We start from the raw sequence: 72,089 nt of genomic DNA, 5'->3' as shown, positions 1-72,089 counted from the left end.
AGTGCTTAAAGACGACATTAGTGCTTGAACACCCCGTTTGTGCTTAAAGACGACATTAGTGCTTAAACACCTCTGTTAGTGCTTAAAGACGACATTAGTGCTTGAACACCCCCGTTAGTGCTTAAAGACGACATTAGTGCTTGAACACCTCAGTTAGTGCTTAAAGACGACATTGGTGCTTGAACACCTCCGTTAGTGCTAAAAGACGACATTAGTGCTTGAACACCCCCGTTAGTGCTTAAAGACGACATCAGTGCTTGAACACCTCCGTTAGTGCTTTAAAACGACATTAGTGCTTGAACACCCCCGTTAGTGCTTAAAGACGACATTAGTGCTTGAACACCTCAGTTAGTGCTTAAAGACGACATTAGTGCTTGAACACCTCAGTTAGTGCTTAAAGACGACATTAGTGCTTGAACTGCTCAGTTTGTGCTTAAAGACGACATTAGTGCTTGATCACCTCCGTTAGTGCTTAAAGACGACATTAGTGCTTGAACACCCCCGTTAGTGCTAAAAGACGACATTAGTGCTTGAACACCTCAGTTAGTGCTTAAAGACGACATTAGTGCTTGAACACCCCCGTTAGTGCTTAAAGACGACATTAGTGCTTGAACACCCCCGTTAGTGCTTAAAGACGACATTAGTGCTTGAACACCTCAGTTAGTGCTTAAAGACGACATTAGTGCTTGAACACCCCGTTTGTGCTTAAAGACGACATTAGTGCTTAAACACCTCTGTTAGTGCTTAAAGACGACATTAGTGCTTGAACACCCCCGTTAGTGCTTAAAGACGACATTAGTGCTTGAACACCTCAGTTAGTGCTTAAAGACGACATTGGTGCTTGAACACCTCCGTTAGTGCTAAAAGACGACATTAGTGCTTGAACACCCCCGTTAGTGCTTAAAGACGACATCAGTGCTTGAACACCTCCGTTAGTGCTTTAAAACGACATTAGTGCTTGAACACCCTCGTTAGTGCTTAAAGACGACATTAGTGCTTAAACACCTTAGTTAGTGCTTAAAGACGACATTAGTGCTTGAACACCTCCGTTAGTGCTTAAAGTCGACATTAGTGCTTGAACACCCCCGTTAGTACTTAAAGACGACATTAGTGCTTGAACACCTCAGTTAGTGCTTAAAGACGACATAAGTGCTTGAACACCTCAGTCAGTGCTTAAAGACGACATCAGTGCTTGAACACCCCCGTTAGTGCTTAAAGACGACATTAGTGCTTGAACACCTCAGTTAGTGCTTAAAGACGACATTAGTGCTTAAACAACTCCGTTAGTGCTTAAAGACGACATTAGTGCTTGAACACCTCAGTTAGTGCTTAAAGACGACATTAGTGCTTGAACACCTCCGTTAGTGCTTAAAGTCGACATTAGTGCTTGAACACCCCCGTTAGTACTTAAAGACGACATTAGTGCTTGAACACCTCAGTTAGTGCTTAAAGACGACATAAGTGCTTGAACACCTCAGTCAGTGCTTAAAGACGACATCAGTGCTTGAACACCTCCGTTAATGCTTAAAGACAGCATTAGTGTTTGAACAATTCGTTAGAACTTGAACACCCCCGTTAGTACTTAAAGGCGGTATTGGTGCTTGAACACCTCCGTTAGTACTTGAACACCGCGTTAGTACTTGAACACCTCTGTTAGTGCTTAAATACGGCATTACTGCTTGAACACCTCCGTCAGTGCTTAAAGACGGCATAAGTGTTCTAACAGTATTGGTGCTTGAACACCTCCGTTAGTACTTGAACACTGCGTTAGTACTTGAACACCTCCGTTAGTACTTAAATACGGCATTAGTGCTTGAACACTCCCATAAGTGCTTAAATACGACATTAGTGCTTGCACACCTCCATTAGTGCTTACATACGACTTTAGTGTTTGAACACCCTCGTTAGTGCTTAAAGACAGCATTAGTGTTTGAACACCCACGTTAGAACTTGAACAATGCGTTAGAACTTGAGCACCTCCCTTTATACTTAAAGGCGGTATTGGTGCTTGAACACCTCCGTTAGTACTTTAACACCGCGTTAGTACTTGAACAACTCCGTTAGGGCTTACATACGGTATTAGTGCTTGAACACCTCCATTAGTGCTCAAAGACGGCATTTGTGCTTGAACACCTCCGTTAGTACTTTAACACCGCGTTAGTACTTGAACACCTCCGTTAGGGCTTACATACGGTATTAGTGCTTGAACACCTCCATTAGTGCTTAAAGACGGCATTTGTGCTTGAACACCTCCGTTAGAACTTGAACACTTCGTTAGTGCTTGAACACCTCCGTTAGTACTTAAATACGGCATTAGTGCTTGAACACCTCCGTTAGAACTTGAACACTTCGTTAGTGCTTGAACACCTCCGTTAGTACTTAAATACGGCATTAGTGCTTGAACACCTCCGTTAGAACTTGAACACTTCGTTAGTGCTTGAACACCTCCGGTAGAGCCTAAAGACGGCATTAGTGCTTGTACACCTCCGTTAGTGCTGGAATAACGGCATATTTGGTGTCAGAACAGCCCCGGTAGTGCTTGAACATGGAGTCAGTATTAGAACATTAGAGCTTAAACACTACGTTAGTGTGAGAACAGCGCCTTTATTTCTTAAAGATGTTGTTACGGCTGGAACACCTCCGTTAGAGCTGCAAAATTGTCGCTAATTACTCGCTTGCTATGTGCTTAATTTGGAACACTAACCAGTGTCCTTCAAAATACCCCTTCTGGATCACTATTGGTGAACTAGACACTCACAAGATGTACATGAGAAGCATATCGACTTTGTCGCCGCTTTCCATCCGTACTTGTGTCACTGACCCGTCCTGCTCGGAAATTAGACTATTTGCATACTTGAGAATACGTTTCAAGAACACTCAAAGGTTTTATGTTGAGCAAACGTTGTTTAATCTCCTCGTAATCCAAGTCAGCTGATGGGGGGGGGGGGGGATTGTGTGACTGCCATCTCAGCAAACAGACCTCGTTCACCCAGCACGCAGTGAACTGCCTGGTGTTGGAGCTAGTTACTGTTGATATAAAGATAACACTGGGCGCAGCTGCAATTTTACCACCTGGAGCTTTATGACACAACAGAAGTTCCAGTTCAATATTTTGTTTCGCTGGAAGGTACATAATAAAAATCTCATTTATATTAATGTGTACATGCAACAGCGCACATGAAGGTATGTTAGTTCGCGATCTTATTGATCGTAGCTGAAGTGGTCTGCCTGTAGACAGGCGACATTGCTAGCGCTGTAATGGGGGAAGTGTTGATATGAAGTCCTATTTATACAGGCAATGTATCTGTGCCATCATTCCCAGTCTCCTGGCCTCTTACGCGTGTACCGTTATTCACGTCACCGAATCACCTGCATCGTCGTCGTCGTCGTCATTTGTCATCTGAAATGGGCACGTCACTTTCGTCACCATCCAGTTAAATGCACAACACTATTCAAGCTGCCTAATAGGTATGATTCCTATTGAATGAGAGAGTGACTGTTGTGTTGTGCCGCATTCCTGTCCAGCTATATTCCAGCCGCCTGTACATAATCGACTCCGACCAGACAAACCCGTGACTGGACACAGCACCCCATGTCACGTGGTATCATGCCACACAAGGGGCGGTGGGGTAGCCTAGTGGGTGAAGCGTTCGCTTGTCACGCCGAAGTCCAGGGTTCGATTTCCGACAGGGGTACAATATGTGAAGCCAATTTCTGGTGTCCCCCGCCGTGATATTGCTGGAATATTGCTAACAGCGGCGTAAAATCAAACTCACTCACTCACCATGCCACACAAGCCAGTCGAAGCCTTGCATGGGGTCCATTTAGTCGCAAGTTAAAAACATTGGCTACTTCGGGCCAATTTCATTTGACATTCCTTTCAGCACATGAATTTACTATTCAAATTTCATTTATATTGATGGAGACCGCCCCAACAATATTCATATTGAGTGCCACACACTGGCCTCGTGTCTTTTACCAAAATACAACTAGTGACACAAAAAAATATTTTTTCTATCCTTCGTGAGTTCGAATCCCACATTCGCCCTGATTATGATTTTTTGTTTCTTGGTTTGTCAGCACCATACCAGGCTGGTGGATTTCCCCTACGTCGCAAACTGACACTCCGTATTATAGCTGTGCAAAGTGGCGTTTAACCTCCCTCACTCAAAAACCCACACCCCTAACTCACTCACTCACCCACTCACTCACTCACTCACTCACTCAATGGGGGTACGGGTGGCCCAGTCGTCCTAGGCGCCGCGGTTCGCTGTGCAGAGTTGCGTCCATTGGGCAGGCCAGAAACCTTTGATTGTGGGTTCGAATCCCGGTTCACCCCGATTATGTTTCTAGGTTTGTGGGCACCATACCCGTGCCCGTGCGTTTCACCGAAGTAGTTAAGATCTGAGACCTGCATCACTTTGGGCTTTCCTTCCACATTAAGCTGACACGCCGCAATATAACTGGAATTATGTTAAAAGCGGCGTTAAACCTAACTCACTCACTCACTAGCCCACTCACTCACTAACCCTCTCACTAACCCACTCACTCACCTACCAACCCACTCACTCACTCACTAACCCTCTCACTCACTCTATTCTCCGCAGGTTCTCTCTCCAACCGCTCCGTGATGGACAAGGGCTGGTCCTGGGTGGTTCTAGGGTCATGCTTCGTGGCCTTCCTGCTGTCCGGCTGGTTTGCCTATACCGTCGGCATCATCCACGTCGCCCTCCTGGACGTCTACCACGACGACAACGCCAAGACGTCGTGGGTGGGAGCCCTCCACTCCAGCATGATGTGCCTGACAGGTTGAGAAGTTTAAAGGGGGACCCCTTGGCCTGATGCCCGTTCTAGGTCTAGACATTGTCAGTTGTGAGGGAAAATGGGGCGTAGTCCCTTTAAGACGGGGCACAAGGTATTTCCAGATTGAATGTTTATCATCAATCGTGATCCCGCTCTGTGGCAGACATAAGACTAGTAATGTATGGCAAATGTGTATGTTTCCCCATCATAAAGACACGTACTGTTCCTATGTTGTGGATTCTACGCTAGTTTCTGTTTCTTCATCTTTCATAAAGGTCGTAAAAATATCTTAAAAAGACATTGTTTGCCTATCGATTCTAACATTAATACTGCTTATTACAGAGCCGTTAACACATTTCCTGCATCCCTCGGATATAGATTTGGACACACGTTATAATCCTTGTTCTACTGTGCATTGTACGGGGTAATACCATAAACTGTCATACTAGTTACATTTCATAAATGATTTAACCACGAGATGAGATGAGATGAAATTGGGTTTAACGTCCCTTCCAAGATTATTGCACTTATATAGCGACGTGCATGCACGTGTGTGTGTGTGTGTGGCTGCTTGTACTAGTCCAGACTGATGCCGATTTATAGTGCCACTGAGATACCATGCCGCAGTTTAACATGAATACCCCACTCAGACACAGTATACTGACTCCGAGCCGACCAGTCCTTGTTTTAGCCCATTAATGCCGAGCGCCAGACAGGGTAACAACAAGTACCATCTTTTAACGTCTTTTGGTATGACGTGTCCGGGGATCGAACCCCGGACCTTCCGCTCTCCGGGCGGACGCTCTGCCACTAGACCACAAAGGCGGTCGTATTTAACCACGAGTGTACATTAATATCAGAGCACCTTTGTTTATATATCACTCACTCACTCTTTCACTAACACACAAACTGATGTTTAAACTGGTCCACGTCTCTCGTCTGAAGGCCCCGTGGCGAGCTTGGTGATCAACCGCTACAACTGCCGCATCTGCACCATCATCGGCGGCATCCTCATCCTCGTCGGCTTCACCAGCTCCGCCTTCGTCCACAGCATCGACGTCCTTCTCATCACATACGGCGTCATTGCAGGTGCGTCTACAACCGAGCTATCGTCATGAGTTCGCTATGCTCCGGGTGTTAGCAACAATGTATATACTTTACCCAATGACTCTGAAGCACGTTGTCCACGATGTAAGTCGCGTGAGTGATGATTACGATTTCAAGTTTCAATGAACATAGTGAGTGAGTGAGTGAGTTGGGTTTAACGCCGCTTTTAACAGTATTACAGTTATATCACAGCGTGTCAGCTTTATGTGGGAGGAAAGCCCGAAGTGATGCAGGTCTCAGACGTTTACCACTTCGGTGAAACCCACGAGCACGGGTATGGTGCTGACAAACCTAGAAACATAATTGGGGCGAACCGGGATTCGAACCCACAATCATAGGTTTCTGGCGTGCCCAAGCGATGCAACTCTGCACAGCGAATCGCGGCGCTTTAGACGACTGGGCCACCCGTGCCCCCCAATGAACATAGTAAGATCAACTCTATCCTTGTACATTCAGTTCAAGCGTGGGTCCGATGTTTGGAAGAGGCGTGCATGTTGGGAACTAGGGATTCGATAATGATGAAAGCGATGATGATGATGATGATGATGATGATGATGATGATGATATATGATGATGATTTTGATGATGATGATTTAACGAGCGCTTCCGGAGTACCTTATTTCGCACTCAGCTGTAAATGTCTACTCACTCACTCACTCACTCACTCACTCACTCACTGTCAACAGGTGCAGGGACGGGCTTCAGTTATTGCGCCGCTGTCGTCAGTCTGGGGTACAACTTCAAGAAGTACTTAGGAATCACAGCCGGGGTCTCAATGACTGGTGCCGCACTCGGCCTCTTCAGTGGCGGACCCGTCATCCGCCTCTTCGTCGATAACTACGGCCTCAGCGGGACCTTCCTCCTCATGGGCGGTGTGGGCGCCAACATGTGCGCGTGTGGGATGTTGTTCCGCCCGACCAAGTTGGAAAGGATTCTGAAAAGAAAACGTCTCAAAAATGAAAACCAAACCTTGAGAGAATCTGCCCGCGACGCTTGGCAGCGGTATGTTCTTATATTCCAGAACAAAGCGTTTGCTCTGTATTGTGTTAGTATATTCTCGTGGAATCTCGCCCAGTCCGCGATTTACCTTCATCTTCCATTTTATGCCCAAAGTAAAGGAACTTCTCCCGAATCAGCGGCCGCGCTCTTCACAGGAATGGGCGGATTCTCGTTGGTTGCACGAGTTCTCACGGGACTTGTTGTGACGAAACAGGAAGTAGACGGGCTTATTTTACACATGGGGTGTCTAGGAATGGCGACGGTAGCCACCTTCTTGTTCCCGCTGTACAGCGCCACCTATCTGGGACAGATGATATATTCCTCAATACTGGGCTTCTATCTAGCAAGTCCCATGGTGCTGCTGAGCCCCCTCACCGTGGAGCTAGTGGGCGTGGACAATCTGGCAGCAGCTATCGGACTGGGGACATTCGTCCTTGGTTCAGGATATCTGGTTGGACCTCCCATTGCAGGTAAGACGACGCAGTTGAAAAAACAATTTATTATTTTTTTAAAGAAACCTGTCGCAGAAAATCCTGGAAAAATAATTGTTTAACGAAAGGATTTGCTCGTTGTCTGCAAAGTTCTTTGTCTTGGGTCTCTGACTGAAAAAAATATTGTTTCAAACAAAATTGTTCCCAGCCCAAATGGTGGATCGATGCTCATGATGTAAGTCACTGGGTTGTCTGTTTCAGAATCTATTTACAAACCGTTGTCACAGAGCTGGAATAATTTTGGAATAAAGAAAAAAAGAAACGATTTTTCAGACATTTCTTCTTGTAGAGTTCTTGTAGTGCATACCAATAACACCGCCGTGATGTACCAGGAATATTGGTGAGAGCAATAAACAAACAAACAGACAAAATACAGGAATTTATATCTTATATCCGTGATTACTGACTATAAGTCATTTAAACAACGTCATTTAGACTGTTGCCAGTTGATCGTATGGAGTGGTGCTTTCCCATTATATGTGTTTCTGTTCTTTCCAGGATTCATCATCGACATTGGGGCCAGTTACGACATCAGCTTCATGGTGTCAGGTACGTCTACACTGCGGGGACCTGCAGGTTAACAAAAGGGAGGACGAATTTACATGTTGGTTTTAAGTGATGATATCTGCCAACCTGGACTTCAGGAGAATGAGCGTCCGATGTCCCGTAACACATCCTTGTAAACTATATAACACGGACTGCAATGGGGTGCAAGGGACACATTCTACCCCGGGTCCCCACAGGGCTGCCCAGCATTAGGGTGCAAGGGACACACTCTACCCCGGGTCCCCACGCAACTGACCATCATTAGGGTGCTAAGGTCACATTCTACCCCGGGTCCCCACGGGGCTGACCAGCATTAGGGTGCAAGGGACACATTCTACCCCGGGTCCCCACGGAGCTGACCATCATTAGGGTGCAAGGGACACACTCTACCCCGGGTCCCCACGCAGCTGACCATCATTAGGGTGCAAGGGACACATTCTATCCCGGGTCCCCACGGGGCTGACCAGCATTAGGGTGCAAGGGACACATTCTATCCCGGGTCCCCACGGGGCTGACCAGCATTAGGGTGCAAGGGACACACTGTACCCCGGGTCCCCACGGGGCTGACCATCATTAGGGTGCAAGGGACACACTCTACCCCACGTCCCCACGGGGCTGACCAGCATTAGGGTGCAAGGGACACATTCTACCCCAGGTCCCCACGGGGCTGCCCAGCATTAGGGTGCAAGGGACACACTCTACCCCGGGTCCCAACGGAGCTGACCAGCATTAGGGTGCTAAGGTCACATTCTACCCCGGGTCCCCACGGGGCTGCCCAGCATTAGGGTGCAAGGGACACATTCTACCCCAGGTCCCCACGGGGCTGCCCAGCATTAGGGTGCAAGGGACACACTCTACCCCGGGTCCCCACGGAGCTGACCAGCATTAGGGTGCAAGGGACACATTCTACCCCAGGTCCCCACGGGGCTGCCCAGCATTAGGGTGCAAGGGACACACTCTACCCCGGGTCCCAACGGAGCTGACCAGCATTAGGGTGCAAGGGACACACTCTACCCCGGGTCCCAACGGAGCTGACCAGCATTAGGGTGCTAAGGTCACATTCTACCCCGGGTCCCCACGGGGCTGCCCAGCATTAGGGTGCAAGGGACACACTCTACCCCGGGTCCTCACGGAGCTGACCAGCATTAGGGTGCAAGGGACACATTCTACCCCAGGTCCCCACGGGGCTGCCCAGCATTAGGGTGCAAGGGACACACTCTACCCCGGGTCCCCACGGAGCTGACCAGCATTAGGGTGCTAAGGTCACATTCTACCCCGGGTCCCCACGGAGCTGACCAGCATTAGGGTGCAAGGGACACATTCTACCCCAGGTCCCCACGGGGCTGCCCAGCATTAGGGTGCAAGGGACACACTCTACCCCGGGTCCCCACGGAGCTGACCAGCATTAGGGTGCTAAGGTCACATTCTACCCCGGGTCCCCACGGAGCTGACCATCATTAGGGTGCAAGGGACACACTCTACCCCGGGTCCCCACGGAGCTGACCAGCATTAGGGTGCTAAGGTCACATTCTACCCCGGGTCCCCACGGAGCTGACCATCATTAGGGTGCAAGGGACACACTCTACCATGGGTCCCCACGGAGCTGACCATCATTAGGGTGCAAGGGACACACTCTACCCCGGGTCCCCACGGAGCTGACCATCATTAGGGTGCAAGGGACACACTCTACCCCGGGTCCCCACGGAGCTGACCATCATTAGGGTGCTAAGGTCACATTCTACCCCGGGTCCCCACGGGGCTGCCCAGCATTAGGGTGCAAGGGACACACTCTACCATGGGTAGACCACGGGCGGTATTACTGACCTCAAATTGACCTTATATTTCAGGCTGCTTCTTCTTGGTGTCATCTCTTGTTACTCTGGGGGCGGCAGCACTTCATGGAAGATCCCAACTTCCGGTTGAACCGGCGCTTTTCACCAGCCTCACTATCATTCCGGCGGAAGCAGCTAGCAATATCAGCCTCCACGCAAGAGAGCTGCGAGAAAACGCGGCCGTGTATAGGTCATGGGACACAGAGAAACCCAAACATATACGAGATATTAATATGTTGATAGATGAGCTGGAGCGAGATTCTACATATCACACTGTAGACGATAATCAAAAGACACAACACAGCGAAATATCCTCATTAGTCGATAATAACACCACCAAGCCTGACGCCGCAGAATTACAGGAAGGGTAGTAAGTTGAGGTGATACAAAACAGCTGTTTGTACAGAAATACGGACAGTACGTCACGTCAAATACGGACAGTACGTCACGTCAAATACGGACAGTGCGTCACGTCAAATACGGACAGTACGTCAGGTCAAATACCGACAGTACGTCACGTCAAATACGGACAGTACGTCACGTCAAATACCAACCCAATTTACTGGCAAGGCCACGCCCATTTAATTATTTGTTCTCGTGATTCTACAGTTTGGATTATGTACAGTGTTGTTGCAAATGTACTTGTATAACCTTGACATATATACTAAGTATATAGGCTATTTCTTTGTACATGTTATAAGTATGCAGAATAACATATCTGATTATATTATGAATATATTATAAGAATATATTATGTGTCGCCTTTCGAGGCTTGTTACTCAAATATCCAGAGTATAATGTGTATGTAGTTAATATAAAAGGGTACCGTTTTCATAACCGTGTTCTTATATATAAATATATATATATTTGTCTTAAACATGAACTCCGTTAATGGTGTTTGAGTTTGATATCAACCCAGAAGTTCGAATCCCGGTTCGCTTCGATTATGTTTCTAGATTTGTCAGCACCATACCCGTGCTCGTGGGTTTCACCGAAGTGGTAAACGACTGAGACCTGCATCACTTCGGGCTTTCCTCCCACATTAAGCCGACACGCCATGATATAACTGGAATACTGTTAAAAGCGGCGTTAAACCCAACTCACTCACTCACTCAACCCAGAAAATCCCTGGTATAAAAGTTCACCTATCGTGAACGCTTGACTTTCGTGATGAAGACCAGCTGTTTTGTTTGTTTGTTTGTTGTTTAACACCGCACTCAGCAATATTCCAGCTACATGGCGGCGCTCTGTAAATAATCGAGTCTGGACCAGACAATCCAGTGACTGAGCATAGATGACATGCGATGAACCTGACCGTCCTATCCACGAAGTCGCCTCTAACGACCAGCATAGGTTGCTCAGGACTTACATTCTTCCCCGGGATCCTCGCGAGTCCTGAAAACTACTCTAATCTACAGATGCGACTACACAATTATACCTAGTTCATCTATATGAAGGAATGCTGCTTGTAGACACATTCACTCGCGCAAACGTCACTTTTTACTTCGACCATTTACCGCCAACCTTGCGTCTGTGTAAATGTCACGTGATGTCCAGGCCTCTGTCTGATGTTTTACGCCGCACGCAGCAATAGTCCAGCGACATGACGGCGATCTGTAAATAATCGAGTCGGGACTAGATAATCAAGTGATTGACATCATGAGCATCGATCCACGCAATTGGGATACGATGACATGCATCAACCAAGTCAGCGAGCCTGACCACCCGATTCCGCTTGTCGCCTCTTACGACGAGCATGGGTTGTTGAAGACCTATTCTACCCCGGATCTTCACGGGTTTATTGTAAACAAAGAGTCATTAAAAAAAGCATACTGTTTTTTTTCCTCTCACTAAGTACGTTTTACAGCTTTTGGTTTTGCCAAAACTAAAGCATGTTGAAAACTCATTGTTAACATCTGCATAGCTCCTATGGTTAGGTTCTCAAGTTTTCAAACATAGAGATGTGATATATCCATGAGGAACATCTTTGATAACAATGCTGTCGGATGAACAAAAAATCATGATGGCCATGCAAAACGTACACTTAGGCAATAAAAAAGGACAGGTTAAAAAACGGCTACCATTCACATTTTCAATGCCACGGTTGACCAACGCCAATAGAAACCAAGCGATAGGAATGCTACAAGCTGACCGGACACAGAAAGATGTTGCTAAGCACTTCCACGTCCCTCGGGCGACCGTTACGAGGCTGCAGCAACGTCTCCGGGTAACTGGAGGTGTCCAAGACCATCCACGTCCGGGAGCGCCTCGTGTGACGTCAAAAAGACAGGCCCAGTACATCGTCGTCAGCCAGCTTAGGAATCGCTCCAGGACTCCAGGACTGCTGATGCAATAAAAGGAAGTGAGTGAGTATGGTTTTACCCCGCTTTTAGCAATATTCCAGCAATATCACGGCGGGGGACACCAGAAATGGGCTTCACACATTGTACCCATGTCGGGAATCGAACCCGGGTCTTCGGCGTGACGAGCAAACGCTTTAACCACTAGGCTACCACGACCGCCCCAATAAAAGGAAGTAGGGGAAGGTCCATCAGTGGCCGGACACTCTGACGTCACCTTGCTGCACGTCACACCCGATGTCGTCGACCCTATCATGGACAGGTCCATACCCATGCACATCGCCTGCATCGTCAACGTCGGGCAGCTGTTGGACGTCATCTCAGACGGTGGAGAGACGTCATTTTACATCTCCTATCCCTTTATATGAAATGTTTTCAAAAATAAAAATCATATCTGACTATTTATCCTGATCTGAGTTTTTAATGCCTCTCAGTATCTTTTGTATCGACTGTTTGTCATTGTGGTGAGTTGAGTGAGTGAGTGAGTTGGGTTTAACGCCGCTTATAACAGTATTCCAGTTATATCACGGCGTGTCAGCTTTATGTGGGAGGAAAGCCCGAAGTGATGCAGGTCTCAGACGTTTACCACTTCCGTGAAACCCACGAGCACGGGTATGGTGCTGACAAACCTAGAAACATAATCGGGGCGAACCGGGATTCGAATCCACAATCATAGGTTTCTTGCGTGCCCAAGCGACGCAACTCTGCACAGCGAATCACGGCACCTTAGACGACTGGGCCACCCGTGCCCCCTGTGGTGAGTTGTGTTTAACGCCGCTTTTAACAGTATACTAGTTCTATCGCCGCGTGTTAGCTTAATGTGGGGGGAAAGCCTTGAGTGATGCAGGTTTCAGACGTTTACCACTTTGGTGAAACCCACGGTTTGGTGCTGACAGGTATGGTGCTGACAAACCTACAATTATAATGAGGGCGAACCGGGATTCGAACCCACAATCATAGGTTTCTGGCCTGCCCAAGGGACGCAACTCTGCACAGAGAGTCGCGGCGCCTTAGACGACTGCGCCATCCGTACCCCCGACTCTTTGTCATTGATATAGTGTCCCATTCTACAGTTCTGCTAAATATCAATGACTGGTTGTCATATAGTGTCCCATTCTACAGTTCTGCTAAATATCAATGACTGGTTGTCATATATAGTGTCCCATTCGACAGTTCTGCTAAATATCAATGACTGGTTGTCATAAAGTGTCCCATTCTACAGTTCTGCTAAATATCAATGACTGTTTGTCATATAGTGTCCCATTCTTCAGTTCTGCTAAATATCAATGACTGTTTGTCATATAGTGTCCCATTCTACAGTTCTGCTAAATATCAATGACTGTTTGTCATATAGTGTCCCATTCTACAGTTCTGCTAAATATCAATGACTGTTTGTCATATAGTGTCCCATTCTACAGTTCTGCTAAATATCAATGACTGTTTGTCATATAGTGTCCCATTCTACAGTTCTGCTAAATATCAATGACTGTTTGTCATATAGTGTCCCATTCTACAGTTCTGCTAAATATCAATGACTGTTTGTCATATAGTGTCCCATTCTACAGTTCTGTTAAATATCAATGACTGTTTGTCATATAGTGTCCCATTCTACAGTTCTGCTAAATATCAATGACTGGTTGTCATATAGTGTCCCATTCTACAGTTCTGCTAAATATCAATGACTGTTTGTCATATAGTGTCCCATTCTACAGTTCTGCTAAATATCAATGACTGGTTGTCATATAGTGTCCCATTCTACAGTTCTGCTAAATATCAATGACTGTTTGTCATATAGTGTCACATTCTACAGTTCTGCTAAATACCAATGACTGGTTGTCATATAGTGTCACATTCTACAGTTCTGCTAAATATCAATGACTGGTTGTCATATAGTGTCCCATTCTACAGTTCTGCTAAATATCAATGACTGTTTGTCATATAGTGTCACATTCTACAGTTCTGCTAACTATCAATGACTGTTTGTTTAGCAGAACTGTAGAATTTGACACTAAATGATGCTGACTGACAAAACTATTCAAATCAAAGACATGGTGAAACAGCTGTGATAGTTAATTTTATCTTAGTAGAAGTCACGTTGATGGACAGGCAAGTCATGATGGACTAGTGGACACTAACTGACTACGCCCGACGACTTCCACCGATCCTGTTCACATCACTCTGACGTCATTTCATGTCATGCCTGCTCGTGCGGACAAATAACTTGTGATTATTTTTCATGAAACGTTCCATTTCAGTCGATGATACAAGCTGTAACCAATTATACAACTACAACTTGAAAACATCAGCAGCGACAACTAATGGCCATTTATCTGACTTCCCACACAACACCTGTTTCAATGGGAAACATTATCACAACAACAGCACCGAGACTGTCTGGCTGATCCGGGATACTGACGTTTCGTTTTCATGTAACCACGTGTCCACGGATGAGTGAGTGAGTGAGTTGGGTTTAACGCCGCTTTTAACAGTATTCCAGTTATATCGGGGCGTGTCAGCTTAATGTGGGAGGAAAGCCCGAAGTGATGCAGGTCTCCGACGTTTACCACTTCGGTGAAACCCACGAGCACGGGCAAGGTGTTGACAAACCTAGAAACATAATCGGGGCGAACCGGGATTCGAACCCACAATCATAGGTTTCTGGCGTGCCCAAGGGACGCAACTCTGCACAGCGAATCGCGGCGCCTTAGACGACTGGGCTACCCGTGCCCCCTGTCCACGGATGAACTTGGGTTTCTTTAAGATGCAGGTCGGGAGAATAATTACATCGACACCCCACGCTGCAGATTAATTTTAAATATGTATGTGTTTTGTTTGAATAATTTTATTATTTGAATGTCTTATAAATATGTAACCACCAATTTAATAACACTGGGGTTTCATTGAAAGGATATGCATGTACATAATAACAGCATAATATCTACCAAGCCTTGGACAACATACGTTGTTTATTTTAACATTGTTTACATGCGAAATGAACAATCTTGGTGTCGTGTAAGGATGTCGGGGTGGAATTATCCCTGGTTGTAAGAAGCGGCTTTGTGGTTCATTCAGTCGGACTCGGTGACTCTGTGACTCTGTGACTCTGTGACTCTGTGACTCTGTGACGCGATGACTCGGTGACGCGATGACGCGATGACTCGGTGACTCGGTGACGCGATGACTCGGTGACGCGATGACGCGATGACTCGGTGACTCGGTGACGCGATGACTCGGTGACACGATGACGCGATGACTCGGTGACTCGATGACTCGGTGACGCGATGACTCGGTGACTCGGTGACTCGATGACTCGATGACTCGGTGACTCGATGACTCTGTGACGCGATGACTCTGTGACGCGATGACTCGGTGACGCGATGACGCGATGACTCGGTGACTCGGTGACGCGATGACTCGGTGACGCGATGACGCGATGACTCGGTGACTCGGTGACGCGATGACTCGGTGACACGATGACGCGATGACTCGGTGACTCGATGACTCGGTGACGCGATGACTCGGTGACTCGGTGACTCGATGACTCGATGACTCGGTGACTCGATGACTCGGTGACGCGATGACTCGGTGACGCGATGACTCGGTGACTCGGTGACGCGATGACTCGGTGACTCGATGACTCGATGACTCGGTGACGCGATGACTCGGTGACTCGATGACTCGGTGACTCGGTGACGCGATGACTCGGTGACTCGATGACTCGGTGACGCGATGACTCGATGACTCGATGACTCGGTGACGCGATGACTCGGTGACTCGGTGACGCGATGACTCGATGAGTCGGTGACTCGATGACTCGGTGACTCGATGACTCGATGACGCGATGACTCGGTGACGCGATGACTCGGTGACTCGGTGACTCGATGACTCGATGACTCGGTGACTCGGTGACTCTGTGACTCTGTGACTCGATGACTCGGTGACTCGGTGATGCGATGACTCGGTGACTCTGTGACTCGGTGACTCGATGACTCGGTGACGCGATGACTCGATGACTCGATGACTCGGTGACGCGATGACTCGGTGACTCGGTGACGCGATAACCCGATGACTCGATGAATCGATGACTCGATGACTCGGTGACGCGATGACTCGGTGACGCGATGACTCGATGACTCGGTGACGCGATGACTCGGTGACTCGGTGATTCGGTTGATTGCGTGTCATCTTGCGTCATTGCTCATATCAATCACTGAATTGCCAGGCACTTAGCTGAGATATTGCCGATTGCGGCGTTAATCAACAAACATATTTAAATTTATATTGGTGGTTAATGCGTCACGTATATTCATAAATAAAAAAACCCTTGACGTAAATTCTAATTGTTGTTTTTCTAAATACATATACATGCTTTAAGAAGACATGTTTGTTTATTCTTGATGTTTTGATAGTTTGACTGACAGAACAGCCGTGCCAATAGGTGCTTCAGAGGCGCGGTGATTAACAACGAAGTACGAGCACATCCTCCTTCACCCTTGACTTGTTTGTCAATTGTTTTATCTTGATGCCGCGGGATTACATACTGATTATTTCTTTTTCTAAAAGTCTCTAATATAGATCGTAAAAGAAAAACCGTTACACATGCACAATATGTTCGGAGAATCGTAACGAGCAATCCACGTACATTTAAGAAACAAGTGCCTCCCAGGGCTTTTATTTCAGTTTGTTAAATAATATGAAAATATCACATTCGTATGATAGTATATATACATATTTGGAGAAAAAGGTATTTGGTTGGGATGTAGGGTGTTAATTTTAAATTATTTGATTTATATAACATTGATGCCAGTCAGCTGTTCGTCTTGTCCTAGATAAACGAACAACATTGAATATAAATTCAATACAATGCTCACATTCTAAATCACCGATCCCATGTTTTATCGACAACTGAGTGGCTCTGCTCGAGTGTTTGATGTATGTGCGCGTCTCGTCATATTAATATAAACGAACGACCCTTCTCATATTATGGCTTTCCAAAATATTCATTTCAATCACATATTTCACATTTATATGTGGTATCGAAACAGCGTAAATTACTGTTCACTTGGTTGATGCTTAAACAATTAGAGAAAATTAGGTCAAATTTGTTCGTTTTTCCCATTAGTGTCACAAAGGCGCGTATGTGTGCATGTGCGTGTGTGTGCGTGCGTGCGTGCTTGCGCCTGCTTTTTGTGTTGTCAGGTTGTTTTTCACGTCGAATGTTTACCGTTACACAAATAGCATACATACATGTATCTCCGACATTACGTAGTTCACATCATTCTTTTTGATTGCAGTTTACGTAACGGCATAATATTTTGCGAATAAGATATGAAATTCAATAGTCTACATCTCTCGGAAATTCATTATATATCAGGAATTCGCTGTCAGAACAATAGCTAGGCAGGAAGGGAGTAGACTAAGTTCACGAAGTCTCTGAAAACATATAATTTTGATAAAAAACAAACAGCTACAATTACATGAAACAGGAGCCAATGGACCAGTGATATGGGAAGTTCCGTCCGTGGAAAATCTAGACTTGCTTTATTTAGGACAATAGCATAAGATAAAGGGCTATTGACCTGCTCGTCTCTCTCTTTCCTTCATAACTGTAAGTGTATAATCCAGAGATAATAATCCTAAGTCAAACACCTGCCTAACTATGATTACACGTGTCCATCACAAAGAAAATGTGTATAGTTAGTGAACAGCAAAAATAGCCACATTCTTCTCAGACTTGCAATGTTTATAAGATATTTGAAAGAAGGATGATACATTGAATATTAATAAAAGTGTGTACATCTATTCAGCTACAATCTAATCAGTATACAAGTGGCACTCCACTACGAAATAAATCTGTCTGTCTGTCTGTCTGTCTGTAAGTGTATAATACACGACTACATCTGCAAGTTTCTCACGTTGCCATGGTAATATTATTACGCCCCTTCTGCCTGACATAATGAGACGTTGATAAGTATCAAAGTAAAGGGTGTGCAACTTTTGTTGACGGAGGCCGCGGGAGATGGGCGGGTGAATATTGTATGTCCGTTTCAGTGACTCTTCCCAGCTGTGTGAATCAAGTCTGCCGGAGTCTCAGACCACCTCAACTCTGCCGGAGTCTCAGACCACCTCAACTCTGCCGCAGTCTCAGACCACCTCAACTCTGCCGCAGTCTCAGACCACCTCAACTCTGCCGGAGTCTCCCGGTCTGAACTATCTCAGTACCATGCCGGTCATCTTATGCCTTCTGTTCCAAAACCGATGTGACATCTCCTTACTCAACCCCCCTGTGACATCTCCTAACTCAACCCCCTGTCACATCTCCAAAGTCAAACCCCCCTGTGACATCTCCTAAGTCAAACCCCCCTCTCACATCTCCAAAGTCAAACCCCCCTGTCACATCTCCAAAGTCAAACCCCTATGTCACATCTCCAAAGTCAAACCCCTATTTCACATCTCTCCAAAGTCAAAACCCCCTGTCACATCTCCTAAGTCAAACCCCTATGTCACATCTCCAAAGTCAACCATCCCTGTGACATCTCCTAAGTCAAACCCCTATGTCACATCTCCAAAGTCAACCCCCCCTGTCACATCTCCAAAGTGAAATCCCCCTCTCACATCTCCTAAGTCAAACCCCCCTGTGACATCTCCTAAGTCAAACTCCCCTGTGACATCTCCAAAGTCAAACCCCTATGTCACATCTCCAAAGTCAAACCCCCCTGTCACATCTCCAAAGTGAAAACCCCCTCTCACATCTCCTAAGTCAAACCCCCCTGTGACATCTCCTAAGTCAAACCCCCCTGTGACATCTCCAAAGTCAAACCCCTATGTCACATCTCCAAAGTCACCCCCCCCCCCCCCCCCCCCCTGTGACATCTCCTAAGTCAAACCCCCCCGTGACATCTCCAAAGTCAAACCCCTATGTCACATCTCCTAAGTCAAACCCTTATGTGACATCTCCAAAGTCAAACCCCTAAGTGACATCTCCAAAGTCAAACCCTTTTGTGACCTCTCCAAAGTCAAACCCTTATGTGACATCTCCAAAGTCAAACCCCCCTGTCACATCTCCAAAGTCAAACCCCCCTGTCACATCTCCAAAGTGAAAACCCCCTCTCACATCTCCTAAGTCAAACCCCCCTGTGACATCTCCAAAGTCAAACCCCTATGTCACATCTCCAAAGTCAACCCCCCCCCCCCCTGTGACATCTCCTAAGTCAAACCCCCCTGTGACATCTCCTAAGTCACCCCCCCCCCCCCCCCCCCCTGTGACATCTCCAAAGTCAAACCCCTATGTCACATCTCCTAAATCAAACCCCCTCTCACATCTCCTAAGTCAAACCCTTATGTGACATCTCCAAAGTCAAACCCCTAAGTGACATCTCCAAAGTCAAACCCTTTTGTGACCTCTCCAAAGTCAAACCCTTATGTGACCTCTCCAAAGTCAAACCCCCCTGTCACATCTCCAAAGTCAAACCCCCCTGTGACATCTCCTAACTCAACCCCCCTGTCACATCTCCAAAGTCAAACCCCTATGTGACCTCTCCAAAGTCAAACCAATCAGGACATCATTTTCTCTTGCTGTAACAAGAATCGGTCAAACCAACAACAGCTGACTTCACCATGAATGAAAATAGGAAATGAAATAACAGCCACGAACATCAACCTGAACTATATTATAGCGTCAAATTACTCGAACGCAAGCGTATTCGTGCTTTTACTACATGTACGAGTATAGTAGTACGGGTACTACGTATAGTAGTTCAGGCCCAAGCTAAACTTTCTTGCGTTGCCCATGGGGTTAGAGCAAACATTATTTCTTAAACAGAAGCATTTTGATGCTAATTATTTTTATTTTAGCTACAATAATATATAACAACTGCATGCATAAGATATCTGCAGGAAAAGGCATTTCAATGAAAATGGAAAACATGGGTTCACGATACCAGCACTCTGTACCACGATAACGGGACGCCGCTTGTCCGTTGTTCTCCTGCATGTGTTCACAAAACCCATTCGTGACTAACTCATGTTATTCCGGTACAAGCCGAATAGCGACTCGTACCCTTCTCATGGCCATTTTTCCGACCGGGTTCCGTCTTAGCGCAATCGGGCATACCTAAAACAATTGTCAACTCGTTGGGTAATGGTTCACATATATTTCCCCATATAATATATATATTTCAGATTTAAAGCACATTGAACACATTTAACTGTGTCTTGGGTATATTTTTAGATGCAAGACACATGTAAAGTCAAAAATTATTTCTGAGGGATTCTTTGACGAAGAACTTGAAATCATACGCGCATTCTGATTGGTTTGTCGTATTTTCGCACATAACATTCATCGATAGGGGGACGAGTCTTCGTGCAGGTTATGGGTAGGGACGAGTGGTGACGAATGCACAAAACCCATTCGTGACCAACTTGTGTTATTCCGGTACAAGCCGGTAACGGAAAGGGGCGAGTGGTGACGAATGCACAAAACCAACAGACTGGTCGAAGCGCTCGTACAATACACATGAACGCTGCAGGGGTTGTATGTTTTGTTTGTTTGTTGTTTAACGCCGCATTCAGCAATATTCCAGCTATATGAAGGTGGTCTGTAAATAATCGAGTTTGGACCAGATAATCCAGTGATTGATATTATGAGCATCGATCCCCGCAACTGACATGCATCAACCAAGTAAACGAGCCTGACCACCCGATCCCGTTAGTCACCTCTCACGACAAGCATGGTCGCCTTTTACGGCAAGCATGGGTTGCTGAAGCCCTATTCTACCCCGGATCTTCACGGGTACACGGGTACATGGGTTTAAATGCCGTTGTACAACATGTGACTATCGAGCTCCAAAATTTCATATTTGTATCTATGATTTTAAATTAAATATATCGACTTTATTAGGTACAACAAATTTACTAAAAACCTACCTGTGCGTTTCTATTTTTTTGAAGAGTGTATACCTGAATCAAGAATTCACAGATCGCAGAGTTCTTACTTATTCATTAATGCTATCACATTTATAAGACTATACATGGTGACGGTATACTGGATCGTAAATTTGACATGCAACACACACAGTCATACTTACAAATTAATTTATCCCACCCTAAGACCTTAAAGTACACAGTATTTCTTGTATACATTTATCATTGTGATATCGTCACAGAGAATCTAAATGTCTTCATTTTCAAATTGTAAAATATAAATACAACAGGCTGATGTTTCTAAAATGTTGTTTGCGTTTAATCCTGTTTGTCAAGGGCCGTTAGTTGATGCTTGAATATTTTTTAACGGTCTGAAATGTGTTACAGTAGAATTACGCCCCTTTGGTAAATAGCGCATCACATGGCGGGCTGGTGTAAACAGGTTAATTTTCAGCTGGGAGAATCTCTTCCAGATTGCAGTTTTCCTGCCGCGTTCACGGTAATCAGCTCCTAAATTAATATAGTTCCAGTTTGAAAATTACACTGCTAGAATGTCCGAAGGCTATTTTGCGTGTGCTGGACTACGGATTGTCTTTGAAGGTGAACTAAGAAAAATCGGCAAATGACGAAATCAACGTTTTCTGCCTGAAAATATTTTGACCAAATTGGTGAAAGTAGAATGGTGTGAAGCAAGTACATTTGGGGTTTTAATTTAAGGTTCTTTATTTGACAGGTTAAAGCGTTCTGAAAGACGAAATCTCAATCAGAGTTTAACTTTAACGCGAATTTAAATGACGATGTAGGGACTTTGGAGACAGTCCGTGTTTTTCAGACAGACGGATCACACAGTCCATCAGTCACTGGCATTGAATGACATAATGCTGTAGTCAGGACATGAGTGACTTTGCTCTGTGGTCTGTTGGTGTGTTCAGTTACTATGTAGAGACGTTTTAATTAGTTGAGTCAAAGATGTGTTACAGTTGTGAAAGCCTAGTGATATGGAAAAGGTGCTTACCTTACAGCGTAAGCGTGATGATGGGGAGATCGAGATCGTTAGCTTCGGTTGGTTTGTCCGTTGTCTTTGCTGTCTCGTCTCAATCTGTCGATTGTCACCTGTCAGATTTGGCGGGTCAGTTGATCACGTGCCTCGATCACACCCGGAAACATACGAGTAACATCGGGTGACCAATCCGATGTAATCCAATGTACGAGTGTGGAAGCACCAATCACTACATTCCTCCCTCTTTTCTGGACTTGCCCCCCCTTGTGGTATCAGGAGGACATGGAGGATCTAACAGGTGACCTCGCCAAAACATGAGAAAATCCCTGCAGGGTTGGGCAGCAGTTTTAGTTTTGTGCTATCAACCGAGACGGTTCGCGTAACTCATGGTAAAGATTAGTCATACGTCTTAAATAAGAAAATCTCCCAATCAGAATGTTTGGTGGCAACTGAGTTGGTTCACGTAACTTAAAAGAAGACAAAGCTGCTATGAGAATCCTAGAATCTTGACCGGATCGGTGGACTCAGTTCCAGTCCTGACCAAGTCAGATTAGGGCAATGTTTCTATGAGAATCCTAGAATGTAGACCGGATCGGTGGACTCAGTTCCAGTCCTGATGTTAGTGAAATTGAGACATTGATGGTCTCTCCGTAATTACAGCATGTACAGTACAGTTGAGCGATTTGAATCAAACTTGTAGAGGTTGCTGGGACTCCCAGGGTTAAGATGTCATTTTGATGATTGAAACATGTGAATGATCCAGGTGTCTGATGACGAGGTGATGTTACTTCTGTTGCTGCAGGAATGAAGAGAAAGCAACCGGATGATGTCCGCTCCCCGGCGCCATGTGAGGAGGAGTGGCTCACCACTCGGAACAAACAAAAGGTAGACATTGTCTTGAATAGGGTCAGACATGACCACTAGTCTGTTCATCCACAACAATTGAAGATTTGGAAGGGCTGGTTGTTTGTTTCACAAAATATTCTTATGATACATGAACAATTAGTCTGGAGTGAGATATGGGGAACCCGGGTTAGAATTGGTCCTCAGCAACAACCTGTGCTGGTCGCTCCATGGACATTCCAGGTTTGTCTAGATGTGTCACTGGATTGACTGCTGCAGACATAACTAAAGACAGGATGCCGTGTTAGTGGTGGATGTGGCATAGAAACCCAACAAACACATTTACATTACTTAATCCCAACCTCAACGATGGCAATCACTGGATTGTGTGGTCCAAATTTGATAATTTAAGGCTGTCGTCATCTAGCTCAGCTGGAATACTGTGAGTGTGGCAGTAACAACAATCATCAAATTGGATTTTTTTAAAGTTCTTATTTTCTTTAATTGCAAGATATTGTAACATTTTTTAACATTACATTAAATGCTGAAACCTCTTCTTCAATAGTGGTCCTGTTATCAGTGAAATACTGATCATGGGTCATCGTGACCTCACAGTCGCTGACATGGTTGACGTTTGTCATCGTATTCCATGTTCATGACATCAATCACTGGATTGTCTGGTCCAGACTCGATTATTTACAGATCATCATATAGCTGGAATATTGCTGAGTGCGGCCTTAAACAACAAACAAACAAAGTGCACATGGTGTAGGGATTGGTCACTTGGTGGAGGCACTCTAGAGGTTTTATCAACTCAGTGTTTGATTCATCTCAGTGTTTGATTCACCTCAGTGTTTGATTCACCTCAGTGTTTGATTCACCTCAGTGTTTGATTCACCTCAGTGTTTGATTCATCTCAGTGTTTGATTTACCTCAGTGTTTGATTCACCTCAGTGTTTGATTCACCTCAGTGTTTAATTCACCTCAGTGTTTGATTCACCTCATTGTTGATTCACCTCGGTGTTTGATTCACCTCGGTGTTTGATTCACCTCAGTGTTTGATTCACCTCAGTGTTTGATTCACCTCATTGTTGATTCACCTCAGTGTTTGATTCATCTCAGTGTTTGATTCATCTCAGTGTTTGATTCACCTCAGTGTTTGATTCATCTCAGTGTTTCATTCATCTCAGTGTTTGATTCATCTCAGTGTTTCATTCACCTCAGTGTTTGATTCACCTCAGTGTTTGATTCATCTCAGTGTTTGATTCATCTCAGTGTTTGATTCATCTGTGTTTGATTCATCTCAGTGTTTGATTCATCTCAGTGTTTGATTCATCTGTGTTTGATTCATCTGTGTTTGATTCATCTCAGTGTTTGATTCACCTCAGTGTTTGATTCATCTCAGTGCTTGATTCACCTCAGTGTTTGATTCATCTCAGTGTTTGATTCATCTCAGTGTTTGATTCATCTGTGTTTGATTCACCTCAGTGTTTGATTCATCTCAGTGTTTGATTCACCTCAGTGTTTGATTCATCTCAGTGTTTGATTCACCTCAGTATTTGATTCACCTCAGTGTTTGATTCACCTCAGTGTTTGATTCACCTCAGTGTTTGATTCATCTCAGTGTTTGATTCACCTCAGTGTTTGATTCATCTCAGTGTTTGATTCACCTCAGTGTTTGATTCATCTCAGTGTTTGATTCACCTCAGTGTTTGATTCATCTCAGTGTTTGATTCATCTCTGTGTTTGATTCACCTCAGTGTTTGATTCATCTCAGTGTTTGATTCATCTCAGTGTTTGATTCACCTCAGTGTTTGATTCATCTCAGTGTTTGATTCACCTCAGTGTTTGATTCATCTCAGTGTTTGATTCACCTCAGTGTTTGATTCATCTCAGTGTTTGATTCACCTCGGTGTTTGATTCATCTCAGTGTTTGATTCATCTCAGTGTTTGATTCACCTCAGTGTTTGATTCACCTTAGTGTTTGATTCACCTCAGTGTTTGATTGACCTCAGTGTTTGATTCACCTCACCTCAGTGTTTGATTCACCTCAGTGTTTGATTCTCCTCAGTGTTTGATTCATCTCAGTGTTTGAGACACTAGGCAAGAATAATGTGAGCCAGTGAGTGAGTATTGTTTTACGCCACTGTCAGCAATATCCCAGCAATATCAAGGTGGGTGACACCAGAAATGAGCTTCACACATTGTACCCATGTGGGGAATTGAACCCGTGTCTTCGGCGTGAAGAGCAAACGCTTTCACCACCAGGCTACCCCACCACCCTAGCAAGAATAGAAAAATTACGACCAAGACATTATAACAAAACTATAACCAGCAAAATAATTATATTATTTTTAGGTTTTATTTAGTGTTTAGTATCAGCATCCGTTTAACATATTTTTAATGATTGATCCAGTTAATAATATTCTTACCAACCAGATTCAGTGTAACTGGGTTGCATTGCCTGAACCAGTTCTGTATTTATAGTAATGCTAGTTTCACCCAGAATGAACTGGAATATCCTTAAATGATGACTGGAATATTTGATAAATTTGCTTCCTTGTTGCAGATCAAGCCTGTGTCTCCCAAACCTAGGAGAAGACACTCAAGTGTGGTGAGAGGATTCCCGCGACAGTCCAAGTCATCGCTATGGCAGCTGACTCAGACCACACCCCCTCATCCGCTCCTCTTCACAGCAACAAAGCAAACAACAATACAGGGATTCTTCCCCACAAACAACAACAGTGGTAGGTGGGGGATGACTGAGGGAGATGCACCACAAACAACAACAGTGGTAGGTGGGGGACGACTGAGGGAGATGGATCACAAACAACAACAGTGGTAGGTGGGGGACGACTGAGGGAGATGCACCACAAACAACAACAGTGGTAGGTGGGGGACGACTGAGGGAGATGGACCACAAACAACAACAGTGGTAGGTGGGGGACGACTGAGGGAGATGCACCACAAACAACAACAGTGGTAGGTGGGGGACAACTGAGGGAGATGCACCACAAACAACAACAGTGGTAGGTGGGGGACGACTGAGGGAGATGGATCACAAACAACAACAGTGGTAGGTGGGGGACGACTGAGTGAGATGCACCACAAACAACAACAGTGGTAGGTGGGGGACGACTGAGGGAGATGCACCACAAACAACAACAGTGGTAGGTGGGGGATGACTGAGGGAGATGCACCACAAACAACAACAGTGGTAGGTGGGGGACGACTGAGTGAGATGCACCACAAACAACAACAGTGGTAGGTGGGGGACGACTGAGGGAGATGGACCACAAACAACAACAGTGGTAGGTGGGGGATGACTGAGGGAGATGGATCACAAACAACAACAGTGGTAGGTGGGGGATGACTGAGGGAGATGGACCACAAACAACAACAGTGGTAGGTGGGGGATGACTGAGTGAGATGGATCACAAACAACAACAGTGGTAGGTGGGGACGACTGAGGGAGATGCACCACAAACAACAACAGTGGTAGGTGGGGACTACTGAGGGAGATGGATCACAAACAACAACAGTGGTAGGTGAGGGATGACTGAGGGAGATGCACCACAAACAACAACAGTGGTAGGTGGGGAGGACTGAGGGAGATGCACCACAAACAACAACAGTGGTAGGTGGGGGACGACTGAGGGAGATGCACCACAAACAACAACAGTGGTAGGTGGGGGACGACTGAGGGAGATGGACCACAAACAACAACAGTGGTAGGTGGGGACTACTGAGGGAGATGGATCACAAACAACAACAGTGGTAGGTGAGGGATGACTGAGGGAGATGCACCACAAACAACAACAGTGGTAGGTGGGGGATGACTGAGTGAGGTGGATCACAAACAACAACAGTGGTAGGTGGGGGACGACTGAGGGAGATGCACCACAAACAACAACAGTGGTAGGTGGGGGACGACTGAGGGAGATGGATCACAAACAACAACAGTGGTAGGTGGGGGACGACTGAGGGAGATGCATCACAAACAACAACAGTGGTAGGTGGGGACTACTGAGGGAGATGGATCACAAACAACAACAGTGGTAGGTGGGGACTACTGAGGGAGATGGATCACAAACAACAACAGTGGTAGGTGGGGGACGACTGAGGGAGATGCACCACAAACAACAACAGTGGTAGGTGGGGGACGACTGAGGGAGATGCACCACAAACAACAACAGTGGTAGGTGGGGACTACTGAGGGAGATGGATCACAAACAACAACAGTGGTAGGTGGGGGATGACTGAGGGAGATGGATCACAAACAACAACAGTGGTAGGTGGGGATGACTGAGGGAGATGCACCACAAACAACAACAGTGGTAGGTGGGGGACGACTGAGGGAGATGGATCACAAACAACAACAGTGGTAGGTGGGGGATGACTGAGGGAGATGGATCACAAACAACAACAGTGGTAGGTGGGGACGACTGAGGGAGATGCACCACAAACAACAGTGGTAGGTGGGGGACGACTGAGGGAGATGGATCACAAACAACAACAGTGGTAGGTGGGGATGACTGAGGGAGATGGACCACAAACAACAACAGTGGGGACGACTGAGGGAGATGGACCACAAACAACAACAGTGGTAGGTGGGGGACGACTGAGGGAGATGCACCACAAACAACAACAGTGGTAGGTGGGGGACGACTGAGGGAGATGGATCACAAACAACAGTGGTAGGTGGGGGACGACTGAGGGAGATGGATCACAAACAACAGTGGTAGGTGGGGGATGACTGAGGGAGATGGATCACAAACAACAACAGTGGTAGGTGGGGGACGACTGAGGGAGATGCACCACAAACAACAGTGGTAGGTGGGGACTACTGAGGGAGATGGATCACAAACAACAACAGTGGTAGGTGGGGGACGACTGAGGGAGATGCACCACAAACAACAACAGTGGTAGGTGGGGACTACTGAGGGAGATGGATCACAAACAACAACAGTGGTAGGTGGGGGATGACTGAGGGAGATGCATCACAAACAACAACAGTGGTAGGTGGGGGACGACTGAGGGAGATGCACCACAAACAACAACAGTGGTAGGTGGGGACTACTGAGGGAGATGGATCACAAACAACAACAGTGGTAGGTGGGGGATGACTGAGGGAGATGGATCACAAACAACAGTGGTAGGTGGGGGATGACTGAGGGAGATGGATCACAAACAACAACAGTGGTAGGTGGGGGACGACTCAGGGAGATGCACCACAAACAACAGTGGTAGGTGGGGACGACTGAGGGAGATGGATCACAAACAACAACAGTGGTAGGTGGGGGACGACTGAGGGAGATGCACCACAAACAACAACAGTGGTAGGTGGGGACTACTGAGGGAGATGGATCACAAACAACAACAGTGGTAGGTGGGGGATGACTGAGGGAGATGCATCACAAACAACAACAGTGGTAGGTGGGGGACGACTGAGGGAGATGCACCACAAACAACAACAGTGGTAGGTGGGGACGACTGAGGGAGATGGATCACAAACAACAACAGTGGTAGGTGGGGGACGACTGAGGGAGATGGATCACAAACAACAACAGTGGTAGGTGGGGGACGACTGAGGGAGATGGATCACAAACAACAACAGTGGTAGGTGGGGGACGACTGAGGGAGCTGGATCACAAACAACAACAGTGGTAGGTGGGGGACGACTGAGGGAGATGCACCACAAACAACAACAGTGGTAGGTGGGGGACGACTGAGGGAGATGCACCACAAACAACAACAGTGGTAGGTGGGGACGACTGACGGAGATGCACAACAAACAACAACAGTGGTAGGTGGGGACGACTGAGGGAAATGGATCACAAACAACAGTGGTAGGTGGGGGATGACTGAGGGAGATGGATCACAAACAACAACAGTGGTAGGTGGGGGACGACTGAGGGAGATGCACCACAAAAAACAGTGGTAGGTGGGGACGACTGAGGGAGATGGATCACAAACAACAACAGTGGTAGGTGGGGACTACTGAGGGAGATGGATCACAAACAACAACAGTGGTAGGTGGGGGATGACTGAGGGAGATGGATCACAAACAACAACAGTGGTAGGTGGGGGACGACTGAGGGAGATGCACCACAAACAACAACAGTGGTAGGTGGGGACTACTGAGGGAGATGGATCACAAACAACAACAGTGGTAGGTGGGGGATGACTGAGGGAGATGGATCACAAACAACAACAGTGGTAGGTGGGGGACGACTGAGGGAGATGGATCACAAACAACAACAGTGGTAGGTGGGGGATGACTGAGGGAGATGCACAACAAACAACAACAGTGGTAGGTGGGGACGACTGAGGGAGATGGATCACAAACAACAACAGTGGTAGGTGGGGGACGACTGAGGGAGATGCACCACAAACAACAACAGTGGTAGGTGGGGACGACTGAGGGAGATGCACAACAAACAACAACAGTGGTAGGTGGGGACGACTGAGGGAAATGCACCACAAACAACAACAGTGGTAGGTGGGGACGACTGAGGGAGATGCACCACAAACAACAACAGTGGTAGGTGGGGACGACTGAGGGAGATGCACAACAAACAACAACAGTGGTAGGTGGGGACGACTGAGGGAGATGCACCACAAACAACAACAGTGGTAGGTGGGGGACGACTGAGGGAGATGGATCACAAACAACAACAGTGGTAGGTGGGGGACGACTGAGGGAGATGCACCACAAACAACAACAGTGGTAGGTGGGGGACGACTGAGGGAGATGCATCACAAACAACAACAGTGGTAGGTGGGGACTACTGAGGGAAATGCACCACAAACAACAACAGTGGTAGGTGGGGACGACTGAGGGAGATGCACAACAAACAACAACAGTGGTAGGTGGGGACGACTGAGGGAGATGCACCACAAACAACAACAGTGGTAGGTGGGGGACGACTGAGGGAGATGGACCACAAACAACAACAGTGGTAGGTGGGGGATGACTGAGGGAGATGGATCACAAACAACAACAGTGGTAGGTGGGGGATGACTGAGGGAGATGGACCACAAACAACAACAGTGGTAGGTGGGGGATGACTGAGTGAGATGGATCACAAACAACAACAGTGGTAGGTGGGGACGACTGAGGGAGATGCACCACAAACAACAACAGTGGTAGGTGGGGACTACTGAGGGAGATGGATCACAAACAACAACAGTGGTAGGTGAGGGATGACTGAGGGAGATGCACCACAAACAACAACAGTGGTAGGTGGGGGATGACTGAGTGAGGTGAATCACAAACAACAACAGTGGTAGGTGGGGGACGACTGAGGGAGATGCACCACAAACAACAACAGTGGTAGGTGGGGGACGACTGAGGGAGATGGATCACAAACAACAACAGTGGTAGGTGAGGGATGACTGAGGGAGATGGATCACAAACAACAACAGTGGTAGGTGGGGGACGACTGAGGGAGATGCACCACAAACAACAACAGTGGTAGGTGGGGGACGACTGAGGGAGATGGATCACAAACAACAACAGTGGTAGGTGGGGGACGACTGAGGGAGATGCACCACAAACAACAACAGTGGTAGGTGGGGAGGACTGAGGGAGATGCACCACAAACAACAACAGTGGTAGGTGGGGGACGACTGAGGGAGATGCACCACAAACAACAACAGTGGTAGGTGGGGGACGACTGAGGGAGATGGACCACAAACAACAACAGTGGTAGGTGGGGACTACTGAGGGAGATGGATCACAAACAACAACAGTGGTAGGTGAGGGATGACTGAGGGAGATGCACCACAAACAACAACAGTGGTAGGTGGGGGACGACTGAGGGAGATGCACCACAAACAACAACAGTGGTAGGTGGGGGACGACTGAGGGAGATGGATCACAAACAACAACAGTGGTAGGTGGGGGACGACTGAGGGAGATGCATCACAAACAACAACAGTGGTAGGTGGGGACTACTGAGGGAGATGCATCACAAACAACAACAGTGGTAGGTGGGGACTACTGAGGGAGATGGATCACAAACAACAACAGTGGTAGGTGGGGGACGACTGAGGGAGATGCACCACAAACAACAACAGTGGTAGGTGGGGGACGACTGAGGGAGATGCACCACAAACAACAACAGTGGTAGGTGGGGGACGACTGAGGGAGCTGGATCACAAACAACAACAGTGGTAGGTGGGGGACGACTGAGGGAGATGCATCACAAACAACAACAGTGGTAGGTGGGGACTACTGAGGGAGATGGATCACAAACAACAACAGTGGTAGGTGGGGACTACTGAGGGAGATGGATCACAAACAACAACAGTGGTAGGTGGGGGACGACTGAGGGAGATGCACCACAAACAACAACAGTGGTAGGTGGGGGACGACTGAGGGAGATGCACCACAAACAACAACAGTGGTAGGTGGGGACTACTGAGGGAGATGGATCACAAACAACAACAGTGGTAGGTGGGGGATGACTGAGGGAGATGGATCACAAACAACAACAGTGGTAGGTGGGGATGACTGAGGGAGATGCACCACAAACAACAACAGTGGTAGGTGGGGGACGACTGAGGGAGATGGATCACAAACAACAACAGTGGTAGGTGGGGGATGACTGAGGGAGATGGATCACAAACAACAACAGTGGTAGGTGGGGACGACTGAGGGAGATGCACCACAAACAACAGTGGTAGGTGGGGGACGACTGAGGGAGATGGATCACAAACAACAACAGTGGTAGGTGGGGATGACTGAGGGAGATGGACCACAAACAACAACAGTGGGGACGACTGAGGGAGATGGACCACAAACAACAACAGTGGTAGGTGGGGGACGACTGAGGGAGATGCACCACAAACAACAACAGTGGTAGGTGGGGGACGACTGAGGGAGATGGATCACAAACAACAGTGGTAGGTGGGGGACGACTGAGGGAGATGGATCACAAACAACAGTGGTAGGTGGGGGATGACTGAGGGAGATGGATCACAAACAACAACAGTGGTAGGTGGGGGACGACTGAGGGAGATGCACCACAAACAACAGTGGTAGGTGGGGACTACTGAGGGAGATGGATCACAAACAACAACAGTGGTAGGTGGGGGACGACTGAGGGAGATGCACCACAAACAACAACAGTGGTAGGTGGGGACTACTGAGGGAGATGGATCACAAACAACAACAGTGGTAGGTGGGGGATGACTGAGGGAGATGCATCACAAACAACAACAGTGGTAGGTGGGGGACGACTGAGGGAGATGCACCACAAACAACAACAGTGGTAGGTGGGGACTACTGAGGGAGATGGATCACAAACAACAACAGTGGTAGGTGGGGGATGACTGAGGGAGATGGATCACAAACAACAGTGGTAGGTGGGGGATGACTGAGGGAGATGGATCACAAACAACAACAGTGGTAGGTGGGGGACGACTCAGGGAGATGCACCACAAACAACAGTGGTAGGTGGGGACGACTGAGGGAGATGGATCACAAACAACAACAGTGGTAGGTGGGGGACGACTGAGGGAGATGCACCACAAACAACAACAGTGGTAGGTGGGGACTACTGAGGGAGATGGATCACAAACAACAACAGTGGTAGGTGGGGGATGACTGAGGGAGATGCATCACAAACAACAACAGTGGTAGGTGGGGGACGACTGAGGGAGATGCACCACAAACAACAACAGTGGTAGGTGGGGACGACTGAGGGAGATGGATCACAAACAACAACAGTGGTAGGTGGGGGACGACTGAGGGAGATGGATCACAAACAACAACAGTGGTAGGTGGGGGACGACTGAGGGAGATGGATCACAAACAACAACAGTGGTAGGTGGGGGACGACTGAGGGAGCTGGATCACAAACAACAACAGTGGTAGGTGGGGGACGACTGAGGGAGATGCACCACAAACAACAACAGTGGTAGGTGGGGGACGACTGAGGGAGATGCACCACAAACAACAACAGTGGTAGGTGGGGACGACTGACGGAGATGCACAACAAACAACAACAGTGGTAGGTGGGGACGACTGAGGGAAATGGATCACAAACAACAGTGGTAGGTGGGGGATGACTGAGGGAGATGGATCACAAACAACAACAGTGGTAGGTGGGGGACGACTGAGGGAGATGCACCACAAAAAACAGTGGTAGGTGGGGACGACTGAGGGAGATGGATCACAAACAACAACAGTGGTAGGTGGGGACTACTGAGGGAGATGGATCACAAACAACAACAGTGGTAGGTGGGGGATGACTGAGGGAGATGGATCACAAACAACAACAGTGGTAGGTGGGGGACGACTGAGGGAGATGCACCACAAACAACAACAGTGGTAGGTGGGGACTACTGAGGGAGATGGATCACAAACAACAACAGTGGTAGGTGGGGGATGACTGAGGGAGATGGATCACAAACAACAACAGTGGTAGGTGGGGGACGACTGAGGGAGATGGATCACAAACAACAACAGTGGTAGGTGGGGGATGACTGAGGGAGATGCACAACAAACAACAACAGTGGTAGGTGGGGACGACTGAGGGAGATGGATCACAAACAACAACAGTGGTAGGTGGGGGACGACTGAGGGAGATGCACCACAAACAACAACAGTGGTAGGTGGGGACGACTGAGGGAGATGCACAACAAACAACAACAGTGGTAGGTGGGGACGACTGAGGGAAATGCACCACAAACAACAACAGTGGTAGGTGGGGACGACTGAGGGAGATGCACCACAAACAACAACAGTGGTAGGTGGGGACGACTGAGGGAGATGCACAACAAACAACAACAGTGGTAGGTGGGGACGACTGAGGGAGATGCACCACAAACAACAACAGTGGTAGGTGGGGGACGACTGAGGGAGATGGATCACAAACAACAACAGTGGTAGGTGGGGGACGACTGAGGGAGATGCACCACAAACAACAACAGTGGTAGGTGGGGGACGACTGAGGGAGATGCATCACAAACAACAACAGTGGTAGGTGGGGACTACTGAGGGAAATGCACCACAAACAACAACAGTGGTAGGTGGGGACGACTGAGGGAGATGCACAACAAACAACAACAGTGGTAGGTGGGGACGACTGAGGGAGATGCACCACAAACAACAACAGTGGTAGGTGGGGGACGACTGAGGGAGATGGACCACAAACAACAACAGTGGTAGGTGGGGGATGACTGAGGGAGATGGATCACAAACAACAACAGTGGTAGGTGGGGGATGACTGAGGGAGATGGACCACAAACAACAACAGTGGTAGGTGGGGGATGACTGAGTGAGATGGATCACAAACAACAACAGTGGTAGGTGGGGACGACTGAGGGAGATGCACCACAAACAACAACAGTGGTAGGTGGGGACTACTGAGGGAGATGGATCACAAACAACAACAGTGGTAGGTGAGGGATGACTGAGGGAGATGCACCACAAACAACAACAGTGGTAGGTGGGGGATGACTGAGTGAGGTGAATCACAAACAACAACAGTGGTAGGTGGGGGACGACTGAGGGAGATGCACCACAAACAACAACAGTGGTAGGTGGGGGACGACTGAGGGAGATGGATCACAAACAACAACAGTGGTAGGTGAGGGATGACTGAGGGAGATGGATCACAAACAACAACAGTGGTAGGTGGGGGACGACTGAGGGAGATGCACCACAAACAACAACAGTGGTAGGTGGGGGACGACTGAGGGAGATGGATCACAAACAACAACAGTGGTAGGTGGGGGACGACTGAGGGAGATGCACCACAAACAACAACAGTGGTAGGTGGGGAGGACTGAGGGAGATGCACCACAAACAACAACAGTGGTAGGTGGGGGACGACTGAGGGAGATGCACCACAAACAACAACAGTGGTAGGTGGGGGACGACTGAGGGAGATGGACCACAAACAACAACAGTGGTAGGTGGGGACTACTGAGGGAGATGGATCACAAACAACAACAGTGGTAGGTGAGGGATGACTGAGGGAGATGCACCACAAACAACAACAGTGGTAGGTGGGGGATGACTGAGTGAGGTGGATCACAAACAACAACAGTGGTAGGTGGGGGACGACTGAGGGAGATGCACCACAAACAACAACAGTGGTAGGTGGGGGACGACTGAGGGAGATGGATCACAAACAACAACAGTGGTAGGTGGGGGACGACTGAGGGAGATGCATCACAAACAACAACAGTGGTAGGTGGGGACTACTGAGGGAGATGGATCACAAACAACAACAGTGGTAGGTGGGGACTACTGAGGGAGATGGATCACAAACAACAACAGTGGTAGGTGGGGGACGACTGAGGGAGATGCACCACAAACAACAACAGTGGTAGGTGGGGGACGACTGAGGGAGATGCACCACAAACAACAACAGTGGTAGGTGGGGACTACTGAGGGAGATGGATCACAAACAACAACAGTGGTAGGTGGGGGATGACTGAGGGAGATGGATCACAAACAACAACAGTGGTAGGTGGGGATGACTGAGGGAGATGCACCACAAACAACAACAGTGGTAGGTGGGGGACGACTGAGGGAGATGGATCACAAACAACAACAGTGGTAGGTGGGGGATGACTGAGGGAGATGGATCACAAACAACAACAGTGGTAGGTGGGGACGACTGAGGGAGATGCACCACAAACAACAGTGGTAGGTGGGGGACGACTGAGGGAGATGGATCACAAACAACAACAGTGGTAGGTGGGGATGACTGAGGGAGATGGACCACAAACAACAACAGTGGGGACGACTGAGGGAGATGGACCACAAACAACAACAGTGGTAGGTGGGGGACGACTGAGGGAGATGCACCACAAACAACAACAGTGGTAGGTGGGGGACGACTGAGGGAGATGGATCACAAACAACAGTGGTAGGTGGGGGACGACTGAGGGAGATGGATCACAAACAACAGTGGTAGGTGGGGGATGACTGAGGGAGATGGATCACAAACAACAACAGTGGTAGGTGGGGGACGACTGAGGGAGATGCACCACAAACAACAGTGGTAGGTGGGGACGACTGAGGGAGATGGATCACAAACAACAACAGTGGTAGGTGGGGGACGACTGAGGGAGATGCACCACAAACAACAACAGTGGTAGGTGGGGACTACTGAGGGAGATGGATCACAAACAACAACAGTGGTAGGTGGGGGATGACTGAGGGAGATGCATCACAAACAACAACAGTGGTAGGTGGGGGACGACTGAGGGAGATGCACCACAAACAACAACAGTGGTAGGTGGGGACTACTGAGGGAGATGGATCACAAACAACAACAGTGGTAGGTGGGGGATGACTGAGGGAGATGGATCACAAACAACAGTGGTAGGTGGGGGATGACTGAGGGAGATGGATCACAAACAACAACAGTGGTAGGTGGGGGACGACTCAGGGAGATGCACCACAAACAACAGTGGTAGGTGGGGACGACTGAGGGAGATGGATCACAAACAACAACAGTGGTAGGTGGGGGACGACTGAGGGAGATGCACCACAAACAACAACAGTGGTAGGTGGGGACTACTGAGGGAGATGGATCACAAACAACAACAGTGGTAGGTGGGGGATGACTGAGGGAGATGCATCACAAACAACAACAGTGGTAGGTGGGGGACGACTGAGGGAGATGCACCACAAACAACAACAGTGGTAGGTGGGGACGACTGAGGGAGATGGATCACAAACAACAACAGTGGTAGGTGGGGGACGACTGAGGGAGATGGATCACAAACAACAACAGTGGTAGGTGGGGGACGACTGAGGGAGATGGATCACAAACAACAACAGTGGTAGGTGGGGGACGACTGAGGGAGCTGGATCACAAACAACAACAGTGGTAGGTGGGGGACGACTGAGGGAGATGCACCACAAACAACAACAGTGGTAGGTGGGGGACGACTGAGGGAGATGCACCACAAACAACAACAGTGGTAGGTGGGGACGACTGACGGAGATGCACAACAAACAACAACAGTGGTAGGTGGGGACGACTGAGGGAAATGGATCACAAACAACAGTGGTAGGTGGGGGATGACTGAGGGAGATGGATCACAAACAACAACAGTGGTAGGTGGGGGACGACTGAGGGAGATGCACCACAAAAAACAGTGGTAGGTGGGGACGACTGAGGGAGATGGATCACAAACAACAACAGTGGTAGGTGGGGACTACTGAGGGAGATGGATCACAAACAACAACAGTGGTAGGTGGGGGATGACTGAGGGAGATGGATCACAAACAACAACAGTGGTAGGTGGGGGACGACTGAGGGAGATGCACCACAAACAACAACAGTGGTAGGTGGGGACTACTGAGGGAGATGGATCACAAACAACAACAGTGGTAGGTGGGGGATGACTGAGGGAGATGGATCACAAACAACAACAGTGGTAGGTGGGGGACGACTGAGGGAGATGGATCACAAACAACAACAGTGGTAGGTGGGGGATGACTGAGGGAGATGCACAACAAACAACAACAGTGGTAGGTGGGGACGACTGAGGGAGATGGATCACAAACAACAACAGTGGTAGGTGGGGGACGACTGAGGGAGATGCACCACAAACAACAACAGTGGTAGGTGGGGACGACTGAGGGAGATGCACAACAAACAACAACAGTGGTAGGTGGGGACGACTGAGGGAAATGCACCACAAACAACAACAGTGGTAGGTGGGGACGACTGAGGGAGATGCACCACAAACAACAACAGTGGTAGGTGGGGACGACTGAGGGAGATGCACAACAAACAACAACAGTGGTAGGTGGGGACGACTGAGGGAGATGCACCACAAACAACAACAGTGGTAGGTGGGGGACGACTGAGGGAGATGGATCACAAACAACAACAGTGGTAGGTGGGGGACGACTGAGGGAGATGCACCACAAACAACAACAGTGGTAGGTGGGGGACGACTGAGGGAGATGCATCACAAACAACAACAGTGGTAGGTGGGGACTACTGAGGGAAATGCACCACAAACAACAACAGTGGTAGGTGGGGACGACTGAGGGAGATGCACAACAAACAACAACAGTGGTAGGTGGGGACGACTGAGGGAGATGCACCACAAACAACAACAGTGGTAGGTGGGAGACGACTGAGGGAGATGGATCACAAACAACAACAGTGGTAGGTGGGGGACGACTGAGGGAGATGCACCACAAACAACAACAGTGGTAGGTTTGGGATGACTGAGGGAGATGGATCACAAACAACAACAGTGGTAGGTGGGAGACGACTGAGGGAGATGGACCACAAACAACAACAGTGGTAGGTGGGGACGACTGAGGGAGATGCACCACAAACAACAACAGTGGTAGGTGGGGACGACTGAGGGAGATGCACCACAAACAACAACAGTGGTAGGTGGGGGATGACTGAGTGAGGTGGATCACAAACAACAACAGTGGTAGGTGGGGGACGACTGAGGGAGATGGATCACAAACAACAACAGTGGTAGGTGGGGGACGACTGAGGGAGATGCACCACAAACAACAACAGTGGTAGGTGGGGACGACTGAGGGAGATGGATCACAAACAACAACAGTGGTAGGTGGGGGACGACTGAGGGAGATGCACCACAAACAACAACAGTGGTAGGTGGGGACGACTGAGAGAGATGCACCACAAACAACAACAGTGGTAGGTGGGGGACGACAGAGGGAGATGCACCACAAACAACAGCCGTGGTAGGTGGGGACGACTGAGGGAGATGGATCACAAACAACAACAGTGGTAGCAGGGGGACGACTGAGGGAGATGCACCACAAACAACAACAGTGGTAGGTGGGGACGACTGAGAGAGATGCACCACAAACAACAACAGTGGTAGGTGGGGGACGACAGAGGGAGATGCACCTAAAAAAACAGCAGTGGTAGGTGGGGGACGACTGAGGGAGATGGATCACAAACAACAACAGTGGTAGGTGGGGGACGACTGAAGGAGATGCACCACAAACAACAGCAGTGGTAGGTGGGGATGACTGAGGGAGATGCACCACAAACAACAACAGTGGTAGGTGGGGGATGACTGAGGGAGATGGATCACAAACAACAACAGTGGTAGGTGGGGGACAACTGAGGGAGATGCACCACAAACAACAACAGTGGTAGGTGGGGACGACTGAGGGAGATGGATCACAAACAACAACAGTGGTAGGTGGGGGACGACTGAGGGAGATGGATCACAAACAACAACAGTGGTAGGTGGGGGACGACTGAAGGAGATGCACCACAAACAACAGCAGTGGTAGGTGGGGATGACTGAGGGAGATGCACCACAAACAACAACAGTGGTAGGTGGGGGATGACTGAGGGAGATGGATCACAAACAACAACAGTGGTAGGTGGGGGACAACTGAGGGAGATGCACCACAAACAACAACAGTGGTAGGTGGGGACGACTGAGGGAGATGGATCACAAACAACAACAGTGGTAGGTGGGGGACAACTGAGGGAGATGGATCACAAACAACAACAGTGGTAGGTGGGGAACGACTGAGGGAGATGCACCACAAACAACAACAGTGGTAGGTGGGGGACGACTGAGTGAGAAGCACCACAAACAACAACAGTGGTAGGTGGGGGACGACTGAGGGAGATGCATCACAAACAACAACAGTGGTAGGTGGGGGACGACTGAGGGAGATGGATCACAAACAACAACAGTGGTAGGTGGGGGACGACTGAGGGAGATGGATCACAAACAACAACAGTGGTAGGTGGGGGATGACTGAGGGAGATGGATCACAAACAACAACAGTGGTAGGTGGGGGACGACTGAGGGAGATGCACCACAAACAACAACAGTGGTAGGTGGGGGACGACTGAGGGAGATGGATCACAAACAACAACAGTGGTAGGTGGGGACGACTGAGGGAGATGGATCACAAACAACAACAGTGATAGGTGGGGGACAACTGAGGGAGATGCACCACAAACAACAACAGTGGTAGGTGGGGGACGACTGAGTGAGGTGGATCACAAACAACAACAGTGGTAGGTGGGGGATGACTGAGGGAGATGCACCACAAACAACAACAGTGGTAGGTGGGGGATGACTGAGGGAGATGCACCACAAACAACAGTGGTAGGTGGGAGACGACTGAGGGAGATGCACAACAAACAACAACAGTGGTAGGTGGGGGACGACTGAGGGAGATGGATCACAAACAACAACAGTGGTAGGTATGGGACGACTGAGGGAGATGCACCACAAACAACAACAGTGGTAGGTGGGGGACGACTGAGTGAGGTGGATCACAAACAACAACAGTGGTAGGTGGGAGACGACTGAGGGAGATGCACCACAAACAACAACAGTGGTAGGTGGGGACTACTGAGGGAGATGGATCACAAACAACAACAGTGGTAGGTGGGGGGCGACTGAGGGAGATGGATCACAAACAACAACAGTGGTAGGTGGGGGACGACTGAGGGAGATGGACCACAAACAAGAACAGTGGTAGGTGGGGATGACTGAGGGAGATGCACCACAAACAACAACAGTGGTAGGTGGGGACGACTGAGAGAGATGCACCACAAACAACAACAGTGGTAGGTGGGGGACGACAGAGGGAGATGCACCTAAAAAAACAGCAGTGGTAGGTGGGGGACGACTGAAGGAGATGCACCACAAACAACAGCAGTGGTAGGTGGGGATGACTGAGGGAGATGCACCACAAACAACAACAGTGGTAGGTGGGGGATGACTGAGGGAGATGGATCACAAACAACAACAGTGGTAGGTGGGGGACAACTGAGGGAGATGCACCACAAACAACAACAGTGGTAGGTGGGGACGACTGAGGGAGATGGATCACAAACAACAACAGTGGTAGGTGGGGACTACTGAGGGAGATGGATCACAAACAACAACAGTGGTAGGTGGGGGACGACTGAGGGAGATGCACCACAAACAACAACAGTGATAGGTGGGGGACAACTGAGGGAGATGGATCACAAACAACAACAGTGGTAGGTGGGGGACAACTGAGGGAGATGGATCACAAACAACAACAGTGGTAGGTGGGGAACGACTGAGGGAGATGCACCACAAACAACAACAGTGGTAGGTGGGGGACGACTGAGTGAGAAGCACCACAAACAACAACAGTGGTAGGTGGGGGACGACTGAGGGAGATGCATCACAAACAACAACAGTGGTAGGTGGGGGACGACTGAGGGAGATGGATCACAAACAACAACAGTGGTAGGTGGGGGACGACTGAGGGAGATGGATCACAAACAACAACAGTGGTAGGTGGGGGATGACTGAGGGAGATGGATCACAAACAACAACAGTGGTAGGTGGGGGACGACTGAGGGAGATGCACCACAAACAACAACAGTGGTAGGTGGGGACGACTGAGGGAGATGGATCACAAACAACAACAGTGGTAGGTGGGGGACGACTGAGGGAGATGGATCACAAACAACAACAGTGGTAGGTGGGGACGACTGAGAGAGATGCACCACAAACAACAACAGTGGTAGGTGGGGGACGACAGAGGGAGATGCACCACAAACAACAGCCGTGGTAGGTGGGGACGACTGAGGGAGATGGATCACAAACAACAACAGTGGTAGGTGGGGGACGACTGAGGGAGATGCACCACAAACAACAACAGTGGTAGGTGGGGACGACTGAGAGAGATGCACCACAAACAACAACAGTGGTAGGTGGGGGACGACAGAGGGAGATGCACCTAAAAAAACAGCAGTGGTAGGTGGGGGACGACTGAAGGAGATGCACCACAAACAACAGCAGTGGTAGGTGGGGATGACTGAGGGAGATGCACCACAAACAACAACAGTGGTAGGTGGGGGATGACTGAGGGAGATGGATCACAAACAACAACAGTGGTAGGTGGGGGACAACTGAGGGAGATGCACCACAAACAACAACAGTGGTAGGTGGGGACGACTGAGGGAGATGGATCACAAACAACAACAGTGGTAGGTGGGGACTACTGAGGGAGATGGATCACAAACAACAACAGTGGTAGGTGGGGGACGACTGAGGGAGATGCACCACAAACAACAACAGTGATAGGTGGGGGACAACTGAGGGAGATGGATCACAAACAACAACAGTGGTAGGTGGGGGACAACTGAGGGAGATGGATCACAAACAACAACAGTGGTAGGTGGGGAACGACTGAGGGAGATGCACCACAAACAACAACAGTGGTGGGTGGGGGACGACTGAGTGAGAAGCACCACAAACAACAACAGTGGTAGGTGGGGGACGACTGAGGGAGATGCATCACAAACAACAACAGTGGTAGGTGGGGGACGACTGAGGGAGATGGATCACAAACAACAACAGTGGTAGGTGGGGGACGACTGAGGGAGATGGATCACAAACAACAACAGTGGTAGGTGGGGGATGACTGAGGGAGATGGATCACAAACAACAACAGTGGTAGGTGGGGGACGACTGAGGGAGATGCACCACAAACAACAACAGTGGTAGGTGGGGGACGACTGAGGGAGCTGGATCACAAACAACAACAGTGGTAGGTGGGGGACGACTGAGGGAGATGCACCACAAACAACAACAGTGGTAGGTGGGGGACGACTGAGGGAGATGGATCACAAACAACAACAGTGGTAGGTGGGGACGACTGAGGGAGATGCACCACAAACAACAACAGTGGTAGGTGGGGGACGACTGAGGGAGATGCACCACAAACAACAGTGGTAGGTGGGGGACGACTGAGGGAGATGGATCACAAACAACAGCAGTGGTAGGTGGGGGACGACTGAGGGAGATGGATCACAAACAACAACAGTGGTAGGTGGGGGCGACTGAGGGAGATGCACCACAAACAACAACAGTGGTAGGTGGGGGACGACTGAGGGAGATGGATCACAAACAACAACAGTGGTAGGTGGGGGACGACTGAGGGAGATGCACCACAAACAACAACAGTGGTAGGTGGGGGACGACTGAGGGAGATGGATCACAAACAACAACAGTGGTAGGTGGGGACGACTGAGGGAGATGCACCACAAACAACAACAGTGGTAGGTGGGGGACGACTGAGGGAGATGCACCACAAACAACAGTGGTAGGTGGGGGACGACTGAGGGAGATGGATCACAAACAACAGCAGTGGTAGGTGGGGGACGACTGAGGGAGATGGATCACAAACAACAACAGTGGTAGGTGGGGACGACTGAGGGAGATGGATCACAAACAACAACAGTGGTAGGTGGGGGACGACTGAGGGAGATGCACCACAAACAACAACAGTGGTAGGTGGGGACGACTGAGGGAGATGGATCACAAACAACAACAGTGGTAGGTGGGGACGACTGAGGGAGATGCACCACAAACAACAACAGTGGTAGGTTGGGGACAACTGAGGGAGATGCACCACAAACAACAACAGTGGTAGGTGGGGACGACTGAGGGAGATGGATCACAAACAACAACAGTGATAGGTGGGGGACAACTGAGGGAGATGCACCACAAACAACAACAGTGGTAGGTGGGGGACGACTGAGTGAGGTGGATCACAAACAACAACAGTGGTAGGTGGGGGATGACTGAGGGAGATGCACCACAAACAACAACAGTGGTAGGTGGGGGATGACTGAGGGAGATGCACCACAAACAACAGTGGTAGGTGGGAGACGACTGAGGGAGATGCACAACAAACAACAACAGTGGTAGGTGGGGGACGACTGAGGGAGATGGATCACAAACAACAACAGTGGTAGGTATGGGACGACTGAGGGAGATGCACCACAAACAACAACAGTGGTAGGTGGGGGACGACTGAGTGAGGTGGATCACAAACAACAACAGTGGTAGGTGGGAGACGACTGAGGGAGATGCACCACAAACAACAACAGTGGTAGGTGGGGACTACTGAGGGAGATGGATCACAAACAACAACAGTGGTAGGTGGGGGGCGACTGAGGGAGATGGATCACAAACAACAACAGTGGTAGGTGGGGGACGACTGAGGGAGATGGACCACAAACAAGAACAGTGGTAGGTGGGGATGACTGAGGGAGATGCACCACAAACAACAACAGTGGTAGGTGGGGGACGACTGAGGGAGATTCACCACAAACAACAACAGTGGTAGGTGGGGACGACTGAGGGAGATGGATCACAAACAACAACAGTGGTAGGTGGGGGATGACTGAGGGAGATGCACCACAAACAACAACAGTGGTAGGTGGGGGACGACTGAGGGAGATGGATCACAAACAACAACAGTGGTAGGTGGGGGACGACTGAGGGAGATGCACCACAAACAACAACAGTGGTAGGTGGGGGACGACTGAGGGAGATGCACCACAAACAACAACAGTGGTAGGTGGGGACGACTGAGGGAGATATATTGCGATACAAGATACAAACAGACCTATATTGTGATACATGATACAAACAGACCTATCTTGTGATACATGATGACACAAGATGTGTTCATATTTTACCTAGAGTGGACCAATTGTCTTTTCTCCTATTACAACTTTTTGACTAAATTGTACGGGTGGAGGAGAAAAAGCTCCAGATCAACTGAAGATGTCTGTATTATGAGTTTTGGAGGCCAAATTGGTTGGGGAAAACCCCTGATCTAGGAAATGTGAATTATTTCTGATGTATGGGGTAGCTGTTGGGACAGCATGGGGTGTTGTTCATGCTATTGACCACACGTTTGTCAGGCCCCGACTTGTACCAAGGTGTAGCTGGAATATGTCATTCGAAAAAGGTTTCAGAATACTTGTGGTTGGTGGGGCAATGGAAGATGTATATCTCTTCAACAGCTTCTTTTGTTTCAGATAAACAACCAAATAATGGATCAATCACTGAGACTCAAGCCAGTGAACCCTCCTCACCCGGCGGTGGAAGTATTCTGGACAGCCATATTGAATTTGACCCTTTGATCTCATCTACAAATGTCTGCATTTCGTCACATGACAAAAACACTTCAGATCAAAGTCACGGTTCCATAGCCCGAAAACAGGAGGCAAGGGAGGCTACTCTTGTAGGAATGTGTTATTCACATGAAGCTGTGCCTGTTAAGGTGGTAGACTGCCTGTCTGATATTGATTTTCCCCAGCGAAAGATTGCGGTGTCGGCCATTAGAAGCAGTGACTTATCAACTCCAGACATTCTGGGGAATCTGAGCTCAAACAGTTCCATCTTACCATCAGACGACCCTAGAGCATCCCGTGATGGAGAGAATGGACAGAAGGACCGAAATGAGTCGGAAGCTATTCACGCGACCTCCAAGACCATGTGTGGAGATGCTCTTTTCACAGAGGACGTGTCAGATTCTCTTCCATTAATTGTGAACCAAAATACAATGACTTTCAAACTCTGGGAATCTGAAAAACAAGAAGAAAAAAACGTATGCGAAGATGCTGTGAGTTTTGTGGATAACTCGTTAACTTTCACACAAACTAATCACAGTGACACGCACTTGTGGAAATCTAGGCCAAGGTTGTGTGTTGCTGACTCATTAGATACCGATTATGAAATGAGTCCCCTTCCTAAACACAAACATTGGGTAAGTGAGGATGTGTTGACAAAACACGACGCGGGGCCCTGTGATGAAATGTTTCAAAAGAGATTGAGAAGACAGCCCAGGGCCAAATCAGTCGCTGGGAGACTAGACGGGAATTTTATAGCTTGGTGCCTGGAGCCGGAAAACGAAGAATGCAAAACATCGCCTTCAGTATCCGTCCCCTCGGGAGATGATAGCGAGACTCAGGACGTGCGTTGTTTATTGGAACATGGGAGAAATGGCTTGAAGCCTACATCATTACAAGGCAGGTCGCGACAAAGTCTTAATGATCACTATCTAGCCACAAAACATACTGCCTTGAAGCAAGACTTGTCAGACTGTGCGAACTCTCTCGATCTGTCCCCTCCAGCGCCCTCTAGTGGCAAAGGGGCAACAGGTCCAGTTAGACCCCTTCGGCCTTTTTATATTTCGAAATCAGGACAGAATGACTCAGACACTGACAAGAGAGCACACGGAAACGACCTTTTCAGGGCCACTAGAGCACGTGCTTGTTGTGCTGGTTCTATAACAGGGTTACCTAGTGATTCACAGGCCAGATTGTGTAAGACCTCGAGGTCGTCACGACACCAGAGTAGGGAATCGGGGTCAGCCAGCGAGGATAAATATCACTTGAGGTCAGAGGGAATTTTGAAAGCACCTTTATCAAATAGCAGGACCTCTGGGTGCTATGAAGACTCCAACGTGTACATTGATGTTGAAGCCAGTGAGAGATGTGTTGCAGATGATGCCGACTCACTTGTGTTTACTCCATCACAGGGGCCAAACACTGGAGCTGATGAAGGGGATGACGACATTGATGCTGGCTTTTTCCTGGATTCGCAACTGATGTGATTTTTGTGTTTAAGACAAAATGTGGCATGATGCCACCTAAAACAAAACAAATAAAACTGGATGGTTTTGTCCATTTTGGGTTTGGACACTAGATGCCTGTGATACTTGTTAAGATTCCTTATTTTGCAGAATGAAAGACCAAAATATTTACATGATTATGTTATTGTTTGTTGTTGTCTTGTCAATTTTGTCTGCTGATCGTCTGCCAGGAGTAGGTTGTTGGAGCCCTGCTGGTGTTTACGATGCACTGACACTACCTTGCCCGCCCGTCCACTTAACTACCGAACTCACGCCATTAATACACTCACTCTCTTACCTGACTCACTTCACTCACTCATTCACCCACTCAGTTAACTCACTCATTCACTCTCTTAACTAACTCACTCTCTTGACGAAATCATCCACCCTCTTAACTCAATCACGCCATTAATACACTCACTCACTCACTCTCTTAACTGACTCACTCTCTTGACGAAATCATCCACCCGCTTAACTAACTCACTCACGCCGTTAACTCGCTTCACCCACTCATTCACCCACTTAGCTAACTCACTCATTAACTCTACCCACTATCAGTGAAGTCGGTAAAATAATCAAATCTGGACCAGACAATCCAGTGATGGATATCATTAGGTTTGGGATTAAGTAAAATAAATGTGTTTTTATTTTTTTATTAATGATGGATTTCATCAAGTTTCCACCATTACCATGGCAGCCTGTAAACAATCTGGACCAGACAAACCAGTGATTGATATTATGAACACCAACACAGTCAGGGTACGATGACACCCTATCAACCAAGTCACGTGACCACCAATCAGTTTACCCGCCACTTGCGACCATCATGGGCTGCTGGGACCTATTCAAACTAGGCACCAGCCAGCTGTTTAAAGACCCGTTAGACATCTCGGGGAAGGACAACAGACCCTCAAATCTCTGTCAGACATGCAGTGGGTGCGGAGCTATCGGGAATCCTGCCCCTTTGGACTTGTTGATTGTAAATCTCGGTGTGCAAGTGGTTGTGTATATCACCTCAAGTGCTGATGTCACACACAGAGATGCGTACATGTGAAGTGAGGCGATACCGATCACGTGATAGAGATGTCTGGGTTTTGTTCGTTTCCTCAGAGAAAAACTACCAGCTAGATTGTCTTGAAAAATAAATAAACTTGGTGTGAAATAATTTTGATGAATCTTATTGAGTGACGTTCTGTCCTAGAACATATCCTTGTGGTCAGCAGTCGATGGCGTGGTTGCTGCACGTGCGTGATGCGGTGTACTACTGATGGCGGACTGCCGCTCCACACCAGCTCCCTTCAACAGACACACGGAAGTACAGTTTGAAATTTGCAAGCATTAATACGTCAGGACCTGTCGTACATGTTGTCACGTGTCAGACGTTCACATTAAGGATGTCTGTTAGTAGGTGAGGTGAAATGCGGTCAATATTATTGCACTTATGCATGCGCGCGCGCGTGTGTGTACTGATCTGTAAGAGAAAGCGATACAGTTCTGTGTTAAGTTGTGGCCCCTAGATTGCCAGGATCCGATGTTTGTCATATCTTCATGAACGCAAAAGTAAGATGGTACTTGTTGTTACTCGGCATTTAAGGGCTAAAACGAGGACTGGTCGTCTCGGAGTCAGTACTGTGTCTCAAGTACTGTGTCTCAAGTACTGTGTCTCAAGTACTGTGTCTGAGAGGGGTAACCCGTGAAGATCTGGGATAGAATAGGTCTTCAGCAACCCATGCTTGCCGTAACAGGCGACTATACTTGTCGTAAGAGGCGACGAACGTGATCGGGACTTCAGACTCGCTGACTTGGTTGATGCATGTCATCGTATCCCAATTGAAGCACTATTGACACACGCGTGTACCTCTCAAGTATAGTTGAAGCACTATTGACACGCGTGTACCTCTCAAGTGTAGTTGAAGCACTATTGACACGCGTGTACCTCTCAAGTATAGTTGAAGCACTATTGACACGCGTGTACCTCTCAAGTATAGTTGAAGCACTATTGACACACGCTTGTACCTCTCAAGTATAGTTGAAGCACTATTGACACACGCGTGTACCTCTTTGCATTTTACCATGCTAGGATTATTGCAATGCTGAAGAAACGTAAACCCGCATTAATGATTGATAAGTCGACTAGTATATATAGTGAGTGTACACGCGGTGACATTGAGTTTATGGTAGGACATATTTTTATAACATTATAAATATGTGTTTGTGCAGCGGTTTTTTTATAATTAAACTTACGCGAAGTGCTCCTATATTTTATAATTGAAGTTTTAACTTCAATTTGAAAAAAAGAATATCTTTATATTACAGGTGCATTTGTCCTTTAGCTAGAATGTTTTGCATTATGTTTTACCGCGTGGCCAGGTTGAGTTCGGTAGCCTGGTGGACGCAGCGTTCAGCGGTCACGCCTACCACCGGAGTTTGATCCTCTACGTGGGTACAATTGGTCAGGTGTTTGCTTGGTACCACAGGGACCGTTACATTGTATGGACGGGGAGTGGAAGGTCCGGGGTTCGATCCCCACAGGGACCGTTACATCGTATTGACGGGGAGTGGAAGGTCCGGGGTTCGATCCCCGGCCGGGACCGTTACATCGTATGGACGGGGAGTGGAAGGTCGGGGGTTCGATCCCCACAGGGACCGTTACATCGTATTGACGGGGAGTGGAAGGTCCGGGGTTCGATCCCCACAGGGACCGTTACATCGTATTGACGGGGAGTGGAAGGTCCGGGGTTCGATCCCCACAGGGACCGTTACATCGTATTGACGGGGAGTGGAAGGTCCGGGGTTCGATCCCCACAGGGACCGTTACATCGTATTGACGGGGAGTGGAAGGTCCGGGGTTCGATCCCCACAGGGACCGTTACATCGTATTGACGGTGAGTGGAAGGTCCGGGGTTCGATCCCCACAGGGACCGTTACATCGTATTGACGGGGAGTGGAAGGTCCGGGGTTCGATCCCCACTTGTTGTTACCCTGTCTGGCGCTCGGCATTAAGGGGCTAAAACAAGGACTGGTCGGCTCGGAGTCCGTATACTGTGTCTGAGTGGGGTATTCATGTTAAACTAGGGCATGGTATCTCAGTGGGTCAGCACAAGAAAACAAGGGGCTGATCACTTGGTGGAGGCACTCGAGAGGTTTATTCAACTCATTTTTGATTCACCTCAATATTTGTTTCATCTCAGTGTTTGATACACCTCAGCGATTGATTCATCTCAGTGTTTAAGACACTAGTCAAGAATAATGTGAGCCAGTGAGTTAGTATTGTTTTACGCCGTATTAGCAATATTTCAGCAATATCACGGCGGGTGACACCAGAAATGGGCTTCACATATTGTACCAATGTCGAGGATCGAACGTTCGGCGTGACGAGCGAACGCTTTAACCACAAGGCTACCCGACCGCCCCTAGTCCGGACTAGTACAAGCAGACACACACATACACACATGTGCATGCACGTCAAGATATAAGTTTGATCGCGACATTAAACCCATTTCACATTACTTTTACCGTTGAGACATTGCGGGAATATTGCTACATGCGGCGTAAAACCTCACTCCCTCACACTGACGCCAGGCAACTCTGTGTGTCAGGAAATCGCAGCTTCACCGGGAGCGAGGGTCAGGTTCAGGTTGACAGTTGTTATATAGCAGTGTGTTTTCTTGTTTTACAGTTATTTTAGCTGTGTTAGATTGTTTTGTTGGGATTCGGTAGACGCTCGTTTCATTGTGTTTGGATAGTGATCAGTCGTCAGGAAGTGACTATATTTAGAAGCTGGTGTGCATTCTGGACCAACTCGTGTTATTCCGGGACAAGCCAAATAGCAACTCGTGCCCCGCTCTTGGCCATTTTTTGCGACCGGGTTCCGTGTTAGCGCAAACGGGCATACCTAAAACAATTGTCAGTTGTTAGCGTAATGGTTCACACATATTTCCCCATATATTATATATATTTCAGATGAAATTTAAAGCACATCGGGACCTGCGGAATTATACAATTTATTTCCGAACACATTTAACTGTGTCCTGGGTATATTTTTAGATGCAAGACAAAGAAGGGATTCTTTGACGAAGAACTTCAAATCATACGCGCTTTGTTGTTTAACGCCGCACTCAACAATATTCCAGCTATATGACGAAGGTCTGTAAATAATCGAGTCTGGACCAGACAATACAGTGATTACTGTCATGAATATCGATCCACACACTTGGGATTATCCCGTTTGTCGCCTTTTACGACAAGCATAGTCGCCTTTTACGACAAGCATAGTCGCCTTTTACGACAAGCATAGTCGCCTTTTACGACAAGCACAGTCGCCTTTTACGACAAGCATAGTCGCCTTTTACGACAAGCACAGTCGCCTTTTACGACAAGCATAGTCGCCTTTTACGACAAGCATAGTCGCCTTTTACGACAAGCACAGTCGCCTTTTACGACAAGCACGGGTTGCTGAAGACCTATTTTACTCCGGATCTTCACGGGTCGCATGTCCGACTTATCACCAGTGTAGTGCCCCTTTAAATACCAACACATCCTTATACACCAGACCTTCAGTGAGTCATGACAATATGAGCTGGTGACACAGAAGAATGTGTTTCTCATGGCTTTTTCACTTCAAATATTTCTACTTGCATTTATGGCAATGTACGGAGTTACACCCAATCTTGGCGACGGCTCAAGTATTCTGTCTGATTCCCACATCAGGTCCCAGCCTCCCAGGATGAGGCGGGTACAGACCCATCTCACCTGGGGACATCTGGGTCACACGTTATCTCCAGGTGCTGATGCAGAGTGATGACCCGGGTTATTATTGATGTGTTGTCGGGTGTTTGTTTAAGGCAAGTTATAGTGATATATTTCATAAATAAAAATAGGTCATATGACGAGAAAGGAACTTTTGTGTTAATGTCAGTCTTTCTAACGATGTCTGTGATTCTGTACGAATGCCCCATTATCTCATATGTGAAGCCGTTAGTCACTAGATCGGGTTCGACTCCCAAGATCGTTGTCACATGGTTGCGATGTCAACATTAGTACATTACTGTTCAATTATGAAAGATTTAAAATGTTCAGAAACAGCAAAAACAGAGGACGGGACCTTGAACTGGACCTGTGTACTGCAAAACCCCGTTTATAAGGACCCTATCAGTTGAGACAGCAGGGGCTACAGACATCACCATCCGGGATGTGACATGCATGAACCTACGTTTGTCTAAGGCATCAGCGAACACGTCACTGTAAAGGGGGCACGGTGGTCCAGTATTCTTAAGGCATCAGTGAACACGTCACTGTAAAGGGGGCACGGTGGTCCAGTGGTCTAAGGCATCAGTGAACACGTCACTGTAAAGGGGGCACGGTGACCCAGTGGTCTAAGGCATCAGTGAACACGTCACTGTAAAGGGGGCACGGTGGTCCAGTGGTCTAAGGCATCAGTGAACACGTCACTGTAAAGGGGGCACGGTGGCCCAGTGGTCTAAGGCATCAGTGAACACGTCACTGTAAAGGGGGCACGGTGGTCCAGTGGTCCAAGGCATCAGTGAACAGGTCACTGTAAAGCGGGCACGGTGGACCAGTGGTCTGAGGCATCAGTGAACACGTCACTGTAAAGCGTGCACAGTGGACCAGTGGTCTAAGGCTTGCTGTAAAGGGGAGACGGGTGGCTTGGGGTATGAGACTTTCTGTAAAGGAGAGACGGGTGGCTGGGGGTATGAGACTTTCTGTAAAGGAGAGACGGGTGGCTGGGGGTATGGGGCTTGCTGTAAAGGGGAGACGGGTGGCTTGGGGTATGAGGCTTTCTGTAAAGGGGAGACGGGTGGCTGGGGGCATGAGGCTTTCTGTAAAGGGGAGACGGGTGGCTGGGGGTATGAGACTTTCTGTAAAGGGGAGACGGGTGGCAGGGGGTATGAGGCTTACTGTAAAGGGGAGACGGGTGGCAGGGGGTATGAGGCTTGCTGTAAAGGGGAGACGGGTGGCTGGGGGTATGAGGCTTACTGTAAAGGGGAGACGGGTGGCTGGGGGTATGAGGCTTGCTGTAAAGGGGAGACGGGTGGCTGGGGGTATGAGACTTTCTGTAAAGGGGAGACGGGTGGCTGGGGGTATTAGGCTTGCTGTAAAGGGGAGACGGGTGGCTGGGGGTATGAGACTTTCTGTAAAGGGGAGACGGGTGGCTGGAGGTATTAGGCTTGCTGTAAAGGGGAGACGGGTGGCTGGGGGTATGAGACTTTCTGTAAAGGGGAGACGGGTGGCTGGGGGTATAAGACTTACTGTAAAGGGGGGAGGCGGGGGGGGGGGGGGGGGGGGGTCGTCTAAGCATGCTGTTGATCCTGTGTTCGGATCAAAGATTCGCAACGATTGTGATTTTACGTCAGCACCAATCTAGTGCTCGTGGGTTTACCGAAGTGATTCACGTCCCGGCTTGCCCTCCGTCATAGCCCTCCGACCAGTTACTTGCTGTAAAAGGCGACTATGTTCCTCTCAGAGGCGAGTGAGGGGATCGGGTGGTCAGGCTCGCTGACTTGTGTGATGCATGTCATCGTATCCAAATTACGTGGATCGATGCTCATGCTATTAATCACTGGATTGTCTGGTCCAGACTTGATTATATACAGATCGCCGTCATATAGTTGGAATATTGCTGCGTTTGGCGTAAAACAACGAGCAATCAGAAAGTGGGCCCCAGTTGGACCAGACTCTCCTCACAAAGAAAAAAGACTAACGCCGCCGAGGTGATAACTTTACGTCCTTATCGGTTGATGAAGAAGCAGATAGCCTAGTGGTATAACTAACCGTAGAGTTACGTCCCTTCGATGTGACAGGATCCATATATCTTGTCTGTTCATGTTCCTTGGTTTGTCAGCACCACAACGCGACGGTGCCTCTGCTTCCGTTTGGCCTCCGCCTTAAGCTGACGTGTAGTTGAATAATGTTCGTGTTTACAAGTACGTTCGTTTCTAAAAAGTCGGCAAACCTTGGCATGAAATGTCATAAACAAGTCATCAAACACGGCGTTTGATCTGATCTGCATCTATGCGCTTAAGTTAATTACATTTCCTCTACAATAAGCATCTGTCATTTAAGGAATGAAGTGTTACATCTTGACGTACATCAACTTCAGTGCCTCGCGTTAGCAAATTCCCTTAATCGCTCACGTGATGCATTGTCTTCAGCTGATGAACGGTAACAAATACAACTTCAACCTTTACTTTGACAGATACATAAATGATGACAACATAAACACAAAAATTATTTAAAGCGAGACTATATTAACGTGTGCTTTTATCGTGACGTCATCCGTCCCCCAAATTCAATTCGAAGTTACGTCCCTTGGGGCTACAAACGTAAAAAAGCTTTATTCACCTGAAATAGACATTTCAGTCAGTAAAGTTGGACTTGTAATGAAAACCACACCCGCTTGATGCTGAACATAGATTAACATGAACGTTCTGTGTCAAACTGAGGCGAGATGAGCTGCTGGTGCCAGGGATTGGGTCGACGCGATTGATGTCTGACGCAATACAGGACAGCGTGAAGCTTAGTGATTTCTGTTGATGAGTAGGTCATTATTTGTTGTAAATGACGTTCTATTTCAACGACTCGTCACTTTCATGATCTGTCTATACGTAATTGTGACCCGTGAAAGTCCGGTCTTCAGCAACCCATGTTTGCCGTAATAGGCGACTAACGGGATCGTGTGGTCAGGCTCGCTGACTTGGTTGGCGCATGTCATCGTATCCCAATTGCGTTTGTCAATGCTCATGATGATAATCACTGGATTTTCAGGTCCAGAGTTCGGCGTTAAACAACAAACAAAGAAAGAAAAGTAAGTGTATAATCATCACTATTTGACGTTATTTTCAGACATTGAGGAATTCCCCAAGATTAGTTCTGTATATCTCCGCTCGGTTGATGACATCATGCCACGTACTGACGGTCAACAGTTCGCTTGGTCGTGTCCCTCTGGGCGAGGTCAGCCGCTACTGTCGATATAAGTGATTAGATGTAGTCCCGCTGGTCGCGCGACCGTGACCTCACAGCATCGGCAGTGGAGCTATATTTAATAAACAGATGATACCTTCAGATTATTACAACCAGGACTCTAATTACAGCAGCACAAATGAGTTGCCCTGTCCTTGACGTGAAGGCGAGAGAGGACGAGGAAAGGTTCAGCTGGGTTGAGCGTCCTCCACCAGACAGTAACTTGTTTAAGGTGATTATACCGACTACGACCAGGCAGCTAATGTACAACACTATTTGGTTAACGCGGCAGCTTGTACAGACCAATATGTGATGATGTAGACTGCGTAAGCTTTATTAATGTCAGATTTTACAGTCTTAACTTGGCTCTCTATCTGATTACGGAGCTCTATAGACAGCCGTCACGTCTGTTCGACTGATTACCCTTTTAGGTTTCCTGTGTGTTCGGGGATTGGTGGGGAGGGGCACTGGTGAGACATTTGGCCATGACGTCAATTCCTGCAGACAATCACGTCTCACAGTATCTGTACATGTAGATGTGCCTCTGTGAAGACCCGGGTTAGAGTCGATCTTCAGCAACGCATACTTGTCGTAAGAGTGGACTGACGGGATTGGGTGGTCAGGTTTGCTGACTTGCTTGGTGCATGTCATCGTATCCCAATTGGGTGGATCAATGCTCATGATTTCAATCACTGGATTGTCTGGTCAAGATTCGATTTTTCACAGACCGCCGTCATATAGCTGCAATAATGCTGCGTGCGGCGTTAAACAAGAAACAAACAAACTATAACCTACCATATAATCACTGGATTGTCTGGTCTAGAGGTCTTACAGTCACATAACTTTATGCAGCGTTAAGCTACAAGGCAACAAACAAACAAACAGGTATCTGACTTTACACCCTCGTACGTTGATTTGAAGTTATCGAGTTGTTACTTTCTGATTTTGCAAATATGCATTTTCATGAATTTCATTGTTAAGGGGGAAGTTCTGTTTTAAATGAGGTAAAATTGGCGTATAAGTTTGAAATTGCAAAATAAAAATGGGCGCAGTGATATTCGAGTGCGACGTTTTCCTTTCCGTCCTTTCTCCAAGTTCACAGAATTCAGAACACATGATAACGGACAATCTTACGTGAGCAAAGCTGTTAGTTCTCCTTTCTCCGTCCTCCATGACTCAGTCCCAGATAAATCGTGATTCCTAGTTAATGAGTATCTAATCACAAGGCGAGCATGTATTTCTACACGCTAATCCTACATCAACTTAATGGATTTGTCACAAGACACGTTAGGTCCAAAGGGACTGTCTCAAAGACTCCACGTCATTTTTGAGCGTATATAGTGATCATGTGGACTTCCACTGACTTAACTCGGGGAGCCGGAGTTATTGATCCCGAACATCGTCGTAATACCACAGGGGAAAACACAAGTAGCCAGTAACGTCAAAACAGACAATTGTGTTGAATCTACTTTCGTTTTAAGAGAAAGAATCTTCAAAGCCAGGCGCTTAAAGCAAAAGAGGCTCCTTAAAAATATAATCTTAACTGAGAGCCGTATGAAATCTTCTTGAAAACAAATAATAAAACAACATTCACTACCTAACCAATGTTATGTTTGGAAATTACATGCAAGCTTTTGACACAGCCCCCAATAGGATATCGGACGCTTGTCCACAAGAAACAGCAAAGCCCTCATCGTCTGTAGGAGAAAAGCGATTCTCGTACATACCATGAGCCTAATGGATCCAATCTTCCGGGAAGCTTGCCATATTTCTATAATGATAGGCTCGAATCCCGGTTCACCCTGATTATGTTTCTAGGTTTGTCAGCACCATACCTGTGCTCGTGGGTTTCACCAAAGTGGTAAACATCTGAGACCTGCATCACTAGGGGCTTTCTCCCCATTTCACGCTGAAACGCGCCGAGATACTTTACAAAGCGGCATCAACTCACTCAGTCATCTTCCACATCCAGGACAGTGAGTTGTACGGGAATATTAAATATCGCTTTGATGCATAAATAATTATGGTTTTTTTTGTTTCATGACATCGTAACTTGTTCTGCTTTTGCACAGACTTCAATTTGTACATTCAAATCGTCCACACCTCAGTTCCTAAACCATGTTTTTCTTGTTTGTTTCTTTGTTTCTTTGTTGTTTAACGCCGCACTCAGCAATATTCCAGCTATATGACGGCGGTTTGTAAATAATCGTGCCTGGACAAGACAATCCAGTGATTGATGTCATGAGCATCGACATTGGGATCGATGACATGCATCAACCAAGTCTGCGAGGCTGACCACCCGATCCCATTAGTCACCTCTTACGACAAACCTAGTTGCCTTTTACAGCAAGTATGGGTTGCTGAAGATCTATTCTACCCTGGATCTTCACGGGTCCCATCTTTACTCAACAACAAAAGTTCCTGTGACACCAATATTTTAGTGTATTTTTCAAACAAGTAAAGTTTGGTTTTCAATATTGTAGTATATGTATGGAATCAAGTCACTAAAACGCAACTGCTACAGAAAAGCATGCATTCAATGCAAAAGTTGACTTTTATGCAAGCCCCATGCATTTCGCTACCGAAGAATGGGTAAAAAAACATGTGCGTTAACGGGATTCCATATGCATTGTTTAGCATCGTGCTGACAACAACCACCCAGAAAAACAACAGAATTACGCAAGTATTCAACATTACGAAATGCCATGCCTGTCCGAAAATGAGCGTCTGCGGGCCATTGGCCATGGTATGCTTGAAGCAGGATCAAGTCAACGTGATGATGCAAGACAATTAAACGTCCCCAGAAACACCATTTGGTGTTTATGGCAACGTTGGCAACAGACGAATCCTCGGAGTGCCAGGCAACGCGTAACCAATAATCGACAAGGCAACTGGATTCGAAAACACACCTACGAAATCGATTCCAGCCAGCAACAGTGACTGCAAGAAGTATCCCTGGCCTTCGACGAATACCTTCACAAACCGTACGTCGCCGCCTCAGATTTGCAGGGATTGTCGCAGATATGGACAGATATCCCACAGGACTTTGTGCGACGCCTGGTCCATTCCATGAGACGAAGATGTGTTGCTTGCATCGCAACCAGAGGTGGACACACGCGCTATTGATTTGTGAATTAACATTTTGGCATGTTCATGTTTTTTTTATGAAATCACGCATTTTCTGAAGTCAGTATGGCAAATTAAACCATTTGAACACTTACAGGAGTCTTTTATCTGTTGCAAACCGAATTTTTTTCAGAATTGGTAAAAACATAACTTTGCATTAAATCTTATTCAACGTCGCAGGAACTTTTGTTGTTCAGTATATATATATATATATATATCGAGAAGGGACAGCACGTATTACTCCTTCATGGATTCGAAACCGGGTCCTCAGAGTGATGAGCCAGTGTCTTATCCCCAGGACTATCCTACCGTCCCTCATTCACTAGACAGGGGGGGAGCGTTAGCGGAATATATGGACACTGTGCTGGAAACAGTGCAAGGCCGAGGTGTCCGGATCCTTGATCAAAGGGAAGCTTCAAACACTGAATTCTTCACATCCGTTAGAATCTGTCACTTCTGGTGTGCGGAGCGGTGTTGAGAACAGCCAAATATCCCAGCTTCTATGACAAACTCCGACCATTGCAGGGGAAGGCATTAGGGAACAAGGTGTATGAAACAACATCAGGTAAACAGTTTCACCATCACGTAGGGGCGGTCGGGTAGCCTAGTGGTTAAAGCGTTGGATCGTCACGCCGAAGACCCGGGTTCGATTCCCGACATGGGTACAATGTGTGAAGCCCACTTCTGGTGTCCCCCGCCGTGATATTGCTGGAATATTGCTAAAAGCGATATCACGTGTCAGTTTACCCCCCTCACCTCAATGCATTTGACCCTTATCATTGGCTTTCACGCTACGTGTGTCAACAACAGAACCCTCCTGACTGGTCCAGTCACCACCGTTCTCTTGAGGCCGTCAGACGTCTTCATCTTCTAATCGGCATCTTGTAATCGCTAAGGTCATGAGTTCTGATCTGTTGGGATGGTGGTTAATCTGCTCGAAGCCCTGGCGAAACCTCATTTTATTGGGAAAAGGAGGTCACTCTCATAACAATTAGCAGCTATTAGGAGCTTTTTCTTTAATGTGGACCCACTTTTTCTGTCATGTTGTGATCGAAACACGTGACACACATTTGTCAATAGTTAAGCTTTATTTGTTGGCTTAGTGGGTCCACGTGTGTGATGTATATCCTACGTATATATATAAATAGCAACATATATTATTCTCGCTTTGCTATATTGATGTGGGATGCTTAAATATTATTTATTTGACTTGGCGGTATCTCCACGATATGATGTTTGAATAGCGTCCTCAGCTGATCACTTTCATATGATAACAGAGTTTTTCGAAACCAGTTACAAAGCAGTTTCAATAATCTAAATATCGAGAGACAATGGTAAGCCTTTTCCAGTATAACGCATCACTTAAGTCATATTTAAGTCGCGGACCACGTGAACAGGAAAGTTATATGAATAAACTTGAATGGAATGTAGGACCGATGACTTTTCTGCGAACTTGTTCCATAAAAGGAATATCTCATGAATTTAAGCCCACGACCTAGATTTTGCGAGGTTCGTAGAGGTGAGTTCTGGCTGCTGTGGTTTAAACACATTAGAGCATTTAAATTCAATTGAAGTCAGAAAACGTTTTTTTTATATTGACAAAATAGCAAAATACAGCTTTTGGGACGTAGTGCATATTCAATCACTGGATTGTCTTTATGAAGACTCGATTGTTTACAGACTACCGTCATGTAGCTGGAATATCGCTGAGTGCGGCGTCAACCAACCATCCAACCAATTGCACTTTCGAATGGGCAAGCATAGTTAGCACCCTTCTCGAACCAGGGGCGGTCGGGTAGCCTAGTGGTTAAAGCGTTCGCTCGTCACGCCGAAGACCCGGGTTCAATTCCCGACATGGGTACAATGTGTGAAGCCCATTTCTGGTGTTCCCCGCCGTGATATTGCTGGAATATCGCTAAAAACGGCGTAAAACCAAACTCACTCACCCATTCACTTCTCGAACCACTGTTGATGCCTTTCACCATTCCACAGATGGGGAGTAGCTGACCTCCTTGTCTCCTTGTCTCCTTGGCCTCAATTGTCTCATACATCGAGCCGTGGTTGTAGCTGTTGCTGCCTGTAGTCCACCATCACCATGTGTAGCTTGTTGCCCAAACCTTGCCTTGCGGTTGGGACACATGGTGTATTCAACACTGCATAGAGTTCTGGGCCTAGATTTTCGAAACGATCTTAGCCCTATCGTAATAGGCTATCGTAGCCTATTTTCGAAACTATCGTAGCCCTAAGATATCTTAAGTTTGTCGTAAAGCTAAGATAGCCCTATACCTGTCGTAAGTTTATTTTATCCTCATCCAAGATGGCGGTATAATTTGCTCTGGACATTTTTCATGATGAAGATGACAATGATTTGATGACAAGACCGAGGATATTCCGAGACAGAACTCGTCCCCTCGATACGCTTGACGACTTCGAGCTATTCTCCCGCTACAGATAGGTGTCGTAGCTCTGAGCGATCTGCGACAGGTCTACGATTGTTTCGAAAATCTATCTTATCTTTGAACGTAAGTAGTTAAGATTTATCTTAGCTAAGATCGTTTCGAAAATCTAGGCCCTGTTTGCATTCAGGATCCAAGTGGTAAACCAATGTTTTTTACTACCCGCCCGTGAAGAGACCACCCGTTATAATTACTGTAATCTCGTATTACGCAGTGTTTAATACACAAGTTTCACTAACAAATATAGAATAGTCTCAACCTTCCTTTGCTAGTTCAGCGACGTTGGCTGTAGACATGATAGATCGTAAGTAAGGGTAAGACAGTGAAACAATATTTCAAAACCCAGGTGTTTGTTTCCATTTTACCAAAACCTAGCTTTTAGTCTTTTCAGGTATTTTATACATGTTGTATTTAAAAAAAGTGTTTTATATTGTTTATTTTTTATCTCTTGCCTGTCGTAATTCATAATATGTATGGTTCTGTACTTTTAAAACACAATGAATGTATACGTAATATGAATGAACCTGTCGTACTGAAGTGAGACACACATAAACTTGTGACTCTGCAAGTTTCGTATTTTGTTCTATGAATATATTGACTTGTTCTCGTTGTCTGGCCAGCGGTACATTTATTGGTCAGGGATTAACGTTACGTGTTCAATTTCAAATACCTAGCTGTCATTAGACATGCGCCTTTACAGTACTGGTACTTCCATAGTGACTTATGTTACTATAACACACTGGGCATACGTTATCTGAGTCTGACGCTACTGGCATACACTAGTCGGGGCGAGTCACGTGGCTGCTCTCATGCTGAGCTCGTACTGTTGTGCTACCATGTGATAACATTAACCTAAGTCTATATTAACATTCCCACGAAGCCAGGCTTTTGACATTATACCATTATACCAAAGAGTTAGCCATACCATTAGGCCAAGAGTGCTTCCATCACGCAGAAACAGGTACCGAGAGGCATACCGCTCGGACGTTGTTCTTGGCAGACATCACGGACTCAAAGTTTAGAAACATTAATACGGCGTAAGATAACATTCAACAACTTAATATTCCGAAAAAAACTATTTGATTATATTTTTACAAACCGAGAAGAGTACTTTGTAAAACGCCTGTGACCAGCGCACATCTGGCGGACTCCTGGACATCAATGTGACAACGGATGATAGCAGGGAACATGGAAGTTGACTTACAATTATCAACCGCGTTGTGTTTTTGTGTGCGTGATGTATTTCAAATTTTATTCGACTTCACAGTGAGGGTTGATGAGGAGGGACATAAATGTATATGTCCTTGTGGCATCCAGGGTGTCAAAGACCCCTGGCTTTTGCAAATGATAATTCCCTGAGAAATAACGTTACCCTTATAATATTGCCCCTATATCTGTAGTATTGCCGCCATATCTGTAGTATTGCCCCCATTTCTGTAGTGTTGCCCCTATATCTGTGGTATTGCCCCATATCTGTAGTATTGCACCATATCTGTAGTATTGCCCCTATATCTGTAGTATTGTCCCATATCTGTAGTATTGCCCCTATTTCTGTAGTATTGCCCTAAATTTGTAGTATTGCCGCTATATCGGTAGTATTGCCCCCATATGTGTACTGTTGCCCCTATATCTGTAGTATTGTCCCCATATCTGTAGTGTTGCCCCTATATCTGTAGTATTGTCCCCATATCTGTAGTATTGCCCCCATATGTGTACTGTTGCCCCTATATCTGTAGTATTGTCCCCATATCTGTAGTGTTGCCCCTATATCTGTAGTATTGTCCCCATATCTGTAGTATTGCCCCCATATCTGTAGTGTTGCCCCTGTATCTGTAGTATTGCCCCTATTTCTGTAGTATTGCCCTAAATTTGTAGTATTGCCGCTATATCGGTAGTATTGCCCCCATATGTGTACTGTTGCCCCTATATCTGTAGTATTGTCCCCATATCTGTAGTGTTGCCCCTATATCTGTAGTATTGTCCCCATATCTGTAGTATTGCCCCCATATCTGTAGTGTTGCCCCTGTATCTGTAGTATTGTCCCCATATCTGCAATATTGCCCCAATATCTGTAGTATTGCAACCCATATCTGTAGTATTGCCCCCATATCTGTAGTGTTGCCCCTGTATCTGTAGTATTGTCCCCATATCTGCAGTATTGCCCCAATATCTGTAGTATTGCAACCCATATCTGTAGTATTGCCCCTTTTGTATCCACGTGTAAAGACACAGGTTGTAAGATATTAAAGCCGCACGTTACACATGTGTTAAGGCTGACCCGGGCTAGTTCATTCTGACGGAATAACCGTGACTTCGCTGAGGTCACACATGCGAGGTCATTCTGGAACTTTCCTTTTCAACAACCAGACTATTTCGAGATTACACTTATTAAACCAAACAAGATCGTCACACGTATCGAATGGCTACACTACATATAATAGAGCTATATCCATTGGCCAAATGAGACTACAGATATATCATGGTGCCATTGAGCGTGATGCACCCGACCATCTTCGCGACTTTCCAATTGATTTAATGAAAAATGATAAGGTAAAATGAAGTCAGTTTGAACGCCAGTCAGTGACGTTGGATGCGCCGTCTGTGTCGTCATTGACGTCGGATATCCCGGCTGTGCCGTCAGTGACGCTGAATGCACCGGCTGTGCCGTCAGTGACGCTGAATGCGCCGTCAGTGACGCTGAATGCGCCGTCAGTGACGTTGGATGCTCGGGCTGTGCCGTCAGTGACGCTGAATGCGCCGGCTGTGCCGTCAGTGTCACCCTCAAAGTGTATGTTACGGCATTATTTCCTAAAGTGTTTCTGAATGAACACGAGCGACTGCACGACCAGATCACTCAAAGTGAACAGTTCCGATAAAAAATCATACGGACTTCGTGGAAGTGTTCCTTCTGATTTGTGGCCCAAAACATCCGACATGTGAACAAAAGCCTTCCGTCTGGATCTCCAGCGTACAACGCAGTGTGTAGTTCACGGTTGTCTTTTCTTATTCTGATGGTGACCTTGCCCTTTTGTTTGAAGCTGCCACCGACTCGAATTTGTTGATCTTCACTTCAGAATAGGGTCGTACACTCAACATGAACGTCTGTGGCGAGCACCCTGATTTCCCTCTTCCAAAGTGGTACTGACTCAAAATAAATTCAGCTGACAGATCAAGGAATCATGTTGACTTCACAGCGGGGATACCGGCGGTGTGAGTGACAGACTCACGTCCGAGATACACTGTAGAAGCGACAAAACACAACACACAAAAAGCAGGAATATTTTGTCAATGCGTAAGCAAAGAAATGCCAACAATGCCCATGTTTGGACATATATCAATATCCATGCGCACTCAGATTTGCAACCGGTTTCGGTTTGGTTACATGTCATTTTTAATTGTGTACTTTCTATGGCATCTGACCGACTTTCTGTCGTTTTTTAAAAATAGTATCTAACGATAATGAGTGTAGTGTTCTCTATAAATATATCATATTACCCCAATATCTGTCACACTGCCCCTATATCTGTAACGTAGCTAACAGCGGTCAATAACCTCACTTTGTCACTCCCATTCACTCACCTCACCACACGAAATACAGTGTTTCCCAAATGTATGCATGTTAGGAAATCAACGTGTCATCCGAGGCCGACATGACCAACGTTTTACATTTATTACGCAGGTCATGAAATAAAAAAGTATTCAAGTCACTATGAACATATACGACAGAGGTGTGAATATGGCCATCGTTTTCATGTATTTTCTAACGTGTGAAATAATAATGTTGTTCTTAGATAACACAGGTTTCACCACCTTGGAATGGTGTATGACATTGTTTAGAACTATCCTATGTTTCATACGCCTCTAAATGTTCCGTCATAGGTAAATGGTATAGGTCAGGTAATATGGCCGGCAATAGTGTGCATGAACCGGGTCAGTGATGTAAAAAGGTAGTTAGTAACATATGGCGGGGAGATTCACTTTACCACCGACTCTTCAATCTTCCCGTGTACACTGAGTATTTGTTAACCCAGACGTCATCCACGCACTACATTGACTTTCTATCATGTTACAATATCACAATGGCTTCTTTGGGAAGGCCTTTTATTGAAGTGCACTGTTGGCCATAGGCCTATGATGCGAACGGAAGATAGCTCGAAAGAAGTTCTATCATGTGAAGGTTGTGGGTATGTCGTGAAACTTTAAACAAGCTTAGCGTGCAGGACCACTCCCACACACGTTTACACGTATGTGCACGGGGGGTATAGTTGGACTCTTATGTATCTAATGACTATACTTGGGAACAAATATGTTTATTTTAAGGAAATAAGTATGTTTCCATAACATACCAATCAGCCTGTCCTCGACATCTGACACCCTCAGAATAATAAATAGTTAATTACCAAGTAAACATCGGTCATAGTATGCCTTTCCAAATGTATTTGCGTGTGTTTCAGTGGTGTAAAATCCGGCGTTTGGTCAAGTGTCTCTATCAGTGATGAAACGGACCGGGTTCACAAAGGTATTTCAGGCGACAACAGTGAAAGAGTAGCTGCAGTAGATGAGCCTGTCTTACACCCATCAAAGCGGGATTGATCAATCTCCCGTCTGATACGCGATCGCGAGTGCCCCTGGCAGGGTATGATGGCGTATGAAGATGACAGGTGCGACTGTATCAAGATATACTAGTATCTCAATCACATTGCTTGTGTTAGGTAAGTAGCAATAGTACTAATAACCTGGCGTTTTGTAACCATTTACTGAAAATCTCTCTGATTTTCAAAGTGGAATACAGGCAGAACTGTGTTTAACACGTTCGCTATAAAAAAAAATGAACTATTGTCTATGTACCATCAGACATCTATTTACTTTCTGCTGCTCGGTTTTTGCCAACACAAGGAACATACAGTGAGCCATGATTCTGGAAAAAAGCAATTTTATAAAGATTGGTTTCCAGTGCTGTCTTGAACGCTGCGTTTGAGGAGATTGTCCTGATAGAGATAGTGTCTTGGAACTGCTGCAGCGAGTGCTGGGTCTCCCAGTGGGGTTGTGATGCTGATGGAGGTAGTAGCCTTGAACTGCTGCAGCGAGTGCTGGGTCTCCCAGTGTGGTTCTGATGCTGTCAGAGTTATGTCATAGAATAGGCTGTATTTGGGTACACCACACCACACCAAGTTTCTACAAATGATGGATGACTTCCATTAAGCTCGTTCACGTCTTGATGATAAATCCAAAATACATTTGTTCATTTACCTCCAGATGAGAAAAGTATCCCAAGATATCTGAATAATTCAACCGTCAACACCTTTTCAACTTCATGAAACCATGTTTCATATCTCGATAGAGGTCCATCGCTTCTAAATACACAATATTAGTCTTGTCTAGATTTACTTTTAAACCCCATACACCCGCATACGATTCTAAAATATTAATTTGTTTCCATAACCCAAATACTACATCAGATCCAAGTATAACATCATCTGCAAACATCAACGACAAGTTTTCAAGTACAGCAGGGCATAAGAGTATCCCATATTTACAGTTGTCTACAATGTCCATAGATAATTCTTTGATAAAGAAGGAGAATAAAAGAGGGCTTAATACACAACCTTGCTTTAAACCAATGGGACAGTTAAAATATTCACGGCACACACCATCGCTGCATCTTACACATCCTTTGACCGAGGTATAGATGGCTTTAAGAGTTCCTAACATCTCCCCTCTTAAACCAGGAGCGTACAAACAAATCATCCAAAGCTTAATACGATCAACAACACGTAACTATGTACGTCAACTTCACCCTTGTTAATTGAGATATATAGGAGTACGTCCATTCCACATCACCACACGATCTACCATTATACATGCAAACATAGGAATACAACAGCTTATGTACTTTACGCTAGAAGGCGTTAACCACATTATCGTTGGACTGTCTGTGATTTATAGGAGCTGGCTGTTCCTCGGGAAGACTGGGGTCGAGGCCTGGTGGTCAGGTGTCCCTGGTGGATTATTCCCCCCACCTCCAGGTCCCCGCAGATGATGACCTCACAGTCATGGTCAGCGTGGCCAGTCAGCCACTGGTCAACTGTCTCTGCGGCCGTGTTCTTATCAGCTGCAAGATGGAATGCTGAACCGACAGGGAGGGCATAACTTCCAAACAGTAAAATAGCTTCAGTGTCACAAAATTCCCCATCAATCTTTAAACATACAACGTTATCTATGTCAGTTGCTATATGTGGTTATTGTGTTTTTCACCAACAAGATTACACCGCCGGATAGTCTACCAACGACAGATAGCCTATGACATTTTGCGATATATATCATTAGCAAAGAGCTGGTATAGCTGCTTCTTTGTCAATGATAGTGTCGACTAGGGATATTATTTCGAACATTTTTATATATTCCATAGATTCAGAATCACTGAATTTTGTCGCAAAACCTTCGATAGTCGAAGTTAAAAGTTTGATGTCGGAAAGGAAAGTGGAATTGTTTGCACTTGATGTATATTGAAGGTCGGGTCCATGTCCTGTGTTGTGTTCAGGAGTCCCGGCCCTGTCATCAGCTTACCGTTCTTGAAGTTAGCAGTCAGACCCTTGTCCTTGACCTTTAAATCAAGTGTCCCCCCTGGTGTTTGAGAGAGTGTACTAGTCCGGACTGATGCCCCACTCAGACACAGTATACTGACTCCGAGCCGATCAGTCCTTGTTTTCGCCCCTTAATGCCGAGCGCCAGACAGGGTAACAACAAGTACCATCTTTTAACGTGAGAGAGAGACTCCTTAGTCTGTCCTTTCCTGTACCTCTTTGCAGCAATGTGAATGGTTGACAAAACTTAAGGAAAAGACTGTCTCTTCTGAAAGGCATATACCATCATCCTGAAGGCCAGTCAGCAGTAACGAAGACACACATGTAACAAGATTGAAGAAACAACAAGAACCTCCCCAATCAAGAACAAGTTCTCCGATCCCAAGTCTTCCCTGGTCGAATATCTTAGCAACACTGCCAAGACTTCCACCTCAAGATGCCGTTCCTGCACAGCACCAAGAAGTATAGACGCCTATCCCACAGAGCAACAGAGACTCGTAATTTCAAATATCTAAACGACAAAATTTGTCGTTTTTACAAGTAATTAAAGGGCACAGTTTGGTAAAAAATTGAATTATTGTCTGGGACTTTGAATTCAGAATAGGGATATTTCGGGGTGTATTTTGATGATACTTTTAAGTACATGTTGTATAGGTCGTGTGAAAATAGAAACAACGATAATAATGGTATTTGGGTTTATGACTTTATGACTTTATTTCGTCATTGATATTTGTCTTTATTGAAACTATTTTCTTGAATCTACTGGAAAAGGTTCTATTTGATTCCATATTTGTATATTGTAGATGGGAAATAAGCTACGTAGGGAGATCCGACAAGACTGTGATATCCCGGTCAGGCGTCGTGCCTGCGCCCTTTCTGCTCGAGGACACTTGACCATACAGCAAGAACACTGGCTACACTTCATCCCAGGTGACAGGACACTCTATATATATCACGGGTCGCCTTTTTGCACTCGACCACTGCTGAGTTGATGGTTCAGTCATTGTCAAGTTGTTGTCGGCAGGCATTCGTGGCAGTCAGTGGTAGGAACAGTGACCCGTTGGCATATACAGAGAGTTACAGCGATATGTTGTAAACAGTGTTATATCCATGTTGTATACAGTGTTATATCCATGTTGTATACAGTGTTATATCCATGTTGTATACAGTGTTATATCCATGTTGAATACAGTGTTATATCCATGTTGTAAACAGTGTTATATCCATGTTGTATACAGTGTTATATCCATGTTGTATACAATGTTATATCCATGTTGAATACAGTGTTATATCCATGTTGTAAACAGTGTTATATCCATGTTGTATACAGTGTTATATCCATGTTGTATACATTGTTATATCCATGTTGTAAACAGTGTTATATCCATGTTGTATACATTGTTATATCCATGTTGTAAACAGTGTTATATCCATGTTGTATACAATGTTATATCCATGTTGAATACAGTGTTATATCCATGTTGTATACATTGTTATATCCATGTTGTAAACAGTGTTATATCCATGTTGTATACATTGTTATATCCATGTTGTATACAATGTTATATCCATGTTGTATACAGTGTTATATCCATGTTGAATACAGTGTTATATCCATGTTGTATACAATGTTATATCCATGTTGAATACAGTGTTATATCCATGTTGTAAACAGTGTTATATCCATGTTGTATACAGTGTTATATCCATGTTGTACACAGTGTTATATCCATGTTGTATACAATGTTATATCCATGTTGAATACAGTGTTGTATCCATGTTGTAAACAGTGTTATATCCATGTTGTAAACAGTGTTATATCCATGTTGTATACAGTGTTATATCCATGTTGTAAACAGTGTTATATCCATGTTGTATACATTGTTATATCCATGTTGTATACAGTGTTATGTCCATGTTGTATACAATGTTATATCTATATGGGTCTATGATTCTCTTAAATTAATTCAAAGTGGTTTATCTTTGTCTCACCGTTTGTACATAAAGAACATAAAAGTCAACAGAGCATAATACATTAAAACACCCAAACGAGTTATGAGGGAAGTTAAATCAAGAATAATTCTTGGTAAAAACATTAAAATTACACACACATAAGACATATAATATATGAATACATATATATACACACACACACACACACACACACACACACACACACACACATATATATATATATATATATATATATATATATATATATATATATATATATAACCTAACGTAAAATACCCCCATAGAGAGGGAAGTAATATATATAAAATACATAACATTAATAAATGCATAGAAAATTTAATAAATCAAATAAATGAATTATAAATCGCAGAATAGTTTTCTGCGGGTGAACAATGTAAAGCACATTGAATCTGATGAAGGGCGAGGGTGTTATCGTTGAGCAGTATGTTCAGACTGGTGGATTAGGCTGGGAGTTCACGACGGCGGATATCATGATTATAAAAAGAACATTGAAGTAGGAAATGGTTTTCATCTTCAACAGCATCTGAACAAAAATGACAAAAAGGTTGGGTTTGCTGGGACTGGTGGGTTACTGTATCGGCGCGTTTCGATCTCCAACTTTGGGGCGCCACATCTCAAGGGAGCCAGGACGGATCTCTTATGGCGTGGTAGGTGAGTGTAGGGTCCAGTGTTTAATTCTGACATAACAGTTTATATGTTCTGAGTTTAGGCAATAACTGAGTCTGACAGCTGGCGTATGACCGGTCATCGAGTGTGGATAAGCTCCTCTCAGTTGATATTCTTTATTCATGTTGCACTGTAGGCCATCGGCCTATTGTACATTAAGATAGTCAGGTCCACAATGGATATTAAAAAGCTTCTAATATCCATGGCATGGAATATATATAATGAAAGGATTTTCATGGTTTTAGCATGACATGATGACAACAATATGTTAATTTATGTAATGTAGGATGGACATAATATTTTCCCGGAATATATGTATTTCTAAGATTGGTTTATGTTTTTTAAATGAACAGAAAATGGTATTCGTTTTCGATAAATGTTACAAACTCTTTGGTCTCTTGGGCATTGTGATAAATTGAGGGGCAAAAGAAACGCCACCAAATAGATAATGGTCGTCAGTTTTCAACAACTTCGCCAGCAAAATAAGTTGGGAACACATAGCTGAAATGCAACTTACCTATTCCCCGTGAACATGTGCACGTGCTTCGCGTGATTTCCGAGAAAAGTGAATTTAATCACTAAAAAATGCAAAATGTATGAAATTCTGGTATAAAACATGAGCAGGATTGTACTCTCTCATCACATGAAACCGTTTAAAACAACGAACATGCCTCGACTAACCGAAGAGCAGAGGGAGAGAGACATCGGTATGTTGCAAATGGGAGCGACGCAGGAGCACGTTGCCAGGATCATGGACTGCTTCAAGTGCACCATCGCCAGACTTGTCACACGTCACAGGCAAACTGGCAGCACTGCAGACAGACCGAGGAGTGGAAGGCCCAGGCACACAGGAAGACCGGTATTTACGTGTGCTTCACCTAATTCCATATTCCTAACTGTGACGTCATCATCCGCAAAAAGCCTTGGACATCCGGTCAGCGGAAGGACCGTTGCTCGACGACTTCGCCTGTATGGTCTCCGTGCTGTCGACCTTTCAAGGGCACGACGTTAACGTTTCTACACTGACGTCACAGACTGAGATGGGTCAGGACTGTACAGCAGTGGCAGCAGAGAAATTGGGGAAGAGTGCTCTTCAGCGATGAGAGTAGGTGCCAGTAGGTGAGAGTAGGCACGGTGTTGCGTCCACGAAGTGGAGCCTTATGGAGGGGGTAGTGGCATTGTAGTGTCATTCTGTGGTGTGATCGAATACTGGATAGTGCACCAAGCATGATGAGTGAGTGAGTGAGTGAGTATGGTTTTACGCCGCTTTTAGCAATATTCCAGCAATATCACGGCGGAGGACACCAGAAATGGGCTTCACACATTGTACCCATGTCGGGAATCGAACCCGGGTTTTCGGCGTGACGAGCGAACGCTTTAACCACTAGGCTACCCCAAGCATGATGAACGTGTCTGCAGAACTTTAAGTGCATGGTTTTTAATCTTGTTATTTTCTGCGTCTCCGGGGACCAGAAGACAGATCTGGTCATCATCGACGGCAATCTCACTGCACGTCGTTACATTGATGAGGTTGTGCGGCCTGTGGTACTGCCTTTCCTGCAACGACATCCACGGACGCTGTTTCAGCAGGACAACGCCACCCCTCACACAGCTCCAGTAACTAGCGACTTCCTGAACGCCAACAACGTCACCGTATTACAGTGGCCAGCCAGATCACCGGACCTGTCGCCCATAGAGCACCTCTGGGACCAACTTGGACGCAGGATTCGGAAACGTCGACGAGGGATGCCCTGGCAATTGCCCTGCGGGAAGAATGACGTAGAATCCCACATCAGGATGCCAGGAGGCTCGTGTACTCAGTTCGACGTCGTGTTGGCGCCTGCGTCGTTTCTGGAGGGGGGTCACGTCCGATACTGAGCCATGTGTGTAGCACGGGATTTTAAAAGAGATCGACGTCGATTCTGCGGGTGTGATCGAATACTGGACAGTGCACCCAGCATGATAAACGTGTCTGCAGAACTTTAAGTACATGGTTCTTGATCTTGTCATTTTCAAATACCGTTTTTTATGATAAATAATCAACCATTACTAACTTTTGTTTTGGTATCTTTTCTTTTGCCTTTTAATGTAAAACTGAAGTACAAAAGAAAGTACACACCCCACTATTCTGACAGTAAAAGAAGACAGGGCAAACTTTATTGTGATTGTAATGTTTAATGTCATTGTTGAGTCATTTTCAAACATGTTTAGAATGGATTTAAAGATTTGTGGCCACATAAAACTTTTCAGTAGACAATAACGTCCATAGGCGGTCACTCATCAAAAATCACACTTGTAGAAATGATGACAGTCCCAGGTATGAAGGCCATGCGAGTGGTCTCAGTACCTCGTATGACCGCCATTTGAGTTAATGCAAGCCAGGACACGGCTTCTCATGGGAAAGGTCAACCGTCGGATGACGTCATGAGGGATCCGCTGCCACTCTTCTCGCAGAGCCTGTTCCAGCTGTGGTATGGTGGTTGGTGGCTGTGCACGTCGTCGCAACTGTCTACCGAGATGGTCCCACAGGTGTTCAATGGGTGACAAATCCGGAGAGCGTGACGGCCAAGGCAAAAGCTGAATGTTCTGACGGTTCAGGAAGTCCATAGTGAGTCTAGCGGTGTGTGGTCGGGCGTTATCTTGCTGAAAAAGAAACCCCTGCCTTTGCCCCTGCATGAAGGGGATCACCATCGGCTGTAACACTTGGTCCCTGTACCTCTGGGCTGTCAGGGTCTGGTGGAGAATGACCAAATCCGTCTTCTGTTCGCCGCAAATGCCTCCCCAAACCATAACGCTGCCTCCACCAAAAGGATGAACTTGTTGGACACATGCTCCAGCCAGTCGCTCGCCTCTACGTCGGTAGACTCTCACTCTACCGTCAGCATGGTAGAGGTTGAATCGACTTTCATCGGTAAAAAGGACTCGTGACCAGTCACGACGTTGCCAGCGTC

The 72,089-nt window shown here is 46.7% G+C and overlaps 3 protein-coding genes across 6 annotated transcripts in view; all 3 read left to right on the top strand.

The window, feature by feature from the left end:
- Positions 1–10,633, top strand: part of LOC125375894 (monocarboxylate transporter 14-like) — a 44,553-nt gene extending 33,920 nt beyond the window's left edge. For 3 of the 4 annotated variants that reach the window (XM_048386875.1, XM_048386873.1, XM_048386874.1), the window contains exons 2-6: positions 4,608–4,808; positions 5,749–5,892; positions 6,597–7,379; positions 7,899–7,949; positions 9,794–10,633. In XM_048386875.1, coding sequence (XP_048242832.1) covers positions 4,631–4,808; positions 5,749–5,892; positions 6,597–7,379; positions 7,899–7,949; positions 9,794–10,149 — 1,512 coding nt within the window. In that variant the 5' untranslated portion in view covers positions 4,608–4,630 and the 3' untranslated portion in view covers positions 10,150–10,633. Of the gene's footprint in view, positions 1–3,026; positions 3,128–4,607; positions 4,809–5,748; positions 5,893–6,596; positions 7,380–7,898; positions 7,950–9,793 lie in introns of those variants that run through there. The other variant, XM_048386876.1, reaches the window with a different exon arrangement.
- Positions 10,634–21,455: 10,822 nt separating this feature from the next.
- Positions 21,456–46,476, top strand: LOC124114443. Its single transcript, XM_048386883.1, has 4 exons — positions 21,456–21,559; positions 22,863–22,945; positions 25,473–25,650; positions 44,734–46,476. Exons 2-4 carry the CDS (start codon positions 22,865–22,867, stop codon positions 46,311–46,313), a joined length of 1,839 nt encoding a protein of 612 aa, XP_048242840.1. The 5' UTR covers positions 21,456–21,559; positions 22,863–22,864; the 3' UTR covers positions 46,314–46,476.
- A 4,503-nt stretch (positions 46,477–50,979) lies between these two features.
- Positions 50,980–52,439, top strand: LOC125375888 (keratin-associated protein 19-2-like). The gene is made up of 2 exons (XM_048386823.1): positions 50,980–51,115; positions 51,955–52,439. The coding sequence occupies exons 1-2, from the start codon at positions 50,980–50,982 to the stop codon at positions 52,437–52,439; spliced, it is 621 nt and encodes a 206-aa protein (XP_048242780.1).
- The last annotated feature ends 19,650 nt before the right edge of the window (positions 52,440–72,089 follow it).

This window comes from Haliotis rufescens, unplaced genomic scaffold, assembly GCF_023055435.1.
Source record: "Haliotis rufescens isolate VD_foot unplaced genomic scaffold, xgHalRufe1.0.p SCAF_61, whole genome shotgun sequence".
Taxonomy (NCBI): domain Eukaryota; kingdom Metazoa; phylum Mollusca; class Gastropoda; order Lepetellida; family Haliotidae; genus Haliotis; species Haliotis rufescens.
Note: the sequence above shows the minus strand (reverse complement) of the source record. Positions and strands in the feature narration are given on the sequence as shown.

Bases quoted from the DNA above. Each gene is read 5' to 3' on its own strand.
- LOC124114443 (XM_048386883.1), top strand. From the start codon at position 22,865: ATGAAGAGAAAGCAACCGGATGATGTCCGCTCCCCGGCGCCATGTGAG. The intron at 22,946-25,472 runs GTAGACATTGTC...TCCTTGTTGCAG, and splicing joins CCACTCGGAACAAACAAAAG to ATCAAGCCTGTGTCTCCCAA. The intron at 25,651-44,733 runs GTAGGTGGGGGA...CTTTTGTTTCAG, and splicing joins CCCCACAAACAACAACAGTG to ATAAACAACCAAATAATGGA.
- LOC125375888 (XM_048386823.1), top strand. From the start codon at position 50,980: ATGTACGGAGTTACACCCAATCTTGGCGACGGCTCAAGTATTCTGTCT. The intron at 51,116-51,954 runs GTGCTGATGCAG...AAGCGTGCACAG, and splicing joins GGGTCACACGTTATCTCCAG to TGGACCAGTGGTCTAAGGCT.